The sequence below is a fragment of the Cheilinus undulatus genome, linkage group 7, assembly GCF_018320785.1.
Source record: "Cheilinus undulatus linkage group 7, ASM1832078v1, whole genome shotgun sequence".
NCBI lineage: Eukaryota > Metazoa > Chordata > Actinopteri > Labriformes > Labridae > Cheilinus > Cheilinus undulatus.
In genome coordinates this window covers 38,446,592-38,518,680 of record NC_054871.1, presented here as the reverse complement: position 1 = coordinate 38,518,680, position 72,089 = coordinate 38,446,592, and positions in this window count along the sequence as shown.

Here is a 72,089-nt window from a genome sequence, read left to right as displayed (position 1 = left end):
CTCAGGGATGAATTTCAAATGAGGGAGAAAAGCTGCTAAAAGTGGCACTACCTTCCAACTTTGCACTACGAGTGATCCAGGACTGCTTTGCAAGTGGCTCGTGGCATGAACTAGGATTGGGAGCGCCCTGGCGGCAGAATAAAAAAATAAAGGAACAATATGTTGGATTCTTTTCTTTGACATGACAATATTAGTTAAAAAAAAATGCCTACTGCAATATCATATGTATTCTTTAGGGTAGTTCTTACATTATGTCAAGTATCTCCAACCATTTTCAAAACTAGACAAATTCTCATTTTTTATAATTGTTCAGGACATGCCTTGATACAGTGGCTGACAAAACAGAGCCACAGTAAAGACATGACTTTTTTTCTATCCATATCAACTGCTGGATGTGATGTGAAAGACTGCTAGACAATGAAGCGTGAACTACCATAAGAAGCCCTGAGTACCCAGCCAACACAGGAACCCAGCTACAAAACCCCAGACCACGAGAGCCGAAGTTTTAAGAAGTAATTAAAAGAAAACCAATAGGAAGTGAAAACATTTCAAGGCAAAGAGTTAAGGAGGAAAAGGAAAGGAAAACACTAAAAGCAAAACAAGCATCAAATCATAAAAGCCAAAACCAATAAGATCAGCCTTGAAATCATATTTAATAGGAAATTTAAACAATATGAAGAGTAAAAGATATTAAACATGCTATTTAACATCAACTGCAAGTTCAATTGCTCAAGCTTACCCCTGTCATAAAAAAGCACCTTCTCACCCCACCCCTATCGTGATCAGCTAATCTCACATATCAGCTGACGGCCAGCTGATTTGCTCTTATCATGCTATTGGCTAATTGCCCTCATGCTGCCATATATAAACTGCTCTAGCCTGCTTATGCTTTGCTGCTCCCTCTGCAAGCTTGCTTTTTGGTTACTCCTCCACCCCAGCTCCTCCTTTATGCTTTATCTGACTTAACCAATGCCATTCTGTTGTCATTAATGTCTCCTCTGCTTTGGTTTTTTTGCTGCTTCTCTCCCTGCCTCAGGCTTTCCTAGTGGGCACAGGAAAGTCATTAACATATGCCATATAACTGTAAATCATGTGTGCTTCTTGACAAAGTGGTCCTGACTGAATGAGAAGTGGAGGAGGTTGGAGCTGAGCACCTTGTCTAACCCTGTTGGTGGAATTTACAGACTGTGCACTAACACTACCAAAAGAACAAGAAGCAAACTCATTATCACTGCATTAATCTTTATTAATTGGTCACTTACACAGGCCGATGTCCTACTTTTAAATAAAGCAGAATAATCTGATGAATGTTTGACCTGATTAAATTCATTTAAAAAGAAGACATCACTCTGTGGAAAATAAAAATTCTGAGTGTGCTGACTTGTGGAAAGCAGTCTTAAAATATTTAAGAAGATTGCACAAAAAAAGCCGCGGAGAAATTAAATAACTAATACACGACACACAGGTCAGAGGTGCCAGTATCCTCAAAAGAATTTTAAAATTCCTGTTTATTAATATGTGCAGCAACACCCGGCTCTGCCTTATTGACATTGTCTGCAGCTTCTCGGTTATTCCACGGTTCCTCTTTTAAAGCAGCTCTAAATGCTGAGCTATGAAAACTAATGCAGGGTGCATTCATTTTAGATAAATAGTTTAAGCTCGGGTGAATAGATGATTTATTTAAACTCATAAATAATTTCATCAAAATATCCCAAAGCACTTTTTGCCTCATTGTACATCATTTTCTAAGTATGCTCGATGAGGCCTCATTTATTTTCAAATATCACACCATGTCTCTTGTAAATATGTATACTGGTCTTTCTACTTATTTATTTTACAGATCTGATTTTAATATTTCATCCTCAGCATAAAGTTGTATTTGTTTCCAAGGGCATGATACCATGAAATAAATATCAGATGTATAATTCCCAGTCTTAACATATTGGAGGCTATGAATCATTTAAGAGAAACAGATTTTGTACATAAAGCCAAGGCCTAATTTGGGAGCAGCGCAGTTTGAAAATGTTAATCAGTAAACTCGGTGTTGTGCATCTAAAAGGCTGCAGCTTGACAGCACAGTTTAGGTGGATGACTGGAGGGTTGCAGGCTCACACCATATGGTGACAAACCTGCTAATGCTGCCCCAAGCCAAGGATTTACTGTGGATTGCTTTAGTAAATATTCCTCTTAACAGTATAACGACACACAACACAGACCTAAAAGGGGGATTAACTGTTTGGAGGCTGCCAGGATTTAACAGACGGTGATTCACTTGCACTTAAACAACACTAAAACACCACAAAAGCACACAATAATGAATGTAGCATAACTTCTGAGATGTGATAGCTTTTAATAATAAATGCCTTAAGAGTTACAAACATATGCACATAATCTGAGAGAACACAGAAGTCAACATACATTAAGCTATATAACTCAGAAGTTGACTTTTCTGAGCAGTGAGTAGGAGGAAGTGTAACAGTACAAGCTAGCTTAAATGTCTGTGCTTCTCGGAGGCAGACACTTTTGCAGCTTCTGTATAGGAGGTTGTCAGACAATGAGTGGGCTGCCTGACTATTCAGAAACATACAGTAAACAAGCTACAGCCTGCCCGGAGTGAAATACAACATCCATTTGACCACCGTAAGCCTGTTCCTGCTGCAAACTATTGAACTCTATAAGCAACACGCTAAAGCAGATAAGTGAAGAAAACAGACAGGCTAAATAAGTTTTCCTGTAAGATATGAAGGGTTAGGGCAAATAAAGAGAGACAGGTAGATCATTTCCTGATTTGCCATAAGTCAAACAAGACCTGTAAAGTGAAGCATTCAATGTGGAGACAGCAGTTAGCCTAACAGCAGCAGTTAGCCTTTCCATGAGTGAAACTTTGCAGCAGAGTTTGTCCTATTCAGTCAGTATGGTATCTTTTATTCCATTATTAAATCATCAATTGTGATCAGTGGGCTTATAGATAAATGTACTTTACTTGATCCCAAACTGAGAATTTCTGTTGTTACAACAGCTATTTACAGAACAAGTAAGGCAGCAGAAGAATGAAACATACATAAACACTAAAATGATGGAGAAATAGAGAAGTAACAACATATGAAGTATGAAGTAATTTAGCTTATCATTACAAATAAAGTGTCAAACAAGTAAATCAAAAGTAAACCTAAATTAACTAAACTTAAAACAAAAAGTAAGGAAATTTGTGTTTGATACATTATGTCTTCGTTTTAACAATGCGTCTTGGTAATAAATCTTATACCATTGGAAAGCCTGTTTATCACCCTTTTAAATGATGCCACATTTGTAAGGATCATACATTTGTGGGATGAGCAGCAGAGCTGAGTATGTGGGTTGCGCCCATGAAAAATGTGCCAAATCTTCTCAGCCAATTCCAAACAGCTTATTTTGCTGTTGCTACTGACTCTTGTTTTGAGCTTCTGGTACGTCCGGGTGCTGCCAATCAGATGCCTGTATACAACAGCCTCATGAGATCGTGTATGGATATAATCCACTCTCCCCTTGTTATGGCAGAAGTAGTGTGAGTGGTGTCTGATACAGACTCTATGGATAAACAGAGATGGAAAAGTCTGCTGCCACACGCCTTCTTTAAAAACAATAATTGAAGCATGACGTCTTTAAATTAGATTTAAAATAAACATCTAAACTGTCTAAACTCAAAGGGTTTCAGAAGGACATCTGCTTTCTTTAGTTTATCCCCCCTCTTGCTTTGGTCCTTGCTTTAAAATCAACATTTGCAACATAAAATGTTACAGTGGTAAAAGGCAGGTCCTTGTTCTTTTTTACCCACACAGACAGGCTGAGCCACATTACAGGAATATGAAGAAAAATTGCGCCCACATGTAATGAGCATCTAATTCACAAACAATGGTTCTGACAACCAGGTACATTTGAAGCATAGACTGTGATAAATCCAGCCCACTAATGTGGCTAGTTGGACTCATTCTGTGACCTGTCACAGCTTAAATCCATCCACTTTTGGCTAGTTGGCTGGCATCAGCTTTTAGGCTCCAAAGATGGACAATTAACTTTGACACTAAAAATAAGTTAATTCAACTATCTTAAAATGCTTCACATTAGAGTTTGATTGTCTTCACTGACTATTGTTCTAATGATTTTCTTTTTATTATTTCTTGACAAAATGTAAAGAATGGATTTAATTCAGTATCACATAACAGCTAAAAGATTGAGAAAGAGTCATTATTAAAACTAAAACATGATTCAGTGGCAGAGTGTCAGTTGTGGATCTGAGTAGTGTAAGGATGGCTGCAAATCATTTATTGGATATTTTCCAGGTTGTTACTTATGCTTAGCTGGGTGACTGAAAATCAAATATTCCGATGTTTTTTCCTGCCTCTCAGACTGATGTGTGAGTGCTGAATCGTTAAGTTCACAGCGAGATGTCTGCTGTGGTGTGGGACACAAGAAAGCACTGAAGTTAGTGCATTTACACCAGCAGGAGGAGATAAATGGCTTTCCTTCCAGAAGGTTTACCACAGAGCCATCGACAAGAATAAACAGCGGTGAGATGTCCTGTCTCTGCCTCGGCACGCTCATACAGTATGTGTGCTCATAGAGACACAGAATCATCGTATCCTATAGGAACAGTAGCATTTCTACTACTTCCTGTTGTCTGCTGAATGTAGTACTTATTCCAGTTGGACCCTCTCTTAAAATTAGTTAAAATGTTTTGGGGAAAAGAGCATGGCACAGGGACTATTTTCAGCTGTGGACTGATACATTTTCAAGCAGAAGTAAATAAAAGGCTTCTGGCAAAGATGTAATATGATTGTAGTTTAAAGTCAGCTGTGGCCTTTTGGCTGCGAGTGATAATGTGTAAATTATGCATCAATCCTGTCACTCAAATAAATAAACCCTCTTTGACAATTTCATAAACAAAATCTTTTATTCACCACTGTGCTGAAACGCTGCTGGGCACCTGCATCCTATGTGGATTGGGTTTTCACTGAAGTTGTTTATCTTTCCTGCCGACAGCGCACAACTCCTACATTTGACTCACAATACTTTTATTTTAATGTAAAAGCAGCGGTGGTTGTGAATTTTATGAGTGGCTCAAATGCACCACAGAAATTGTACAGAACATCATTTAGACATTCAATGAACTTTTCTGCAATAAGTTACTAGGACCTTCTGATTGAATAGTGCTTTATTTTTCTTCTTTTTAACATTTTAAAAACTGGAGCGGACATAGAACATCTTGTAGGGTTTATGTTTATGATGTTTAAATTCTGTGATGATCATTCATCAATTTTTGACTGAGCACAGAGTGTAAACTCTGTCGTCTATGTGCACAGCTAAGCAGAGATACAACTCCAGCTTGATTCCAGTTTAACTGCACTTATGTCGTCATCTAAGTGTACAAGCACTGGAAGATAATTTATTAAGTGATGGAAGTTTGTCCAACTCTGCTATGAGAGATGTTGATACGTTAGCAAGCAGCGAACTTCTATGACAAACAATGAAAACATTTGAAACTAGAAAAGCACTGTATATGTTTTTATACTAACACCAAGCTTTACTTTTGGTAAAATGAACTCTATCCTGTTAGCTTGCGGTGATATCAGAGGTAGAGGTCGCTGCAAGTTCTGCTATGCTATGTGTTATGATGTCTATTTCTGGGTCAAATCCTGGCACAAACACTATGGCGCATTGTCAGAATGCCAAGGCCAGTTCAGGAACAATGCCTATGTGCTCTCTTTCAGCTCGACCTAGCTCCGGTTGATCTTGCTAACTAGTTAGAAAGACGATTACCAGTTATATAATGCAGTGGTTCTAACGTAAGACACTGAGAGCAGGTGGCCAGACACCTACCAAAAAGAAAAAATATTTTTAAATGATTTTAACCCATAACCCATTTTAACCCTCTGATCCCTACAAATTTTATGTTTTTTACTATTGTGTCTCACCTGGACTTTTTGTCTTAAAAAGCTTGTAGCATATCAACCTTGTGGTGCACAGTCAAGCTCTAAACATCCTTTACCTCAGGACAACCTGGGCTTTAAGAATGTACTTGCTGCAGTAACATGACCTGGAATTGAAAAATGTTCTGAGACTATAAATACAAAAGAAAAAGTAATCAAAACTCAAAGATTTTTATGTATTAAACACAGTAAATATCAACGACTAAAGTTTCTATTTTGCACAAGCTTGGTGGACCAAAGGGGAAAAAAAATCATTCAGTGACAATAAAGTATTTGAATTATTCACATTTTTACAATAAAAAGTCCTTGCACTTTTCTTAATTTGAGTCATTATTGAAAGCAGTTCCTGTCTGCAGTGTCGGTACAATGAAAGATGGACTACTTTTGGCATGGTATGCCCTTTACAGAACGCACCAGTGCATTTTTGCATTTGACTAAACTGATTGATAAAAATGCAAAACATGATTAAGACACAACTTAATTGAAACTACAACCTCCCCCAACAATTATTTGGGGGCTTTTAGCTTTTTTATGATGAGGCGGATGCAGAGATACAGTGACCAATGACAGACAAGGACTGTAGTCTTTGTGCATGTGGATCTACAAACTAAGCTGTACCAGTGCACCTCATATTGATGCATGAACCAGCACAAATGCATCATGCCAGTATCAGAAATAAGCTTTCCATTCAAAATAATTGAGACAACGACTACATTTCTCTAAGATGTAACAAGAAAAACACAAAAAGCGCAACAGGAAGTGGAAAACATATGGTGTTTCCAATGGAAACACAGCCATCGGTGTCAACTGTCATAATAAATATAGATCGTTTTTGTGTAGTTCATTAGTTTACAGTCTCTATCACAATGTACTAAGATCTCTCCGAGGCAGTGAGCTGTATGTGAAGGGCTAAATGTCAAGTATTTTAAGTTGAGGGCATTCAGGATGACTGGAGGATATTAGGAAATTAATTATCCTGTAAAGTACATTTTTATGGCAGGGAGAAACTGACACATTGATTAATGAGCCTGAAGGTGTTTCCTTGTAGGAATATCAATTAATTTTTTACATCCAAGTGAAGTCATTAAAATGAATGAGAAGACCTTGACTTAGCAAACCCAACAAACATGCAGAGAACCACAGCGTGATCACGGAGCCAGAGAGAGCTGCACGCCGGCTGCTGAAGCTCTCAGGTCACATGCTCAGCCCGCCCCTGACGTCTTCCCCTTCTGTGGCGCTCTACATCAAACCCACATGCCGCGCCAATTAGCAACATGTCTGAAGCACTGGGGCCATGCACTATCGTCTTTATTTACCTCTTTAATGAATCTCAATCATCACGTTAATTTCCCTCTTAAAGGACAAAGCAGGGGAGTAAGATGAGTGGAGGTGAGACAGGCATGGACGAAGATAATAAGAGTTCATTTAACCTGTTAAAAAGAGCTCTTCATTTATACTGAAACAGACCAGATTAGGAATAGATTCCTCTGTGTGACCAACACCGTCAAACCACATCATCAGGTAGAAATTCAGTTTTTAAACAGCAGATCTTTATGTCTGTCATTGTGTTGGATTTTTAGAAAAAGATTAATATCCCATGTGAATGCAAGTGTTTACGTGTCAAATAGATTTTAATCCTGAATGTAAGAAAACCAGTTTAAAAGGTGCAGAGGAAGATAATTTAAAATTCTATGCATGGTGAGAGAACAATTAAACTTATAACCCAAATTCCTAAAAAGTTGGGACATAGTGTAAAACAGAATGTGATGATTTGCAAAAACACTGAAAGCCCACAGTTTAAGTCAAATATTACATTTTAAATGTGTAATGTCATTTTTTTAATATATGCACAATTTGAATTCAATGTCAGCATCTGCCAAAAAAGTTGGGACTGTGAAAACAAAATTTTAAAAACACATGAAAAGCGCCTGCTGGATAATCTCAGAGTAAATTAGATTTGTGTTACAAAATTGATTTGGCATTGGAAAACATCCCAGACAGGCTGAGCCAGGGTAGATAATAACAGATAACAACTTTGGTGTTTATGTTTATGTGTCCAATCCTTTTTGAAATGGGTTTTGTAAATGTTCAAAGAAACGGTAAAGGGAAAAGCGTCCATGTACAGTACTTAACAAATTTATTAGACCACCACCCAAAGTAAGGTTTATGCCACAGCTGCTCTAAATTAACAGCATTGGTAATTACCAAAATCATTTGTTATGTTAAATATGTAATTATGTAATTACCTGTAAGTAATACAGGTAAATTAAAATGAAAGAGTCTGTATTAAAGCACCTTATGATGCTGGATGGTCTCTGAGACAAATAGGGAAAGACATAAAGTGTTCTCACATTGTGGTCAAGTATGCTTTGGAGTCAATTGCTGAGACTGGTACTTACAAAATGCGCCAAGGAAGAGGCAGGAAACCAAAGTTAACTGAAGTAGATGTCAGACACCTCCAAATTTTAAGTACTAGAAACAGAAGGAAGACCACTGCTGATCTTCAGGCAGAGATGAATGCTTCTAGATCAGTCTGTCTGAGAGTCTGAGAAAGTCTCCAGAATGACCATAAGCAGACGACTGAGGGAACAAGGCTTAAAGGGAAGAAAAGCCATTATTTAGGCCTGCAAACAACCAGAAACGCCTCAGATTTGCCAGGGAGCACAGACACTGGACTGTTGATGACTGGAAGAAGGTACTCTGGATGGACGAGTCCAAGTTTGAACTCTTCGGTCAGCATCATCGTGTTTATGTCCACAGAAAAGCTGGAGAACGTTTAGATGCCAGATGCATTGCATCCACAGTGAAACACGGTGGAGATTCCATTATGGTACGGGGCTCCATTTGTGGATACAGTGTGGGGAAATTAGTGAAAATGGATGGTATCATGAACAAGAACGTCTACTACAACATCTTAGTGCATCATGGAATCCCTTCTGGACTGAATCTGATTGGTCGTGGGTTCATATACCAACAAGACAATGATCCCCAAGCATACTTCAAAGCTGTGCAGAGACTATTTGACCAAGAAAAAGGAATCTGGAGTACCGAAACTGATGGACTGGCCAAGTCAATTTGAATCCTATTAAACAAATTTGGGATTTAGCAGATTCAAAGATTAATCACACAAAAGTTTCATCTAAAGCAAGTCTGTGGGAACAGCTAGAAATTATTTGGAACTCAATAACAAAAGAGATTGTGGAAAAGTACATAAAAACAATGCCAGCAAAAATGCAAGCTGTTATCAAGGCCAAAGGAGGCCATACAGAATATGAAGTTTTTGGTTATTATGTGTGAAAAAGGACTATTTAGTTGTTTCAGTTTGTTATTTGCCAAATAAATGACAATAACATTTTTAGTTTTAAACAAGTTTTTGAAAGATTTCTAAAATATTTTTCTCATTTTTATGACAGGTGGTCTAATAAATTTGTTAAGCACTGTACGATGATTACAGAGCCATGTATTGCAACCATCTTAAAACAAATATGTTATGTCTATTTTATTTATGAAATAAACAATATTCAAATTCCACTGTCAAGAGGCTGTCATGCTTCCTTTTGTAGTAGTCTTAATCATGCCCTTCATACACTGTAGAAAACACTGAAAAAAGCCTCTGATGTCAGCTGTTTGGTTACTGAAGGGGGCTTTTGAGTCCAATCTGCAGACAGATTGTAAATCCGTCCAAAAATAACTTTTACAACCTTAAAATTGACAGTGTAGCAGAGTTGAGGCAGGTATTAGACCTCCTTACACACAGTTACAACTTGCTGGCCTGCAGTCATATTAGGCATACCTATAATTATGCATTAATATCTTTATTTTAATCAAAATGGACAAGTTGTAAAAAATGAATTCCCTTTACATTGTGTGCCCATAAAGGTGTGAACAGTGCTTTAGTGGAAAACGAACGTGTCAGAACTTCCTTTAATGACCTGTTGTCAGTGTCTCACACAACAAGGGAACTAATTGGTGCAAGAGGGACCAATCATATCTGTGTGTGTGTATATATATATATATATATATATATACATAGGCAAAATTGTAATACATGATATGTATTTGTCTATTGTTTTTCTACAGAGAAATCACAAAAGCACAGTCACTAAACGTGACACGTGACACGTGGCCCGTGTCAACATGACATAAAAATGACATCAAAATAGACAACATGGTTGTGTGGAACAAAACATTGCATTAGATGAAAGCTCTTTAGGTAAGACCAATGTTATTTCCTTACTGGATGAAATGTTTCAGAAAGACCGTTTTATGGTCAATAAGTATTAACTGTTAGTGGTTTTCACTGTTATCTCTTTTTGTTATTTATTATCTATATGTTTTTTTCCAAACTCAAAACCTTCTGCTTTTTTTTCCTCATTTTCTGCACTGACCACTGTCCTATCGTCTCCAAATGAAGGCAACAAGGCCAAAAAAAAAATGTAAAAGATAAACCATAATATTGAAATATAACAAAATAAAAAACAACAAAATTATATATATATATATATATATATATATATATATATATAGTATGTGTGTGTGTGTGTGTGTGTATATGTATAAACTGAAGATTTCTTTGACTCTGAAATTTGTTAGTGGGTAATGAGGTAATGTATGTACTCAACAAATATAAATAATCTCAACAGATAAATTTAGCAATTCTAATTAATTAATGTTGACATTTCAGTGTTAATGCTTAATGTAAGCCTTGCATTGTGATTTGCTTATGAAGGTGTTATTAAGCCGTGGGTTTAAGAAGACATTTAATTGAAAATAAATTGTGCAGCAGGTAACTATCATATAACAGTAAAACCTCATTAAATGTAGCTCACAGTATTCTACCACCATGATTTGACCATAACTTGATTTTGAGATAAAGATCCTTTTTTTTAACAGTGTCCCACCCATATAATACTGTATTTTGGTGTATAGGAGTCTATCATCTGCATAAAGTTTAACCAAAAAAAGCAATACAGTTTTGTGTTTATTGTCCTGCAAAGTCATATCATGTAAAAATAAATAAATAAATAAAAAGATAAAATTTGGTGTTTGGTCAAACTTGTTTAATGCTTTCATAAGTCCTTTTCTCAACATCAGGCTCCGATGCTTATTATGGCATATTAACTTAGATGTATCTTGCTAATAGGTTGATTAAAGTGCCTTGCAGTGATTGAATAAATTCAATAGAATAAAATGAATGATTTATAAAAGAATGTCTATGTTTCCTCCTCTCAGTGATTCACATGATTCTTTGCGTTCCACTTTTTTTCCAGTTAAGGTCGTGTTTTGGGACCACATCAAGTTTCAAAAGCAATTCCTAAAGCCCCCCATCACAAAAAAGAAAAAAAAAAAAAGGTAAAGAATGGAGAGGAGGATCTTGGCTGGTCAGTGGGGAAGGGGTCTTCCTTGGGTCTGACAACACAGTGATGACAGGCCAGGTATGAGGGGCAAGCTGTTTCTCAACATTACAGCTCTGACTGGTTCCTTCTGCCCTCACATTCAACCTTATAACACCTTGTTCTCTGAAACTAAACAGGCAAAAAGCTGCTCACAGTAAAGCCAAAAGAACAGTGGATACAGTATATGAAGGAAGAAAACGAAGGACCTTTCTTGAAAACAAAGCAGTGCCATCATTGATCTATCATTGCCTGCTGTTTCCCACATATAAAAGCTAGATTGAAGGTTCAGTTTAACAAATAAGCATAAGCTGTCATATTTGCATGTTTTCTATGATAATATGAATGAATTAGATACAAAGCATTTCATCTACTGGACAGATGTCTATTCTCCAGCCTATAAGTTAGAACAGAGCTTTGATAAATGCTGTAATCAAACAAAGTACAGGCCAGCGTTTCTTATTCTCTTCATGCAATAAAAGACATTTTACTTTGATCTTTAGTGTAAGTGGAAGGCTTCGCTATTATCAAGGAACAGCCTATTTTACAGAAAATTACATTGTCACTGAACTCATAAAAGAATCAAGCATCATGCCGAGCCTTATAGACAGATCAAGGGCAGTCATTTCTTCTAGCACATACTGTTATGTTTCATGTATGATGACTACATCAGTCCAGCAGAGATGATCAAAATAGTTCATTATGTATGATATATATTTAGCATTGACTAGCCAGAGAATATACATATGTATCATGAAGAATCCAAACTTGCTGACAAAATAATAATTGAAAAGTTCTTATTCTATGTACAAGACTCATTCATCATCTATACTTGTATAGTGGGAAGATCATATATGCAAAGATACACTATATTGCCAAAAGTATTCGCTCACCTGCCTTGACTCGCATATGAACTTAAGTGACATCCCATTCTTAATCCATAAGGTTTAATATGACATCAGTCTACCCTTTGCAGCTTTAACAGCTTCAGCTCTTCTGGGAAGGCTTTCTACAAGGTTTAGGAGTGTGTTTATGGGAATTGTGACCATTCTTCCAGAAGCGCATCTGTGAGGTCGCACAGTGATGTTGGACGAGAAGGCCTGGCTCTCAGTCACTACTCTAATTTCATCCCAAAGGATGGGACTCGGTGCAGGCCAGTCAAGTTTATCCACACCAAACTCTCTCATCCATATCTTTATGGACCTTGCTTTGTGCACTGGTGCACAGTCATGTTGGAACAGGAAGGGGCCATCCCCAAACTGTTTCCACAAAGTTAGGAGCATGGAATTGTCCAAAATCTCTTGGTATGCTGAAGCATTCAGAGTTCCTTTCACTGGAACCAAGGGGCAAGGCCCAGCTCCTGAAAAACAAGCCCACACCATAATCCCCCCTCCACCAAACTTCACACTTGGCCCAGTGCAATCGGACAAGTACTGTTCTCCTGGCAACCACCAAACCCAGACTCATCCATCAGATTTCCAGATGGAAAAGTGTGATTCGTTACTCCAGAGAACGCGTCTCCACTGCTCTAGATTCCAGTGCGTGCTTTACACCACTACATCCAATGCTTTGCAAATCACTTGGTGATGTATGGCTTAGATGCAGCTACTCGGCCATAGAAATCTATTCTATTAAACTCTCTACATACTGTTCTTGAGCTAATCTGAAGACCACATGAAGTTTGGAGGTCTGTAGCGATTGACTCTGCAGAAAGTTGGTGACCTCTGTGCCTCAACATCCGCTGAACCTGCTCCGTCATATTACGTGGCCCACCACTTCATGGCTGAGTTGCTGTCGTTCTTAATCACTTCCACTTTGTTATAATACCACTGACAGTTGACTGTGGAATATTTAGGAGTGAGGAAATTTCACGGCTGGACTTGTTGCATAGGTCCTATCACAGTACCACACTGGAATTCACTGAGCTCCTGAGAGTTACCCATTCTTTCACAAATGTTTGTAGAAACAGTTTTGTTTATATGTGCAATCTTTCTCAAGTTGGGTAAAATTCACTGTAATTGGTGAGTCTGAATGCGCCTTTAACATGGACTGTAAAAATACAGTAATCCATTTAAGAGAAGTGTATGCGTTCAGAAAATGTCAGCATCCCTTTCAGTTTTAAAAAGAAAGCTACAGTTGAAGAAAATTATCTTTTTATTCTCATTAACCTACACTCACACTGAAAACACAATTCTAGAAATTATGGCAAATGTATTAAAAATAAAAAACTGAAATATCTTATTTACATAAGTATTCAGACCCTATGAAAAAACACTTGAAATTCAGCTCAGGTTCAAGTTTCTTTTCATCATTGCCGAGATGTTTCCACACCTTGATTGGAGTCCACCAACCTTGACTCACCAGATTGATTGTTTGAAGTATTCATTGCATGGATGTATTTTACCAAGCTCCCATATAAAGTGTTTGGGATGGGCGGGGCGTTTTTAAAAAAGTTCTCAGAAGGTAATTGGAGTAATGCTCTGTTTCCTACATTAATAACAGGCCAATCAGAGCAACAAGAAAAAATGATGTACACATGCGCTTCTCTTGAGCTTACAGGTTATGGTAGATTGTTAATAACGAAGCTTCTCATCGAAGAAAATTCATGGCAAGGCTGGCCGGGGAGATACGCAAAAACATCTTCTATGCTGAGACAAGCTTTTGATGTGTCTCTTTGCTCTTGCTGTAAAAGGAAATGTGGTCCAGTTCTGATTAAACTGCTGATTTCATACAGCTACATACATCCAAGCTAACAGCTACTGTGGCAACAGTGAATGGATACACTGGCAAACCCCACCCATAACAATCCCAAACCCATGCTAATGCTTCCCCTGTTACTCTCACAAACTCATTCCAGAGCAGGTCAGAAGGAATGAAAACATGTTTCCCATCATGAAAAGGTTTCAGTGTTGTTTTTATTCTTTATTTCATGCAGAAATGTGGTCAAGTTCTGGTTAATTTGATGCTATACTAGAGCTATATCTGGCCTTTCCCCACACTGGAGGCAGCCATTGCAAACAGCTTTGAGCACAACTAACCCCATCCCTCCATCGTAGCCACTGCTTAATTCTCCTAAAATGACGCTGATTGGTCCAAACAGTGATCTATTTGGCACAAACGCTGTAGACTGGAGCTTTTCAAGATGGATTTGCTTTATGACAGACACAGAGTCTGGCAAATCCATCTGCTTTGCAAGGTCAGGAGTCCACCTGTTGTAAATTAAACAACAGAAAAAGGGACTCTTCCAAGAGCTGGGCGCACAGCCAAGCTGAGCAATCAGGGAGAAGAGCCCAAGTAAGAGAGGTTTTCTCCCATCTTTTGGGAGGAAAAAATAATTTTAAGATTAAAAGTCTTGGAAATACTCCCATATTTACAAAAAAAGAGTCCTCAGTCTTCTTTGTATTGGCTGTTTTTGAGCCATTATTGACAGCAGCTCCTCTCTGCAGTGACACAGAGGGCCACATCACAGACTCTCTGTCTCTTTTTCTCTCCATTATAAGCTATTAAAGTCATCTCAGGCATGACAAAGCAAAATGCTGCAACAGAACAGCCTGCCATTGGTTGTCAGCCCGTCACAAAGTATTGTGGAATACAATATGGCTGTTAGCATACAAAGCTAGCAGCAGAAACTATCAGAAATGGATCAAAAAATTGATAAAAAAAAAAAGTTCTTTGTTGGAGTTACAAGTGTGGATATAATCTTGAAACACCTCTGGAAGTCTTCCAAGTTCCAGGCTTGCAAGAAAAGCATCTGGAGGGAATTTAAAGGCATGGATTACATCACTGGAAAAGCACAATGGTTAGTTTCAAGTGAGGCTACAATTTATGGTTCAAAACTGACTTAACTTTTAATAAACTGTGTCTCTTGTCGTATACAACTGACTGATAAATGTTTGCAGACAGTTTCAAGTCTCTTTCTTTGAAGCATATCAAGCTGCTGGACTGGCAGCCTGACTTACTCCATCACTTACTTCCTTAAAATGTCTCTCCTGACAAGATGTGGCGCTCTGCTTTGGGGTTGTTGGAGCCCAACACTGCAGCTAAATATGGTATATATTTTTATGACATCCATCATTGGTGCAGATCCTCAGACAATAACCATAGTATTACTCACACAGCACAATCCTTACCTCCTCTTGATACCCCGCTTGTTTGTGTCTCCATCTCTGTCAGGAGCCTCTCCAGTCTTAACCCACTGCAGACGACTCCTGAGGGTCGGGTGTTACCTACACGGAACAACGGTGCAAAGCCATCTTAAATAAGCAGATACTTTAGCGGGGCCCTTGGTGCAGCAGAGGATCATTATTTTGAGGTGGAAAAATCCAGTTTGACAGATGAACCACGGCCGCAGAGAGACACATCACTGATACGCCACATAACAAGATCTCAGAAGAGTGAAACAGCGACTCATTACATATCAAAACAGACTAGGAGGAAGGATTTATTTGTTTTGTTGCAGGGGGTGATGATTCTACCGTATGGCAGCCAAAGCCGCACGCGAGACAGCCACAGGTTCAGAGGTGTTATCAGAGGCCCCTGTGATGAGTTACAGAGTCCAAGGCAAGCCCCCCTCATCCCCAAACTGGGAATAACAGGAGATCAGCAGAGATGTCAGACCAATTTAATGGGTGAGTCACTTAGGTGTTATTAAAGCGTGCCTTTTGCTGCAGGCGAAGAGCACTGATGTGGTGTTAAAGAGCAAACTTCAAATGACCAGCATGGAAGAACATTTCGCTCGCTGTAGTCTCACTTGTTCTCTCTAATTTGCCTCTGTGTTTTTCTTTTTCTGGAAACTTCTTCAAACATCCATACCCCAGTATAATTTCTGTAACATTTTCTCCTCACAGTCTCTGCATTTAAATTAAAATGTGCATGAGTTTAAGTCAGACAAGGGCTTTTGATTATAGTCAGTGTAATCTAACTTAAGGCAGCCAAGACAACAGACCATAGAAAAAGCAGATATTGTCTCAGATGAGAAGTTTGGACACCCAGCGATGGCCGTCACTATGTTGGAAATGCTTTCTGAATCAATGAACCTAGAAACAGACAAAGAGCTAAAACTGTCATCTCATCCTTCTATCAGTCAGATCAGCCATGCTCCTGAACACACACGAGTCTAACGCCTGCACTGGCTGTTGATTCACAAAGCCCTGAACCTACTCAGAAGTCAACCGGAGTTTGCCGAAAGGCATGTGAGAGACACTATATTTGGAAAACACCAGACACTGCACATCACCACAAACACACCATCCCCATTGTGAAGCATGGTGGTGGCAGCATAATACTGTGGGGATGCTTCTCAGTAGCTGGCTCTGCAGGCTTGCAAAGAAACTGAAATGATTTGAATACAACAAGGTGAATGTTCTGGAGTGACCAATTCAAGGCCCAGACCTCAATCCCAATAGAGAATCTGAGGCTAGACTTGAAAAGGGCTAGTCACACCAGATCCCTGTGCAACCTGACGGAGCAGCAGTTTTGCAAACTGTTTTCAGTTTGGTATTATAGAGGTTTTTTCTAGTAAAAAAAATAAGTCAAACTATATTGACCATGACTGATCTTTTTTTTTTTTTTTCAACTCAATAAAAGAGTAAAATATCCAAGGGGGTGAACACTTTTCATAGGTACTGTATATGGTCCATCTTCACTGATGTGTTCTTTCTTATTTTCTTTGCAAAAATTGCAGTAAATAAACAGTAATGATCATCTCCAACATAATAATAATAATCTCCAACAATTGTCATGATTTCCTGTTTAAACAAGAAGAAAATCTTCAAAGTAAATGCTACAAGTCCAGGACTAAAAGAGCTGGACTACACCCCATATCTGTAGGTGCCTTTTTCCTCATTAGAAATGGTCAGATTTCTCTGGTATATTGTCGTTTTCAAAGTTCTTTTGCTCTTTTTTTGTCTTATTCTTTATGATGATAGTTTAAGTTTCTCTGTCATTACTGCCTGTGTAACACTGGGATTTTGTCCTTGTCGGAGAGCACCACTTAGGCGTACACACCCACTTTTCTGACTGCATCTGAGATGAGCAGTTGACTCCGACTGCAAGGCAGCTGTCCACAGCCTTTCAAATCTGTGAACAGTCACTTGTTTTCAAAGGCCCTGCAAGCTGAAACACATACAGTAGGTGCTTTAGCCCATTTATTAAAGGCTATTCAATTTTTTACAAAACAGTGTACTTTATATTTTTCAGGTTAACTTTTTTCAGCCTAACCACATTGCATGATTTTTCCTTGAGACCTAATAACACCTGTTTTAGATACTTACAAATGCGTTGAGCAGCACTGCAAAGCCATTTTGGCTCTTTTTTTTAATCAATGTGACAGGAGTGGAAACTGGCGATAAAACTAGCATGGAATTCACTCCGCCAGCTAGCCCTTTGGAGGAGTATGGTAGAATGATCAGAGATACCGGTACACAAGTATGTGGTGCTCTCAACAGCAAAGGTCACACAGCATAGCTGCATTGATAGATTAGGCGAAGTATAAACCAGGCTATAGGGTTACAAAAATTAAAAAATACTAATAATGCTGTAATAAACTCACCTACAGCATGTACCAATGAAAACTTTTTTGTTTTGTTTCATATTATTTTTTTCTTCTTAAATCCGAGTGACAAGACACATTGCGGTATGAGCTTAAAACTTCACAATAATTGTATTTTTAGTCTGTCATGTTCTGTAATTAGCATTGAGAGTTTATAGGCTAATGTACCTGCAATGACGGAGCATCACTGGTGGGCAAAGGGCTCCTAACCCTAATGTCTGTCATCACTGCTTAATGTCTCATTAGAATCTAACAACCATTTTCCACTATTGCTCTCTCCTTTAGCCTCGTCTCTGTGCTAATGACAGGGTGATTGTCATCAGATGTGACTGCTCCGATATTCTGAGGGTCAGACTGTGAGTGCAGGTTAACCTTGTTTCTAAACCCCTCCTCTGTCCTAACACCCTGTCACTCGTGTCGTAATCCATCTAAAACTGTTTTCTGCTGGTAAAAAAAGTCCTATCTGACCCTTTTGATGGTGCAAATTTGAACTTTGCTACTATGCCATAAAGTTAATGCAAAGTTACAAGTAGATTCAGGAATGAACAGTGCCGATTGGAGTCTTTAATTCTCACTTCACCTAGAAAGGCTGATGATGCAGAAAAATTATGTTCTAATAATCATGAAAATCAATAGTAGTTACATCAATCTCAGTCCAGATTCATACAGATCTAATTGATAACCAATGTTAGACCAAGATACAGACTTTATGAAGAGGACAGGTCTAGACACTTTATGTCATTTACAAAACACAACATTAATTCACCATAGATCCACTCAAAGCAATATTTAACATTTATTTTTAGGGAAAGAGTAATTTGCAGAAAGAAGAGGCAGTTATAGAAAAGGAAAAGGGAGATGCTGATAAAGGAGAAGAGGGAGATGAAGAGAGAGAAAGGGATACAGAAAAAAGAAAGAAGACAGATGCAGGCACAGAAAAACAGAAGAGGTACCGACAGCATGCAGAGGAAGATGCAGTAAAAAGAAATAGGATAAGCAGGAAAACAGATGAAGGAGATGGAAGGAAGAGGCAGATGCAGACAGAGAAGATGGAGATACAGTCTTTTAAAACAAGAGGGAGATCTGGGGGGGGGGGCTACAGAAATAGAGAAGAAGGTGATGCAGAAGTATAGAGGAGGAAAAAGCAGCAGAGGAGAAGTGAAGGATGTAGTAAAAGATAAGAGCAAGATGCATAAAGGAGAGACAGGTGCAGAAAAATAAAAGAGAGTGATGCAGAAAAAGAGAAGAAGGAATTGCAGAAGAATGGAAGTGGAGAGACAAATGCAGAAAGAGAGAAGAGGGAGATGCAGGAAAATAGAGGAAGATTAAGGAAAGAAGATGGAGATGCAGATACAGAGAGCCAGGAGATACAGAAATATAAAGGAGGAAAATGCAGAAGAAGGATGGAGAAAGAGACAAGAGGTAGATGCAGAAAAGGAGAAGAGGGAGATGCAGAAGAAAGGAAGAAGAGGCGATTGCAGACAGAGAACAGGGAGGATGCAGGAATAAAGGAGGGAGATTTGCAAGGAGAAGGAGAAAATGCATGAAAAGAGAAGTGCAGGACGAAGAAAGACGAGGATGATGCAGATGCAGGAAAAAGCAAAAAGGGAGATAGAGAAATATAGAAAAGGGAAAATGCAAAAAAAGAGAAGTGATGGGTGGAGAAAAGAGAAGAGTGAGATGCATAAAGAAGACAGAGGTGCAGAGATGGACGGAGATGCAGAAAAAAGAGAAGCGCAGGATGCTAAAAGAGAGAAAAAGGAGGTGCAGAAGAGAGGGTAGACGAGGAACAGATGCAAGGCAATAACAGAGGGAGATACAGAAAGTGTGTAAGTGTGAAATGCAAAACAACATGAGGAATAAATGCAGAAAGAGAGAAGAGGGAGATTCAATTTTAGACTAAGACTTATTTGTGTCTAAATGGAAATTCTGATATTAAATGAAACATTAAATGAAGAAGAAGGTGCTAGGCATAAACTGTACAGTATCTCCAGTAAAAGGCTGTGAACTAACACAGGCTGTACTGATCCATAAAACTTCAGGGCTGAAAATTTGTCCTACTTTGGTCCTGTCTGGTTAAGATTTAAAATTTGTACAGTTTGTAGCCTGCCTTTGGGAATAAATTTAGTTAGAAAGAATAAAATATGCTATAAAGGCCAAACTGACTAACAATTGTAAAGACAAGGTAAGGTCAGAAAGTGAGCATTACTTCTGAATTCTATTTATATTTTGATTTAGGGTGCAATGATTTCTATCATGAGGTGTATAATAAATGTCCATACATAAACATGTTTTAGTCTTTCTGCCCATGCACAAACAATAAGCCTTCTTTAAACTACAAAGTTTTGCCATCAAACAACTTTTTCCTTTTAACTCTACTTCTAATGGGTTTTTTCTTTTTTATAAATTGAATTTCAAACGCGCTCTTGCCTTCAATTAAACCGTCGGGGCCTTTGATTTAAGTTGCAAGGTGAGAGAAAACTTCTGTATCAATCAATTTGCCTCACTCCTTTCATTTGTAAAAACATCTAAAATATACTTTGGCACCTGATGGTGGGGGAGCGAGGCTAAATCAAAGTGTATTAATAATTAACTCTAATTAGCAGTGTGTGGGAGAGGTGTGATGCCTGTTTCGATGGCAGCGCTGCACTCCTTCCTGAACCTCTGCCTGTTCTGCAGATGATCCGCTGAGAGAGATGACAGGCTGCAGAGAGAGGAAGACAAACGTTTCACTGAGGAGAGACGGCGGGTCAGAGAGAAGAACTGACTTTTTTTTTGTATCTCCGTTTTATTTATTATGTTCAGTCGGAGAAACTCGGAGGAAGAGGGAAACAAAGAGAAAGTGCAAAGAGAGACGAAAGTATAGCCATTTGTTACGACTTCAAGTTAATTAAGGAGCATGTTGTGAGATGATGGGGGCACCTGCATATGAAGGTTTTAACTGAGCGAGAGCATTACGGGGGCAACTGCTGAAAAAAGGACCTGAAAGGAGCTTTAATTAATGTCTCAGCAGGGGTGGAGGGAACATTGAGATGGAGCTAAAACCCTCACAGGCCCACATCCAAACTGGAGCTCTAGTAGCTGGGAGAGCATTTCATTTCAGGGTATTGCATCATCGCGGATTATCCTACGAGCACAAGTGACACAAAGCCAATAAACATCTCTGGGACCTTGAGGGGTAAATTAGTCTCTTTCCTCACACCCAAAGTGTAGAGAGAAATAAAACAAAATTCACCCAATTCTGTTAAAAAGCGGGGACATGCCTTCACTGAACGGTTTAATTAGAGCCGTGTGTTTGTACAAAGCAGCAGATCCTCCATTTCCACAGATACATTTTGCTAACAAAGACAATTCATCTTTTATTTAGGGGGGGAAAATCTGATTACAGCTAACACTTTGACCCTCTTTGCCGTGATGAATCGGGCAAGTCACATATGCGGATTTTGATTTATCTCCCTGACCTTTTGTATGCAAAGGAGACACGTTCTGTATAACCATAATGTGACACGTCAGAAAAAGAGGTCAGGCCTGTGAGAAAACAAGCCTCCCTCTCTCCCACTCTGTCATGAGTCTATTGTTTTGCCTCACAGTGGCTGCTTTTATACTGCTGAGTACAGGGAGTTTGGGTTACCTGCAATTGAAAATTCATGCCTCTACTTAATGTAAACTAAGATCTGAGATATTTATAGTCACACACAGTAGATAAGTAGATGATTATATAACAATATTTCACTGAAATTAGAGCAGAAAGATCACACTGATTAGCTGAAAAGGATTAAAAAAACAATTAAAGAATAAAACATTTGAATACATTTTTTTCCTTTTTTTTTAAATTGATTTTAAACATCAATCAAGGTCCATTTAATTATTTTTTTTACCAAAATATTTACAAAAGAAACCCTCTTAACTTTAAAAGTGAAACAGATTTCTACAAAGTACTGTCTGTTAAACAAAAATATGTAAAGTAAAATAAGTGGTTGCATAAATATTCACCCCCTTTTCAGTGACTGACATAATTCAACAGAGGTCCAGCCAATTGGTGCAAGTATTCTCACAATTACTAAAATAGGGATCACCTGAGTGCAGTGAATATGTCTCAAGCTACTGGTTAATCAGTATTTCTGGCAACCATTACACCATGAAGACAAAAGAACACTCAAAGAAACTTAGAGGAAAGGTTATTTAAAAGTATAAATCAGGGGATGGATACAATAATATTTCCATGGCAGTGAACATCCCCCAGAGTTCAGTTAAATCCACCATCAAGAGATGGAAGGAATCTGGAACATGTAAATCTGCCTAGATCAGGCCGTTCTCACAAACGGAGTGACGGTGCAAGAAGGAGGCCACCAAGACACCTACCCTGAAGGAGTTACAAGCTTCAGCAGCTGAGACAGGAGTGACTCTGCATATAACAACTGTTGCACGGGTTCTTCACCGGTCAAAGCTTTCTGGGAGAGTGACAAAGAGAAAGCCACTGTTAAAGAGAACTCATTAAATCTCAACTAGAGTTTGTTAAAAGGGACGTGGGAGACTCCATGGTAAAGTAGAACAAAGTTCTTTGGTCCAGTGACACCAAAATGGTGCTTTTTGGCCATCAGATAAGATATGTTTGACTGACATCACCACAAACACACCATCCCCACTGTGAAGCATGGTGGTGGCAGCATCATGCTTGGGGATGCTTCTCAGCATATTGCCCTGAAAGGTTTGTAAAGGTAGAGGGTAAAATGAAAGTGGCAAAAGTAGGGAAATCCTGGAGAACAATCTCATTCAGTCTGCAAGAGAACCAGGGCCTGAGTCCTAGTTCTCTCATTCATAGAATATGGAATAATAGATAATGGCCAGAATTTGGTCTCACAGCCATGTAACAGACACTGAATTATGCCTCATTTCAACATACAAATGGTTAGAGAGGAAAGTCAACCAAAAGTTCATTCATTCCCATGGGAATCTCTGCTATCTGACTTGCTTGTGAAACTCCTCCCCTCTGTAATATTTTTACCTGAAATGTGCCGCGACCTCAATTAAAGAATTGAACTTTTGTGGTGGATTTCAGAGAGACAATATAGCAGTGTGCTGGCAAACAAGCTGCTAACTAGCTAACAGGCTATGACGAGTTATATATTAATCCGGTCAACATGAACAGTCTGATTAACTTTAACCACTGAAATATTGCATGATTTATCAATCGATATAAAGTCCTGTCAGATTGTCTTGGTAGTTGAAATATATTCTTATTGGTCCAGGCCCATCCACTTGTCCTTTTTTTCCCACCCTTAAAGTTTGGAAGATAATAGACTTTCTTTGCACATACTTTTGCATTATATAACTATTTGAATGCTATTTAAAACCTAAAATACAGTTTTCCTCAAAAACATGCGAACTCCTCATTATGCAGCTATCAGATGTGAGGTCAAAACCAGTCGTACTAGGTCAGATTATGCTCTTAAAACTAGCATTTGTGCGCTCACACATTTCTCAGCTGTGCAGCTGATGATCCTGGAGGGACAGAGAGAGCTGCAGGCGAAGGAGAGAGACTAAAGTCTCAACAGGTAAAAGTCAGAAAACTTCTCACAGCTTTCCCTCATCGGTCTCATCTGCAGTGACTAATACTGCACCTGCTGAGAGTCACTGTGTGGTTTCACTACTGGATTAACGTTTCTTTATGACGCAACAAAAACTGACAAAACAAAAAGGAAAGACAGGAGTTAGTGCTGAATGTTCCTGTCTGATCTGATTGTCTTTACATCGACTAAAGCAAAAATCCAACTGTTTCTGAGCTAAGCTCAGACTGACACTGCCGTGCACCACTCTTTTCCCATTGACACTCTTTTCTCCAAGCTCTCTCTTTCCAGAATAACTAAAACAAATCATAATTCATGCTAATTGTGAAAAAGAGAGAATTTATCTACATAGAAGTTAAAGAACAGGTTTCTGATGATTTATTTATGGTTCTTTTGTACAGTAAATGAACATAACATGTTTGCATTGGGCATAAGAACTGTATTCTTAACTAGTCATGTGAGCAAAATGGTCACTATCGTGCTCTAAATGTTTCAAACATCTCCAGCATTTTATTTAAAAAAATATATAGAACATTCGTCTATAAGAGGGGTAAATGGTCTGAACCTCTGATTTTAATATGCCCTGCCAAAATTATGTAGGCCCATCCAAAGTTGCAATCCTGGTGCCGTGCCTGCCGGTAAGGGAAAAGCTATGTCTTGATTAAATTAAAACCTATAAAGGTCAAAGCATTTTAAAAAAGAATTTTACGAAATGTCTATGGGGGATTTGAATGCCAAATTTTGCTTCCAGAACCCGAGCTGCCAAAAAAGAGGGCAGGCACTGTTGAGCTCAATACACACTAAAACTTTTAAAATACAATCAGATTAAACTTTTGGTTAAATAAGGTTAGGGTAAACAGTAAGGATACCATAAGTTAAAGTTAAAAACCTGACCTTTAAAACCTTTGAACCTTGCTCATGGATATATGTACTAATGAAGCTACAAAGTTAATGTTAGCTACTTGAAGTTGGGGTATTATGCCTTTTTTCAAGGCTTTACACCATCTTTCTGATACCCACGTAGTAGCTTTACATGGTTTACAGCCCAAAAACCTCCTCATGTTTCTCACACTGGCGTCCTGAAAACCCCTTATTTTAACCTCCGTCTGAAACGCTTTGTTTTCACTGCTGTCTCTTTAACACCCCCCCCATCTGCTTTCCTCCGATTAGCTGATTTTCCGGAGGCTGGCAGGTGGCTAGACTCAATGTTTCGTGCCTGCCCCCTCTGGTGTGGCTAATGTTGTTATGCTAGTAGTTGAAAACTTTGAATGAACCGGTCCGACTGAGTAAAATGTGGTGAATTCTGATATACGTGTTAGACCTGGAGTTTGATCCTGATAGTTTGGAAAGAGAGGGGAAGAAAACCAGCAGCAGCGAAGGATAGAGCAGGACATATCTGTTTGGTAAGTGTTTAATTACTGTGTTTCAATGGCTAAATGGCTAAGAGCCCTTGTGGGGGCGGTCTGTTCTGCTTTGCCAGCAGCACGGACGAACCACGAACCAGTCAGGAGATAATATTGCGATGACCTCATCAGTTTGCTCCCTGTTTGCTCCATCGAAATCTCGTCTCGGGAGAATCTCTGAGAGATTTTCAACAAACCGTTTTCATCAGTTTACGCGCTAATTCCAAGATTTCTGCCCCATATGTTTATCTTGCGGTTTGAAAATTTGCATATGTAGAGACACCCACGTATGGACACCCAACATTGTGACTTTATATTTATGTTTTAAAAATCGGAAAAGTATAGTACCCCCTCTTTAATCTACGTAGCTAAAGTTCCTGCTAAAGCTCATGTAGCTCATGGATATCTATACTAATGAAGCTATAAAGGTAATATTAGCCACTTGATCTACACATTAAAGTTTTTTGCTAAAGCTTGTGAGCAAAAGCTAGCATAGCTCATGGATATCTATACTAATCAAGTTATGTCGCTACGCTATGTATATCGCTTACGTAGCTACGTAAGCTGGAGCTACATTTTTCTGAAGCTCATGTTGCTATAGCTTACTTAGCTATATCTGCTTACATAGCAAGATTTGAGTGCGTGACATATAGGATTACGGACCTGAAAATGCATCAGAAAATAAAATTATCTAAAAAAATAACAGACTTAACACTGGCATTTTTTTTAGCATTTGCATTCACCCATTCAGTGCACAAGATACAATATATTGCAGGCATTGTAATTGGAATATAATGGGTGGTTACTACATAAACACGTGCAACCGATTTACTGGTTAGTAATTTTGTTAACTGGTTAACTAGCAGTTAGTGACAAATTTGTCACCTAGTAACTATGATGATTTTTCTGTACCTTATCATAAATAGGTACAAGACAAAATGTAGCTGATGACTTCGATATTACTAGAAGTTATATTCCCTCTCATAAAACACAAGATTTCCCATTTATTTCACTTGAGAACGGCTAATGTTCATGTAGAAAGGCATTTGGCCCTCTTTTTAAAAGCATAACAGATAATATCAGTCTGAAGATGTCAAAAAAGAAACAGGATTCATCTTACCACCGGATTATAAAACAATCTTAAATTTGAATGTTTCAGCAATTCATGCATCCAGTAATACACAGGCCTACATTATGCTTTATCATAAATCCCAAATCAGATGTGGCTTAAGCCTCGGAGATGTGAGTACATATGTATAATTGTGTGTGTATGTGAGAGACGAGCAGCTAGCACTTTAAATATTAATACCTTCTTTTCTTGCCATACTTCAAAAAGGCGACAATAATGCAGGGTTGCAAGGAGGCACCTCGTCTCAGAGGAGAGGTCTGCGGAGAGAACGACAAAGAGACAGAAAGAGAGAGTGTCCTGTTATAATTAAACATGCATGGGCACTTTTTCACAGACGCTGTTTGTTCCGCTGGCCTGGGTTTTGACAGGACGCCAAAACAAGCCCAGGTGGAACGGGGTGTGCAAACAAGCTTGTGAGTACAGGCATGAAACACACAAATTAGCACCTAGACCAGATGAATATGCAAGTAGTGGGATCAGGGCCAGCACGCCATCCCATGATCAGAGTACACAGCCAAGTCAGGTGAAAGTAAACAGAAAAACAAAGACACAGAGGCATGCAGTGATTCTGCAGGTAAGTAGAGCAGATTTAAGGCTTGAAGGCTGCCTATTGCACAAAAATATCTGATTAGCTCAGACATTACTTTAACTGAACAACTTTACGAAAGAGTAAAGCAGAATATCTTCTTCACTTTTAACATTTTGATAAACTGACTTAGGAGCCAAATCGGAGGCCATTTTTAGTTTGAACCTCTTTAAACTGATTTAATCTCAAACCAGCCACAGCTAGTGCCTTTATGACTTCCTATACCTAAAAAACAAGTCTTGTTTTCTGAAAAACACATTGTCTGTTATCTGATGATGCACTTACTTGCTTTCTGCTTGGTTAAAGGGCCTGAAAATAGATGAGGGTGGGAGTTTATGTGGTCTGGCTGGCTGGTGTGTTTAAAATAAATGAAAATTTGGAACATATAAGCTACATGTAAATTTTAAAAGACATAAATTAAATACTTCCATTTCTCCAAGGATTTGAAAATATGCAAGAAATGGCATTACAGTAAAAGACATTCACACATGGGTTTATGTATTTTGGGTTTTTTTTTTCTTTGTTTGTTTTTTGTTTTTTTGAACAAAATTTTTAATTGGATATTAATTTGAAAAAAACTATTACTGAAACCTTTAACTTCAATAAAGTTCTGTTTCCTTTGACAACGTTTCCATTACTTGTTACCAAGATGGACTGCACAAAATCACAGTTATAACAGCACCTCCTGTGCTTGAAAAGGCTTATTGCAGAACTTACCAAAATGTTTTGGCCCTAGATGCTTTTATTGTTAAATTCTGCCTGAGCCACATGAAGCACATGAAGTTGTATACTTGTAGAGCGCTGCTAAAGTGAGACAGCTGTAATATAGATCTTTGGCATCAGATATCACACACTTTGTTCAAGAGGGGTTTTGCTGCAGAGCGTACATCTCTGACAGCCACTCTCACGGGCCGTTTATCTGAGATGCTGTATATCTCAGAGAGGAAATGCCTTAATTTTGCCTGTACCACGTATTTCCAGTCGTAGATTATTTTTTCTAAATCCAGCTTTATTCGTGAAACAAAGTCTGGATGTCACATTCATGCAATAACCACATTGCAATCAATTAAGACGAAGCAAAGTTTCATAATGCCTATTTAACAATGCCTCATTTTAGCTTTCTTAGCTTTACCTAGAGCTAACAGGGGTTGCTTCATTTGCTTTAGCCAAAGCTAATAAAGCTGCACTAGGTACGCAGTTAACATTACTACATAAGCCAATGTAGCTAAGTTAGCTTTAGCGATGCGAGTTTTAGCAAATGTAGTTAAAGCTAACTTAGCTATGTAGATGCATAACTTACTAAGTTGCCTTGTGTGCTTAGCTTTAGCCATGTAAGCTTCAAAGACGCTACGTGGAATGTGTTCATGAGGGACAAGCTTTTTTCCTTTAAGTAGCCCTGGATGGCAAAAGAGCCATGTTTCTCACCAGATGCTAGTAAAAAATACTCAAGTCCTGCTGTGTAGTTCACATTTTGTACATGGAAAGTTTAGCAAGTTTGAAATATCAGTCTTAGATGCCTGCCAATCACTGGACTTCATACAAAACAAAGATGTATCTGTGTGGACAGCTACTTAATCCTCAAGGCTGTATGTTTCAAGATCACTGTCTGTGTGCTAATGCCTCTTTCAGTCTGCTCTTCACAGTGTTATTTTTCAGTAGTTTATAATCTTATTTCTAGCTAATTTTGCTGAATTATTTTGTAGTGTTTCATTTGCTTATATTAACAATTAAGTGAGGTTTTTTTGTGTTTCATTATGTTATTGTTGCATATTTTACAGGGTTATTTAGCAGTGTCTAATTATCCCATTTCCTGGGTGTTTTCCTGTATTTTTCAAGCATATTTTACTGGGTTGTTTCTGAGTGTTTTATTATGTAATTTTATCGTATTTTATTGGATTATTTATCTGTGTTATATCTTATTTTAGCATCTTTAACTGATTCGTTTTCAGTGTTTTCTGGTTTATTTTATTGTATTTTCTTTCATTTTTATGCCACTTTTTAAAAATTGTACTTTTTTCATTCTTACCTAAGTCCTCATTATGAATTGAAGACAATATGCCTGTTTTTATGGAGTGCTTTATTTTTAACACATTCTCTTTCCTTCTACATGGATTGCAGGGTGGGGTGGATTTATATATGCTTTACTTTTTCATTTGTGCTACATAATTTTGTATGAAACAGGTATAAACAAAGTTTGACTGACTGATGAATTAACTGGGATGATAATGAAATGGAGTGCACTGAAGGGCAGTTATAGCAGATGAAGTTGAGCAGCTCTTAGATTCACTTAAGCTCTTTTAGAAATGATAATAGACTGATGCTGATAGTTGATGTAGTAGACATTTGGGTCCACAGCAGCAGACTGTTGATGTCCTTTTTAATAGTAAGTGTTTAGGTATTTGCAGGAGCATCTGGTAGACTGATCATGCTAATTAGCATTAGCTATAACAACAACAAAGACAAGGGTAGATATCATAGCAATGTAAGTTGAGCAGTTTTTAAATCCACGTGTTAGTGTTAACATTACAATTACATACAGATACGGAATAAAGTTATTACTTGTTATAATTGTGACCATCTTTGGTAATGGATGCACATGCATAGCCTTTTAGCTTGCCTTACATGAAGTCTGGATTTGTAAAGCTTGTAAAATAACCAGCAAAAATACCTCCGTATGCACTGGCATGCTCATTTCTGTTGCAGAGTTTATCCCTAATTTATCAGCGGGAGGTGAAGAAAACACCATGCAGCGAGTTAAAAAAATAAAAGACTTTGGCCTTTGGTATCCATTCTGCTTCTGCTGTAATTGATGCAAGAGAGCCTGAAACATCGGTCAGCAGGCTGCAAACCATTTGTGAATACAGGCCTGCCAAGCCTAAAAGAAAAACAATAACAAGCGAGGATGTGCCGGGAAGACAACAGATGGATGTGAGAGTTCGGTGATGGATGGAACGGGGGCTGGAGGAGAGGTAGAGAGGGAAAAAATTAGGTTGAAAAAAAAATTGATAGAATGGAAAGAGAGAGGAGATAAGGGAGAGAGCTGAGGAGTCGGATCGAGAAAGAGTGAGTGGTTGGCGCCGGGTCCCACAAGAGAAATTGTAAAGTAAAGCTGAGTGAGTGAGCACCGGCAGTCCAGGGACATCTCGCAGGTTTTTCCAGGCCGGACACTTCAGAGTGCATGTCAGGTCCCCCGGTGCCCGGGAGCCCAGGCACTTCCTGACATAAGTAGCCTCCCAAAGATGAACAGCATCACCTCGGCTACTGTTAGAAGGTCGAGAAATTGCTCCCACTGCACATGGCCCTCCTTCCCCTGAACATCATGTGACCTGGAGATGTTTCCCGGTCCACTCTGGCCTCTGAAAAAGGCAGCTTTTACACTTCTTAACTCTTCCACTTGGCGGGACACGGAGACCAGTGCAGCACAGCAGACCTTTTTCCACATGAGTTTACCCGTTAAGGCTGTTCTAAAATAAAGCCCTCTTAGTCACACATGAACTGAGGGTGAATTATGGATGGGGCCTTGGTGATGAAGTTGTGGGATATCTTAATGACACCCAACACGTCTCCTTTCGAGTCCCAGGCTACCGTGAATTAACTAGCTCTCATAATTAAACTGGGGAGAGAACAAGCTCGGTCATCAATAAGTCATCAGTGGCAGCTTCAATTTACGAGCCTGCACTCTCTGATTGTGTCATCTAAAGTGATTCGGCACGCTCCTCAGGGTGGGTGTACACTCTACCCTAAAGCCTCCTTTCAACACAGCACATACCTAATAATAAGCACACAATGAATAACTTAGATTAAAACACTGTTACTGTGGATTAACCATAATAGCAAATGATTAAATAGTACTTTCTGTTTACACGATAAAACTCTTTCTCCGTATAACCTGTGGCTACAAAAGCTGTCTCAGGCCATGTAATGACACTGTAGCTCCCTTCAACGCTCCATTAAGGCTCTCTTGAGTCTTCGACTCGAGAGGAGGATACTCAGAACATGCGAGAACAAAGGGGAAACCTAGAGCCGAGGTCCATTTATTTGCATTCTAAAGCTTCATGCATGCTGCTGTCCTAAATAAGTTCGCAGTGTATACTTCAGCTCCCCATCTAACATTCATGTCTCCTTTTTATGCTTTTATCACCTTGGATACACCCAACTCAGCCAACCGTGTACACGTTCCCTTATCTGCCAGTTCTAGGAACATCTAGCAGGCCCCACCAAAGTAAAACACATCCTGCGCTTTCGTGTCCGCAGCTCCGCTTTTTACCATTTAGTGACACAAACATCAAGGTGGATTATATGGCTGATAGGTAACAAATGTTGACCTGGGTGAAAGGTTTGTTTTTTTTCACCCTACAGAATGTAAAATCTTGTGGAATGTGCATTACATTAGAGGTGGTTTTCATCTTAGGGCTGGGCAATATGGAGAAAAAATCAGATCTCAATCATTGTTAACTGAAAATCGAACCACCATATACAGTATCTGCACAATATATGACTGAAGTAAAAATCAAACAATAGTGAGGCACCACAGCAACAAAAAATTGATTCCTATATAAAGTCAGAATATCTGCAAACTGCACACGATTTATCATGATTTTTTTGCGAATAAATAAAGTTGTAGGGAGATTTATTGAGATAAAGAGAGACAGGGCTGGGAGAACAGCGAGACACAGCCAGCAGGGGAACACTTTTTCACTGCTTATGGGAATGCAGAATAGTTAAAAGTTTTTGAGAGGAGGTTGTTGCTTTCATTAATAAAATAACAAACCTGAAGATCCCCTGCTTGCCAAAGTTGTGCATTATTGGTATTTACCCAATGGGCTTTACTACTAGCAAGACCCAGCGTGCATTAATAGAGTTATGTCTCTTACAAGCTTAAAGCGCAATTGCTATGGAATGGAAAAATGTTAGTGAACCAAGCATGAATCAATATATTAAGGACCTCTCATCGTGTGTTGCTATGGAGAAACTAACATATATTAAAAACGGAGGCCAGAAATTTTTTAAAAAATATGGGGGAGATAAATGAAGTTTCCGAAATCTAAAAAAAGGTAGTACTCAACAATTGCTGTCTGGGGCGGCGACTCACCTATGAGTAACCTATGTTAAACTTTAATGATAAAAAAGAAATCCACACATTTATCAAATTACACTAACTGTATTGTCCTAGCCTTTGTTGAATGCATGTTTGTTACTACACCTATGTTCCCACATCTGTATGCATATGCTTTTATATGTTACGGATATGTCTGTGTAGAAGTATGTATATATGTGAGCATATGTGCATCTTTGCTTATATGTGTACACAAGTATGTAATATACTTTTTATTTTATTTTATTCCATTTGCACCTTTTAGGAAATAATGCAATTGTAAAATGGTCCATTATTTAATAATGAACGTTTGTCACAATGAGATAACTTTTTTTAAGAGTCAGATCATTTGAATTCTACTAATAATATAAACACTCTCAAATTTGATTTAGACTAAAGATTTGAAATAGAATATAAGCATGTAACTGTAGTGGTCCTTACTGTAAACAGCGGGGCATTAGGCTTGGCATCGATTTTTCTTTTTCCCTATCAACATACACTCAGCAGCCACTTTATTAGGTACACCTTGCTAGTACTGGGTTGGACCCCCTTTTGCCTTCAAAACTGCTTTAATTCTTCATAGCATGCTTTCAACAAGGTGTTTGAAACATTCCTCAGAGATTTTGGTCCATATTAACATAACATCACCCATTTGTTGCAGATTAGGTGTACCTAATAAAGTGGCTGCTGAGTGTATAGACGATATGGTCTTACTCTAGTTTATTTGAAAATAATGAGTTGAATCCTAAAAACTCACCACATTTCCCAACTCTAGTTAAACTTTGATTTTTTTTTTTTTCTAAAAATGCACAAGATGATAATGTGATTTAGTGTTTTATGCAGGAAATTAATTAAGTTATTTTCAATACAATCATAGAAATGGAGCAACTAACAACAATAAATTCTCCAAGCAGCTTGTTAATTTCCTAAATGAGCTGAGTCAGTTTAATGAGAGCTACCTTATTCAGTTTGGACAGTTAAAGTGTGTCCCACAAGCGTTTGCATGAAAGGAAGCGTACGGCTGGAGGCCTGGCTAAGAGCGGCTGCAGAGTGTGAATAGAGTGCAGTAGTCAGGATGATTGAACTTGGCTGTCTTCAGGGAGGGGGGAGTACATGTGCTAATCCTAATCAGGACCTGTTCCCTGCCATGTAATGGAGTAGGAACAACCCCGAGCTCCACGCTGGACACGCTGAGGCTACATTAGTGAATAATGTTTTCCAGCGTGGGACACCGTTTCTATTACGCTCCACATGCGGGAGGAAGAGGAAGCTGTCACTGTGAATTAAGCGCAAAGCATGCCATGCAAACATATCTTGTGTAATTGGAGTAAAAAAGTGAGCGAGGGGAAGAGGGTAAAGGCTTTTTAAAATAACGCTCAGCCTCCTCTACATGGCCCAGACGCTATGTTTGAGACATTATGAAGCTTTTAGCAAACTGTCAACCTTCAGGACAAAGGATTCTTACACTCCATCCTCTGGAGGCGGTTTTATTTACTCATTCTGCAGCGGTCTGTGGCTCGCCTCAAAAAGCTTCTGCTGGTATTTGTTCGCTCTGAGCGCTGCTGCAGTGTTTTTCTCCAAAAAAAGATGACCAGTTTACCTGATTATATCGACAGCTCTACTGTAAAATCTCCTGGCATTAGAGGTCATACAGACGATGTTTTCTTATTGTCTCGCTGAATTCACTTCCATCTCGCTGAGAGTAAATCTCAGAGTGGAATCACTTTTCTGACAATAATCCATAAATTATGCACTGCTTGTGTTTGAATTGAGAAAGGCTTTCATATCTCTTCCATTAACTCAGATTAAGATTTCATACTGATGCTGGGGAGAATGCTAGCAATATCCCCGTCTCATTTCAATGAAATTTTTATTAGTGCTTTTTTCTGTAGTACACTCCTATTGGGATGTCTGTGAATCTGAAGCTTGGCTTTGGACATGAACTCCCCTCAACCTGCCTGCCAGTGGCTCTGAAGGTTTCAATATTTTATGGGCTCCGGCTAACTCAGCCATGAGATTCCAGCTGCAGAGATTTAACTCCAATGTAAAAATTCTGAACGGATAAAAACTGGGGTGTCATAAGTAATACATCTGTTCCAAGAAGGGTCGTGGTTATCATCCATGGAAAAAAAACACAACTAATAATAAAAAAATAAATAAAAGAACAGGGGAAAAAAGGCATTTAAGGATGAACACTCTACTCTTTTCTTCCTCTTTGTGTGTCTAAAATGAAAAGACCTATAGCTATAGGGCGAAAATATATCAACCCTAATCTCCCAGTCCTTCAATTGACTCCTAATTGTGTGCACTTTTTATCCCTTTTAGTGCAGCCATCAATAAAAGCGGTCCCCTCATGTCATGCTTCTGAAGAAATGGGCATCACGCCACTTACACTTTCTAGGCCAAATCCATTTCTTTGAGCATCTTGCCTTTTTCTTCTTCGCTATCCTAACAGAATTCAAAGCATTTGGAAAATCTGTCTATTCAGCGTTAGCGTCCGGCCGCGTTTCCCCCCAGAACCAACTGAGGTCATATGAGATGGGTCTGATGAACTTTCCCATTTCTCCCATCCCTGCAATCTATAGCTTTCTCCCTTGAGCCATATGTTGTCCAGTGTAGTCAAGACTGCTTGTAATGGCCCTGCTAACAATGCACTCTTTGTTGCTGGATAAGGAAAGGAAAAAGCCTGATGCCGTGGGGCATGAGGAAGAAGAAACACTTTTAGTGCCTGCTTATATATCTTTTTTTCATTCCATTATACAAGTGGACTCTGCTGGAAATATTTGTCTTGACAGTAGTTTAGCATCGCTCCCCACTCCACCGCCCTCACTGAAAGATTAAACTATTGAAATTGTCATAAGCACAGATGCCGCGCTCTTTTGTGCTGCAGAATCTGCAGTGTCCTAAACTAACATTTCTTAACAAACTTCTTTGTTAGCTTTTGCACAAATGCTAAAGGTTTTTTTATTATTATTCTGAGGGAAAAAAAAAAGATGGACAGAAATTCATCTACAGCAACTCTCAAAGGTGCCTACACCCAGTGGAGTGTAACTTCTATGGAGGCATACGCTTCCCTCACACTGTATTTATCGCTCCTTATTACCAATAATAACATTGCTCCTCTGGGAGCTCAAGGGTAAGTATGCCCCCTAGCACTCCAGCCCTTTTACACACTCACTATACTGGACTGAACACAGTCCTTGCACTTGCTTACAACATATCAACAGCTGAACTGTCTCAGGAGGATTTTATGAAACACATGGATTTATCTCCAGAAAAGATCAACAAATGTTACAGAATATGAGATAATGTATAAAGGGGCTCGAGAGTGATGTGTAAATGTGTAGGAGGCTGCCTCAAAAAGTCTCAACTTCTTCACAGTCAATGGACTCAAATTGATAATAGCACAGCGTCTGCAGAGATGGGCAAATCACTGCTTGTTCCACTGAAACAGTTCAATGTGGCTGCAGAGAGGGGCAAACGATAGTGGATTATTGCTATTTAATACCCTGATATTTCCTAACTCATTTTAAATGATACCTGTATTTTCAGATATAAATACCTTATAAAGAACAAGTCTGTCCTTAAACTGACCTGTAGTTCTTATAGTGATGGTGTATTTGTTTTAAAAACAGACACAAAACATGATAATGATCATTTAGTTAAATCCAGTAATCATTTTATTTATCTTTGTGTTTCTCACTGGTGAATACATCTTGCATAGCTCCTGTCTTGAATCGTTTGGGCCCGGTTAGAAAGTGACGGGACCAATCAGTGACGAGGGGCAGTGCTTTCACTGATTACAGGGAGCAGCAGCAAAGTGTGCTAAATGTGACAATACAGCATGAGATTAATGCAATAATCAACCAATGCACTGATCACATCGCAATTAATGCATTTACAGCTCTAAAATATAAAAGCAAGATATATAGTGAGACAATATCAGCTGTATCCATATATTTTATGTTGAAATCAACTGGAAAAACAAACACAAGCCCTAATGCTCAATAACTGGCTGTTTACAATAAGAACCGCTAACAGTGACTACATGATAATCTATTTGAAATGTTTAGGCTGCATGGAAAATTATCATCGTATTTGTTCGCGTTTTTTGGGGGGGATCATTTCTGTTCAATATTTTTCTTCCACACAGGGGAAGTTGATTTTTTATGCTACTTTTCAACTGGTTGTTAATAAAAGTGACATTGAAAGTGACATTCAACCCATGTGGATTTGACTTACAACTGATTTTGTTTTTGTTTTTTCTTCGTAGAAAAAATATAAAGGTATATATTGAATATATTCACCCATATATACATCCTTTATCACCATTCAGCTAAAAAATATCAAAATATGATTTTGTAGGGAGAAAAATTAACCCATTAAAGCCTAAAAAAACACAAATTATAGCCAGAAAATTCTAATATTTTGGAACTGAAATGTTTATTTCACTTTCTACTGAAATCCCAAAAAATCAAAATTTCCATAAAATTTAACATATATATTTTTGTATCTCATTTGATACATTAGGTGTTTTTGGTAACTGACAATCCACTTGAGAGCATTTTTATCATTTATCAGATTGTACTCATAAGTTTTTTTATTAATTTATTGATCATATTGATTAGATAGAGGTATCATAAAAGTATGTATCAAATATGATACAACAGGCTTTAAGGGGTTAAGATAATAAGCCTAAAGCGAAAAATATGGGGTCAAAAATTGCCAAATGTAAAGAATAAAAAAGTGTAAATATTTACTGATAACTAATGAATGGTTGAAATTTACCATTTTAAACACACATAAGGCAGTGTTGATCTATCAGTGCTCAATACTGACAGCTTTACAACATTTAACATGCATTATTTGTACCTTTTTTGATACTTTTCATAAAGTTTCCTTATGGAAATGTAGACATGTGAATGTGGCAGGTGTTATTGACCCAGGGGTGAAGAGTTCAAGGTCATATGGTCACGCTGGGTAAAAACAGAAACAGAACATAACCTGAGTTGTTCTGATGGGTCGGCATCATAAATCATAAGGCTGCTTAATGGCTCTGATTTCCTGACATGTAGGAATGTCTAATGCTAAAAATTAGTGCGCTGCAACGCTTGAAATGTGTCAGAAACCTCTCAGAGTCATTTAAAGGCCAATTTATAAAGAAATGTATCATAAAAATGAAATCCACATCTCCCTGTAATTATTAGTCTGAGTAGGAGCCTGCTTTAGTCTGGTTTGGTGCTATGTGATTAGACTGATGCTGACATATTTAAAGGCAGAGGAGAGTCAGAGGCCAGGCAAGTAAATGTCCAGGTCAGTGTGTAAACACAGCTGATTGTTTGGGACACCCTTGTTATCTAAAAGTCGTTTCCATCATTAACACAGAAGGACACACATCTCCTCTGGGAGTAGACGGACAGCTCGGGGGTTAAAAGGCACATGCTGAACTATCAATAACTTCCACTAATTGTATGCTTTGTAATTAGAAGCATAATCAATTATGAGATCGTTTTTTTCTGCCAATGGGACGAGATAACAATGAGGGAATGTTTGACTCTGCTTACAATAAAATAAATAAAAGCATAAATGCATGTCATAAAGAGAGTGTTTTATGTCTGAGGAAAGAACAAGTATTTTCTAAAAGGGGGCTTAATGTTCCCGCGACAGAGAAAAACTTGATCGTTTGACCTCTACATTGTTGAACTGCAACTGATGCGCTTAATCGTCAGCTGTCACTTCCTATCTTAATTAATCCTAATTGACTATTGATGCGACACAACTGTTAGGCTTTATAATTAGTATTGCAATTTAGACCGGATAATCTAACAGGGCAGTCCAATTACTCCAGAGGAAATAGAAAGCTGTGAGGCAATAATTATGAAACAGTCAGTGCACACAATGAAAAAAAAAATCAAGAGCTTTTTTCTTTTGAAAGAGAAATCCATGCATACATTAAACAATAAACGACACAACAGTACCTCTGCTAATCTCATCAGCCATTCAACGTATGAGGGACAACTAATTGAATTGATTGCTGCTATCAATAGCAAACAAATCTGTTGAGTTGTCCATGCTCATATAATCTGACCTGATTCCTTCAGCTGTCACTCTCTGTGAGAAAGCTGCCACGCGATGCTTCGGCTAAATCTGTCAGGCTGGGGCATTTACATGTCTTTGTGATGCCATGTTGATAGGGCAATTAATAAAATATATGTTAATAGGAGCTTAATTGTTTTACAACAGTGGTTTGACAAGGCTGAGGGAGAGGAGACTTGTCAGTGATCTGAAATGCGTGGCGACTCTCGGCAGCGTAGCCCTCAGCCTAACATATGGTCTCCTTTCCAGGCTTTAACTGTACCACATAATGGGAGCCTGCTGTTTATTTTTGAAACATTAGTGATGCCACTACTCCTTTTGTCTCCTTCAAGACAATAGCTGCTGTCTCTGCCTCGCAAGCAAGACAGCCCCCCCAGACCCCCCCCCTCCAAAGTAAAAGATGACATTTGAATAAGAATAACAACAAATCCACCACTGAGAGCGGCAACACTTCTTTAAAAACACATAAATATAAAGCTAGATCATACGTATTTGTTTAAAATGATAACAGCTGATATTTAAAGCAATTTTATTGCCTCTATTTAGGAAATTTTAACTTAATTATGGATGGATTATAAATTTAGCTGCACATAATCCAAGAAGATTAGCATATTATTTATGAAAACATATATTTTTGCCTTTAAATGTTGTGATTTTGACTTTCAACTGAATATATTTAACTAATGCAGCACGAAGCAGCTTCACAAAGAAACAAATACATTCTGCTTTCACACATAAAAGAGTAAGAATTAGGTTATTACCCATAACTCTGCATGAGGCTCATTTTACACATGGTTTGGAGAATGAAATTACAACAACATGCATGAAATTTACACACTGCTTTTAAATTAGCATGGCATTAATGTTTAAAAGCAGTGTTTTTGTTGCTTAATTGAGCTGCTTATATAAATCTTTGGCCATCAGTGTTTATGTGGGCTGCTCTCCGTGGCAGAGCTGTGTGTTTCAGAGGAGGCCGATGCCAAGTGATTCATACACAAATGACCTGAGGGAGGCAGCAGTGCAGCGAACAAATGTGAGCACAGCATCTCACACTCCTGAGTGTGCTTTAAAGGCCATTTACATAGTGAAATCTAATTACCCCAGCTCTCTGAGAGACTATTTGATCTCAATCTTAAACAGAGCAGAACATATTATTAAGAAAAAAAAGGAGGGGGGGGGGGCTTTTCTTAGATGAAGGTGGCTTACTGAACAGACGAATCAGCTTGTACACAATTCAGCTCCCACTTTTAATTATTTTCCAACATAGATGAAAAGAGGAGAACACAGATTTATTTGTGTCCTGGGAGACAATGTGGGCTTTGGAGGCATGAAACCCACCAAAATAAGGGAACCTTGGTGGACAATGGCGGGAGAACAAAGTCTTTCTTATACTGTTGTTTTACCCAGTAAACGAAATCCAAAGTTCTCTGAGAAAAATGATGTTTTTAACATCAAGAACCAACATAATTTATAAAACAGCAGGACCACATTGACTGTCTTTATTAGTCACACGCCATGAAAGTGAGCACTGTGAGACATTGTATTAAAATCACTAATTTTGTCTTATTTTGAAAGTCTTATAGATTTATTTTAATGTATTCATAAACCTGATATGGGGTTAGATAATTTACAGAAGAGGACTAGGGCCACTGAAAAAAATAATTAATAAAAATTGAGATGCAATTAAATTTTATTTTAAAAAGTCAGAATTCTGAGACTGAAAGTCAGAGTCTGTATAAAAAAAGTCTGAAGTCTGAGATTAAAGTCAGAATTCTGATTTAAAAAATCAGAATTCTGAGTTCAAAAGTTCTGCCTTCATGGCACAAAAGGGTACAGATTGACAGGCATCTGGCTGCAGACCTCTATAATGGAGAACTTCGGTCTAATCTGTTGCAGATCTCTGGGGCGACCTCGACTCTGGGGTGGGAAGTGACGTACTAACCCTTGTTTGGTTTTTCCTTAGTTTGTGGTGTGTTAAGCATCCCCCTTACCCTAACCTTCAGGGTTCAGGTGCCTAACCCTAACCCTAACTCTCTTTGGGTTGTCCTTAGTTTATGGTGTGTTAAATTTAAATTTTCCCTGCTTAGTTAATTTTTGATTTTTGTTCATAAAATTCTACTGTTGTGAAAAATAGCAACTCACCATAACCTCTGACAGCAAGCAGAAAATATACACCATTCAGTGCATCACTCTGTTTCCAGCTTGGGTAATGTACATCACGTCCTGCCCTACAGTCAAGGTCATCCCATTGTAGAGGTCTTCAGCTGAACGCCCCACCATAGAGGTCTGCAGCCAGGTCCTCTTGAATAATTTTGTAGGCAGAGAAGATGATGAACATTCTGGGCACCCATACACATCAAAAACTCCTGAAAACATTCAAAAGATTGAACAAATCATTCGAAATGATTAATGACTGAGTATAAGAATGATAGAAGAATGGTTTCCATTGATAAAGAGAATGTTCAGCAAATTTTGCATGAAAATTTGAACATGACAAAAGTTAGAAAAAAGTTGTCTCAAACTCAATGAAATTAAGATGACATTTTGGAACAAACTGATGGAAACAAGCATTAGAAGGAGAGATTACATGCCAGGAAACTTGGATCTTCCAGTACGATCCTGAGGCCAAATGGCAGTCAAGGATGGAAAAGGAATGACAAAGCAAGTCCAAATTCAGGTCCATGTTGATTGTTTTCTTTGACATGAAGGGTATAATTTTGGAGGAGTGGGTTCAAGAAGGTTCAAGGGTGAATCAACTCTATTAACAAATAGGTTCTGGAAAAACTGTGAGAAAAAGTCTGAAGAAAGAGATCACAATTGTGTAAAAAGGGCTTCATTCTTCATCATGAAGACAACACTCACACTGCACTAAAACTGTGCATGTAACTGCCTGTTAAGCAGTGTCTTGCTAGCATGTCTCCAAATCTTCCTTAGTTGGGATAGGCCCTGGATATTTAACTAGCTCCGCCCCTGAGATACACTGTATCATGTAATGCCATTCAGTTCATTTTAGTTTATTTTTAGAATTTTACACAGTGAGAAAGAAAGTCTGTTGAAATTGGTCTTCCTTATGTGTTCTGCAAGATCCCTTGATCATTTACAAGTAGCTTGCATGAAGCAAGAAGGTCACTTTTAACGGCTTTTCCCATCACTTTATGATTCCAAAACTCTGGTTTATTGTTGAGTAAATAGACCTTATGGAGTGCAGTTGTTATTGAGCTGAGTCCTTAATTTAAAAAAAAGTAAAAAGTAGAAGCAGGTTGAGCTTATTATACATGGAAGTATCTAGTGGGACCTCAAGATTACAGGTTTTAGGTGGGTGGGGGTAGATACAAGTTTAGAAGAGTGATTGGGCAACAGAATGTAGCCAATGGCTGAAATTGACAGTGATCCATCACCAGTTAGCAGCCTAGAACACGAATGAGATACAGCAACAGAACAGCAGTTTCCAGTAGCACTTCATGCTACCTTTTGTAGCAATATTTGACATAACATCCAGTGTCTCAAAGGCATCAGTGAACTTCCTGTCTACCACATTGGCCCTGTCATGACAAGACATGGAGTGTTGCAACTATCAAATATCAGAATTTCTTTCATTATCGGAATTATTTGATGTAATGTGAGTAAATTCAACAAATATGTAGCCTACATGAAACATGTGAGAGGTCTTGTTTTATTTACTGTAGACACTTCGGAGCAAAAAATGTAGATATTGTGGGCCATTTTTCAGTCTCTGAAATGGAGCTGCCTTTATTAGGGACAGGCTTCAATACAAGACAGACCATTCAAACAAATTACATGGAAAAGAAGGTAGCACTAACCTAGTAATTTTATAGTGATAAGTGTAATCATCTAGCAATTTCTTAAGAATAGGATGTTAATGACCTAGTATTAAGTTGGCATTTTACTAAATAATAACTTGGTAATATTAAATAAGTATTTACCTATATAATATTGTGGCAATTCTCAGGTAATCAGGTGGGGTTTTACCCTAACCCTAACCCTAACCTCAACTCTTGTAATATTGTGATATTGTCTGGTAAAAAGGGTAGTATTTTTAAACTCATGCTAACCTCCTAATTCTCATGTAATTGTAGCAAGTCCCTGGTAACTAGGTGGTGTTTTACCCTAACCCTCCTACCCTCTAACCCTATACCCCAACGCTCAAAATACTGTAGCAATTCTCTGGTATCAGGTAGTATTTTGCCCTCACCCTGCTACCCCAAACCTTACCCTAACCCTTGTTATATTGTCACAATTCACTGAATTAGATGGTATTTCACCCTGACCCTCACACCCTAACTGTAACCCTAACCCTGGTAATATTGTGGCAATTCTGTAGTAATACAGTAGTATTTTACCCCAACTCTCAAGCCCTTACCCTTAAAAGTTATGGCAATCTTTTCACAAGAAATATACTCAGTATTACCAAATTTCCAAGTTATTACTTGTTAAAATGATAAATTATCACAACTGACACCTTACTCTTGAGAAATTACTTGGTAATTACACTTATTACTATAAATTACTAGGTAATTACATTCCACTAAAATAAAGTGTTACTGAAAGAACATATGTTTGCATCATTCCAGCATTTCCTGTCTTATACTGTCTTATCAAGACTTGCTCTTATTTGTAAAAAAAAAAAAAAAAAAAAAAAAAACATGCACTAATACCAGGCTTGTAAAAGAATGTAAATTCCACCACCAGGGGGCTCTGGTTCAAATAATGGGAACCCCTGTTTATTGGTGTGCTACAGGGGAGCTTGGGTAATACATACAGCTGAGGGCAGAGAATCACAGTGGTCTGTCCCTAATAAGAAGCACAAAACATGAATGAGATACAGCAACAGAACGACACTTTGCCCTAGCTCTTCCCTTTCCCCAACCAGCAGTTTTTGACATAAAGTCCAGCGTTACCACAGCAAAGGAAAAACATGATTTGTCTGCTATGGTGGAAAACATACATCCTGTTCTGTCTTGGATGCTGTTGGAAATATTTGACAAGTACTCATATAAAAAAATCTATAACATAAGAGTAGTCGTGTTTTAACCAGTGTAGACATTTTAATGCAAAAGAAGACATTTTGTGCCTTAAATCAGTGGTTCTCAACTGGTTAGACATCAGGACCCACCACCACCAACCCCTTAGGAGAAATCGCAATAAAAATTTTTGAAAATGTTCCATTAAATGAAAAATTTTGCAGCTTAGACCCTGAATTTAAAAAATAAAACACATTACACAAAGAGACAGGACAAAACAAACATGTCATAACAGAAAGACATCTTATTTTCCCAAGACAGCAGGGAAATGAGGTAATTTCTCAATCAATTTCTTAGTTATCTTGGGAAAAAAGCTCAGTTATCAAAATAAAAGCAGATACATAGGTAGAAATCTTTAAACAAATACTGAAATTTACTTGTTATTGTAGAAAAAACTAAAAAAAAGCATGGATGAACTCACTGTATGTCCACACTGAGCAACTAATGACCTAATGGGAAGAGTTTTATGGGTCCTGACCCACCAGTTGTGACCCACGGCCTTAAAAAAAAGGTAAAAGAAGACATAATAGCAGCTTTATAGAGTAAAAGACATTTGATTATTGTGTATTTTCAAAATAGTGGTTGTCAGTATTGAAATGTTGATGGTTATTTTTCTATGATTGTAGGTGCAAAGAGCAAACTTGATCTGATTCTGGTCTGATGTTAATTCTAGTTCTGGATGTTATATATTCTGTTCAGTTAGCTTCAGCCGTGCTAGTTTAAGAGTGAAAAGCACAGCACAGTCATGAACATGTGCTATTTTTGGAGCAGAAAATGCTATTGTTTCATTTTTGGCTGGTGTTGGAGCACAATACATGGGTATAAATTATGAATGACTTCTCATAAGCACTCCCTATAGAAAGCTGGAAGGAAAGACAAGTCAGACATTTGTGCGAATATTCAAATATCAACATGGACGGTTACTCAGAGGCCGCTAGTGATGCAGATTTTATGTTGATGCTTTATCTACATCATTAGATATGTGTGCACAGCATACAGAGCAGCCCATGCTTCCAAATGTTGAATGTGAGCATGTGCGATTGCCAACACACTTGCCTTTTTCCCTTTTTTTATTGCTGAATACAATCTCAGTGCATCACAAATTCCTGCCTCCATAATCTGCAGGATGTACTTTCCATTAGTGGAGGATCTTCTAGTGCTTCTAACTTGCCCTTATTATGTATTAGAAAATTAGAGCTTTCCAAAAATCACCACAGGAAAAGGGCCGGTGCTCTTTGAGTTTCTTTGTTCTCGCTCTTGCAAAAATCATACATAATTGTAGTCACTCCATGAAGATTTTTTAGCTCTGACCTTTAGAGCACAGAAATACAGAAAATGATGGGGAGCAGATTTCCTGCCTGAGCCTTTTCTGCCTCTCACTCACAGCGCTGTCTTTGGAGGATAGATACTGTCTGGGGGGTAATGTTTATTCTTTCAGTTGTATTACTTCCACTATTACTATTAAACCTGCAGCTTCTATTACAGTAAATACATTACCTTATTTGAATACAACTTTTTTGGGATCCAATGCCCTGATTTAAGCTGCAGAAATGGATGTTTTAGTGATAAAATTATGAAAAAAACTCATTTATTTATGTTTATGTAATTTTGGTGCTCTTTTCCACCAAATTGACGCATCATATTGGTTTAAATAACATACTTAATAGAAAACAAGCCTAAAACAGCTATAAGATTCTCTTTGAAGAGCAAGCAAATTTATCAAAGATTTTCAAAAAAGCAGCCAACAAGACCCCAGAAGAGTGAAATCTTGCACTTTTCTGTATAAGACAGTTTTTCCAACACAAACCTGACTTCCTGCAGACCCAGCAGGGATCTACCTATAATAACATTTGTAGGAGCCTATGGATTTGCTGTGGAGAACTTGTTTGGTATATGTTGGCTGTTAGAGTAGTGCATTGTGGAGCCAGCATGTCTCCAGATCTAATGGCTTCACCAGGGAAAACAATCAGGATGACTTCACTGTATCATCCAGGGTGGAGGTAAGCTGCAGGAGAGAGCAGCGAGCCCTCCGCTATTCCCTTAAAGCAACGTGAAGTTTGCTGCTTCCCCAATAATCTGGGCTGGGATCTCAAAGTCACGATAGGGAGCATTGTTGTTCCCTCGGTCTATCCGCAGACCCGACATGTGGTGCGCTGCTCATTTCCGTAGCAGCCCTGTGGTTTCTTGTAGACTTTCTGAACCAGCCCATGAATGCAGCTTTCTAAAAGTGAGACTGCACGGAGCCTTTTCCATCGATAACAATAAAAGAAGTTAGACCGCTCGCTTCATAGGCCTCATAGACTGAAGTTTATCAAGCCTCCAAACGTGTTTAATGTTAACAAGAGGAACCTGGAGATTACAATTGGAGGAATCAACTTGTAAAACTTGATGACAGACACAAGTAGAGCATGTGAATACAGGTACTTTTAATCTATACCAAGGCGCACAATAATTTAACACCTTTAGTTACATGTATTGTGTATTGGGAACTTTAAATACAAATGTCTGATTGGTTAAAAAAAATGATGGGATTAACTTCCAAAAGTCAAAAGGTTATGTACACTGCCAACTACAACAGTGAAATGGTGATAGATTACACATTAAATTATCAGAAATATTAACATAAGTTAAAAAAAAAAAAAAATCCAGACTCAATTGATCCATTTGTCTTTCCACAATAAAAGCCCTAAACTGGGTTTTAGCTGTTGTTCTGATAGTTAAAGTACATTCCATTGACAATATTTCTAAATCCTTAATGGGACAAGGAACCAAATATGGTCACTTTGTTGAATTTCATTTTCACTATAATAATGAAAAAAAAAAAAATCTGAGTGACCAAAGTGTTAAAAAAAAAAAAAGTCTGGGACATCCACCAAAAATATTCTAGGGTTTAAATTTCAACTTTCCAAGTATCTCAATGGGTTCTTTCACAGTGAATTAAATCATAAGAAGTATTTACCATGTGAGTAAAAGATGCATCTCATCTGGTTTTTACACTTCCCTTATTTCACTGCACAGTTGAAATTATCAAAGAAGGCTTCGGTGTTCATATATAGAAGGAGACAGACATTCAAACTCACTAACAGGAAGTGCTCTCAACCTTACTCATGGTGCAAAAGTGTTGAACATCAAAAACACCTCTGACTAGGTTTATGATCAAATATGGTTCCTCCATTTTTCACAGTAACATTTCAGTAATTGCTAGAAATCCTATCTTGACATTTAGCTCTACTATTCACCCAGCTCTACTATTTTTATGTTCATATTTGTGTTCATATTGCCTGCATTGGGCCAAAACCTTGTATCACCATGTTTTTATGATTTTATTTTTTTTTTTCATTAATCAGTGCTATTGGTCACCCTCTACATCTTTCAGAGGGATTTTTCCAATTTAAAAAAGTGTCAAAATGATGCTAATTATGGCTATTCCAGTGTAATTTAAGTGAAAAATACAGCATTTTTTTATTCGCCAAAAAGTGGCGACTATAAGGTTTTGGCGAGTTTTGGCCTGAGAGACTATTTTTTTAAATAGCTCTGGCTGGATATTTTCATCAGTGTGTTAAGTAATGTCATCCATAAAAATAATCTAGACTTGGGTCAAATAGTCTTTATAAATGAGTAAAAAACTGCCTGTGAATTGCAGTGATGTCAATAGAGTAGCTTTAATGAGCGTCTGCCTCCTCTTTACATTTCTATACGTTCTCACCTCCGTGTCACCTTTCCCCTGCCTGTGAAACTAATGACTTTTTCCATTAATGACCCTTTCAGGTCACATAATGAGGACTTACAACATACTTACAGAAAATAAGAGCTTTAAAGAAAGCTCACTTTAAAACACTAAAACAGATTTGATTGATAATCATTTTATATGCACAACCTGTGACCAGCCTGCCTCCACCTGTGAGCCGAAGCTTAAAGGGCTGCAGGCTTGTTCCTGCCTGGACATTGGCTGTTATGTTTTTTTTTTTTCTTCTTTAAACCAAGCAGCAGAAAATCCAATTATTAGCAACAACCCAATTACTTTCCCCTCAGACTCAGCGGCTCAAATCCAAGGTTGGATTTGTGGATTAGCAAGGTTTACCGATAGACTCCTAAAAAGGGAAGCAACAATGTCGAATTTCCTGGCCGCCTGCGCTCTTCCGGGATTTGGAGTCAGAGGGTGACATGATCATTGAGAGGTGGGATAATGGCAGAGAGAGAGAGGGAGGAAGGAAGGAGAAGAGGAGGGAAGTGAGGAGCGGTCTCTGGACAGTAGATCACAGTTAGCCGAGGTCAAAAGTGCAAGTAGGGCCTGTCAATGGAGACCTCGCCACTAATAAAGTCATATTGACTTTACAGCCATACTTAATGCTGTGAGTAACTCGACACCAAAAGCAGTACGGCATTTGTAAGTCAATTAGAGGGGGGGTGGATGGGGCGGGTGGTGTGGCTGTCACTCTAACCTGAGGAGGATAAAGCCGGACACTGACCTCTGACTTCAGCCGTCCTCTGACTTCTAACATCTGCAGGTTACATGCCGTTCTGTAAACGCTCCGGCTCGGTGCCTCTATTGATCACAGCAAACACTGATTCATAATTAAATGGAATATTTAAACACAGATGAAGCCCATGTCAAACAGCGACTAGGACGGCGCTCCACTCAAGGTTATGAAACTGCCATTAAGTGGCTTTTTTAAAATGCCAGACGTCGTACTTCTACTCCCGTCAAAGTGGGTCAGAAAGTAGCAGGGAATGAATTACTCATTAAATGAAACACTTCAATCTCTCTAATAAGGAGATCCATGAATGATATGTGCCACCTGCTAAATTCGCAAATATCCCCTCTAAAAGCTTTGTAAGCTTCATCAAACTAATCGGAGTGGACAGGCACCAAATAGAATCTATTCTGAATTCTCCATTTGTGACAGAGCGGAGCAGGTGAAGTCTTTTGGCAATAATTGACTGGAAGGTATGCCGTTCTCTATTAATGTGCAAGGATTAAATTTAACACCCACCTTATATCATTCGGCAGGGAATCATATTGCGCTAAAGCCCACAGTAACCTGAGGTATCTCTTTCATTATTGCCTAATTAACCCGCTAATAGCCATGTCCTTACTGCTTCTTCTCTTTAATTATCCGGCGGCCTGCATCGCGTTCGTACTGAGATTACAACTGTGTCAGTCAGCTCTCTGTCCCATCACATCTTTTATGAGATCAATTTCTGTTGGCTTTATTCTAAAAGACACTGTTTAATTAACAGCTATTTTCATCCTTGAAGAACACACTATTCATGCTCACGATACCTCTTTCTACAAGTCAGACATGAGACAATTACAGCAGGGAGGTCGTGCAGGTTGCTCACAGGCTGCAGTGGATGTAGAGGGAGAGGGGTTTGGAGAGTAACCACTAGATGTCCTTTGCAGTAAAGTGAACATGCCTGACTGCACTGGAGAGAAGCCAAATCGGCAAGAGTCATCCCACTTCATCACATGTTAGTCACTCAGACGAGACGCTGTCATTAATTGTAATAACGACTGAGTGTCAAGTCTCTGATTCATGGCCAACGCATCGTGCAAACATTTCTGTCCTCTCAGCAGAGTTTCGTTTTAAGTGTGACTGCATTTTACTTTACTTTTCACCCCCAAGAACTCCCAAGCAGATAAGTTTGAAGACATACAAGTTACTCTTTTCAAGGGTAATTAATGAGGACCCATTAATTCAATAAAAAGTTAAGAGTCTTTGTTAAGTGTCATAGATAATGCAAGTTAGAACCCTTTTATGCATTGTTTGAACATGTGTAAATTAAAGTCTTTCTGCAGCTCTTCATCATAACTGAGCCTGCATGTGATATGTTATCATTAAAACATAATAAGTTGTGATTTACAAGTTTTAGGACAGTATATATGAATGAAGTAACCTAGCAACCATTCCTTTTCTCAATAATTAGATATGATTATTTAGAATAAAGATCTGTAACTACTGATAACCCCCAAATATTTGTCATGCTATAACTGAACTCTGTGCTTCAATGAATGTAGCAATGAGCTCATTTCTTATTATTTAAACATCTTATGTATGCAATCTCATGTAGCATTTTTAAAATATTTGGGGCTAAGATTCTAGCACAATTTAGTACAAAAAGTGACAAAATGATTTTGAAAAATCAATAATTAAGCAGGAGATATTTACAATTTAGTCAGCTGTTAAGCCAGCACAATGGCCAGTTAACAAGATCTGTTTCTCTAGAAATGTGGATGTAATCCCAAATCAAAACCCTCTAAATTTACCTGCTTCACTTTAATAAGAGGGGTTGTTTTTATACGCCTGTCCTGCAGATTGACAAGTATATAACACATTGTTTAATAGAATTTAAAAGGCGCTGATGGGCAAATTCACAAGTCTATGACAGAGCAGAGTTTTTATACAATTACATATTCTATTCAATTTAACCATTTTGTATAGTATCATGGCATTTTGTATCTGTCATGGTTTGGGTTTAGTTGTGTTAATTTTTAGTTACTTGGGTTTCTTGTGCTCCTTGTGTTTGTTTTTCTACCTCCTGTGTTCCCTAGTCTTTGTGTTACCCAGTTTAGTTTCAAGTTGTGTCAGTTTCCCTCCATGTGTTCCTCGTGCTCCTGTTCGGTGTTTCCTGTTTTATTTTGTAGTTTTCTTCTCCTCGTGTGTGTCCTCTGGCTTTCTTCCTGCCCTTGTGTTTTTCCCTCCACCCTGATTGCCTTCACCTGTGTCTTGTTCTCCCTCACCTGTGTCATTGGCCCCACGTGTCTCCCTGTGTCTAATCACCCCCTGTCTATTTAGTTTCTGGGGCTCTCTGTGTCTGTGTCAGTTCGTCTGCATAGCCTGCCTGTGACTACCCTGCGTATATTCTCTAGTGATTTTCTTTCAGGTTTCCGTTGTGTTCTTTGGTGAGGTTTAGTACATTTTGTTTTTGTTAGCACCTTTGTTGTAGTTTTTGCATTTTTAGTTAATTAAAGAGTTTTTTTGTGCCTTTGCATTTGAGTCCTTCCCTTTTGAGTTTTTTTTAATCCTGACAGTATCATATTGTGTCATTTAGTTTTATATCAAATCGTCTTGTGTCTTGTGTTGTGCTGCAGCTTTTAACAGATATCTATAACCCACTTTTTTGGCCATTGATAAAAACATAATGATGAATTGATTGTCATATCATATTGTGTTTTTTCATTATCATTTTTCATTTTCTTCCCACAATTTCATATTGTATCCAATTTTACCATATTGTATTGTATTGTAACATTTTGTATCATATATCAAATTGTAACATTTTGTATAATTTCCTGTCATACTGTATTGTTGCATCCTATCTCATCTATCATATATCATATGCTAGCATATCATAACATGTCTTTTCCTGTAATGTCGTAACTTACAATGGATCTCTGTGACACACTTTATTGGCCATTAATACAAATATCCATAATCGATGTATTGTGTTGTGTTGTTTTGTATTGAATCATATTGTATCATATCATTTTGTAGCATTCTTATACAATTTTGTATGGTATCCCATTTTTTTCATATTGTATAGTATTGTAACATTTTGTATCATATCATTTTATATACTAACAACTGGTATTATTTCCTGTTGAACTGTACCCTATCATATTCTGTCGTATTGTGTCTTTTCTTGTTGTGTCGTAACTTACAATAGCTTTTCATCACCCTCTTTAGTGGCCATAATAAAAACATCTGTGATAAACTGTATCATAATGTATTGTGTCCCATTGTATCTTACCATATCCTTTGGCAGTGGTTCTCAATGTGGGGGTCAGGAACCCCCTGGGGGTTGCCAGACACTATGAGGGGGTCGCCAGATGTCTTCCAAAAAACAACGAATATCTTAAATTGATCTCAGGTTGCATATTTAACCCACTTTTTAAAAATGCAGCAGTTTAATGCATTGCATTAATGTGTTAGTTTAATGTAAAATAAAAACGTGGTAGTTTGATGAGATTTATGCTTAAATCAAAGTTATGTTTAAAAAAATCCTTAAAAGGTTTGTCTGCACACGACTACTCTTGAATGGGCAGGGTGTGTTGAACTATGCTTCAACCACTTCCAGGTACAGTGGGGGTCCCGGGTCTCTGGCTAGCTATTTTGGGGGGTTGCAGGCTGAAAGGGTTAAGAACCTTTGTCCGATGGTAGAAGTTTTTTACAATTTTGTTTTGTTTGCAGTTTTACTATCCTGCGTAGTCATAACATTTTGCATTGTATCCTGTTAGTTGTATTGTTTTTTTTTTTTTGTTAAATCATATATTGTCATGCCATGTTGTGTTGTAATGTACAACAGATCTTTATAACACACTTTATTTACCATTACTTAAAACATCCGTGCTAAATGCATTATATTGTTTTGTATTGTATTGTACCCAATTTTACCAAAGCATTTGGTATGTCACATTTTGCATCATATTGTATCATATCATATCATAACCTTTTGTATAATTTCATTTCATACAGTATCGTATTATTGTCTCATATTGTCATATCGTATTATTCTGCATTGAATTACATCGTATCACGTTGTACTGTACAACAGCTTTTTATAACACATTTAACTGGCCATTAATAAAAACCTCTGTAACACATTTTGTTTAGTATCATGTCATAGAGTGTGTTTGAAACCGCATACTACCTACTACATGCTTCCATACTTATACTATCCATACTCCATACTCCATACTCAATCGATCAGACAGTATGCAAAGCGTTTACACTACAGCATACTACATGATAAACCACAATGCATTGCGCTCCTACCCAAGCCGAAATCGACAGGCTGAGGCTGATGTCATTTTAACTCTAAATTCTTTAAATATATCACTTTATCGTGATTTTTTAAAAAATCAGGCGAGGAAGTGGTCGTTTAGATCCCAAGTGTGTCGTTTGTTTGTCCAAATACCAATCGTTTAAAATTTTGTTCAGACGAATTCGGCAAAATTTAAGCTAGCCGTAGTTAGCAACGCACTTCCGGTTATTTTCACAAAATAAAACACCCCTTTCCCTTTCTCATACATAAACCCCATAATGATAAATCAGTGCTTTTACTTTGAAAAACAAAGAAGCGAACCTACCCGCAATATATCTTGCTTGACACCGCTGTTTGGACTGATCTCGTCCCGTTAACGGAATTTGACCAGTCATGATGCCTTACTGGCAGAGAGTCTTGTTGGCTATGAGACGAAGATCGGCCCGCCGTCTTCGGTACATCATGGTCGCTATCGACTTGGGCTTGTTGTCAGATGTAAGTTACTTGTATTTATTTTATTTTTTAATCAATGTAAATCCAATGAGAAATCGCTAATATAACATGCCTCCTAGCATAAAAATTGGAGGGAAAATTATATCTAAAAAACAATGGTGTGTCTTGTCATTTGGTATCTTACAATAGATATTGATAACACACTTATTGTGTTATGAAAATCTTGTGGCCTTATTGGCCATTAATAAAGACCTGCATGATAATCGTATAGTATTGTATTTTATTCTAATGTGTCATATTGTGTTGTATTTCATCTTATCATAAAGTTTCTTTTTACAATTCCGTATTGTGTAATATTTTACCATATCATATAGTACCGTAACATTTTGTATCCATCGTATTGTTTTTCTATTGATCATATATTCTCATGTAATTTTATGTCATAATGTACAACAGATAGTTATAACACAACTTAAATTAACCGTTAATGAAACTATTGGTGATAAACATTAATCAATAGTGCTTTATGAGAAAAACACTATCCAAATATTTCATTGACATGCTTTTCCATTAATTCCTTGTCTGTTTTCAAATAAAAAGGCCCAGCAATAGCTGTGATTTATAAGGCAAAGATCATGTCAGTGTATATAAAAACAGGACAGGAGGCAACAGTGCAAGTAAAAATGCTACTACCTGCTGTCATTTCCCTCTAGACATACAACCAGTGGAGCATTTAAGTCGCTAGACGCACAGCCAAGACTCAGACAAGTGAATTTATGTGTTAAGTTGGTGCCCCCCTCCCTTTCCCTCACTGTCTCAGAGGCCCAGCACAGATAGCGAGTTCCATTAGGAATTTCAACTTGAATTAAGGTGCTTGGGGAGGACACATTAACACATGTGCAGCTTCTGTAGTTAAATGTCAGAATGGGAATGAGGCCTGTGACTTTATATTCCATTAGCCACTGCCTCATGTTTCCCTGCTGTGTATCTAAATAAATAATCAAGACAGCCTCCAAAACACGAATCATCTTTTCACAATAATAGAAAATTAATGGCTCTGCTTGGGTAAGTAAATTACACCAAGAACATCCCACAGCCTAAATCACTGCTGAGAGATGATGACAAAGGATGCATTATAGGCCGCAGGAAAAAGGAACCCACTCGTCCAGAAAATTCTGAAATCTGAATAAAATGCTGGGGCTTTCAAGCTCTTCACAATCACCTTGCATGAAAGTCTAATTCAGTTTGGCTTCTTATTAATTCATAAGCCATTAGTAACATATTTCTCTAACAAAAAGCCCCTGACAAAGGAAAAAAGAGTGTGTTTGGGAGAGGTATGTGCAATTAACATTTAACCATGGGCGATTAAAAACAAGTCTCAAAGAAATGGCTTAGAGTGGGCTCTTGAAACATGCAAACGGCTGAACTATTTTATGGAGCATTAGCCAGATATATTTAAATACAGCTGAAGTGTGTTCCTGCCATACAGTAAGTATAACACCTGTCATGCTAAATCATGTACACAAATGGCTACTATTAGGATGAAAAAAGCCAGGCTAGTATAGTGCCTTAACCACTCAAGTAAAATCAACATTTAACCACTGCTATGCTTCACAGGGCCTGTTTATGCAGCACCAGCAGGAGAAGAAAGTTAGACTGTAGTGCTGGAGCATTTTTAAATATGCTATAATAAATGATAAGCTCAGAACTGAAATTAACTGCACTGCATCACAATTCAGAACCAAAGGGAAGTGTCAAGTATTGATTATCTTAGCACCTTATAAGTCAATTTAATCAATCCAATTAAAGTAAAGCTTTTTTTTTAAATGTAACAAGTTTGATCTTGTATGGTACAAGAGGAAATGTAACAGATATCCTCTGAGCAAATTTACAGAACATCATGGTGTATTTTATAGAGCAAAATTATGTTTATAGGGCAGTCAGCAGTAATGCATTAATCACGATTAATTAAGGATACTTTGGTTCAGCCACTGCAAAGTTACCCTGCAGTCACATTGATGAAAACACGTCCACCACTCCTTAGTGTCTCACAGAGGGCTCAGTGGACAAGTCAAAAGTCATCTATACCTCATAGTATCAAATATTTGCCTGGAAATGACTAATCTTTTTCCTTTTCAAACCATAACAAGTTCTTTTTTCTTTGGTGAAGTTCATGTCAGTCAGTGTGTCCCAAATCAAGAGGGGTCTGGCAGCAGAAGCTGTATCTCAGAAGGGAAATACACGATAAAAACTTTCAAAACAAAATCGGATTAAACTACAGATTAGGATTAGGATAACGGTTAGGATACCAAACTTTAATAAACCTAACGTGCAAAACAAAATTACAGAAAGTTTAATGAAGCAGAGTAAACAGTCTTTTACAGGAAAAAGCTTCTCCTCCATGAAAACATTCCAACACAGCAAGTATAGCTCACTTAACTATGTAGCTAACGTAGCTAAAACTAAACTCACAAGGCAGCCACATAAGCTACGTACCTACATTACCATAGTGTGGCCGCGCTCCAGGTTAGGCCAAATTATTTTACTTATGTTTTGGAAAGCATTTATAGTTATCCCAAACACACATTCACCTTAAGACACATGTAAGACAGCAAATTGGCAGTAAGTAAATCAGTCCGACAAGTTTGACGCTCAATCAATGTGGTTTATTTGGAAAATTTCTTTTAAAATAGTAACAAGTCAGTCTTACTTGTAGAAAAAAATATAAGATTTATTATTGACTCTCTATAAAATGCGCACTTGTTAAAACACCACAAACTGTCTTAATTAGATAAAGATTTAAACCAAACAAATCGTAGAGCTGAATATTGCAGACAAAGGGTGTATCAACTCGCTAGTGACTGGGGAGGAGACTATCTACCACACACACGCTAGTGCCCAAACCCTACACACACTCACACTGCAACCAAAAAGAAAGAAAACATGCCTAGTGAGAGAAATCAAAAAGTGCCAAAAACCACTCACACATAATTAAAGGAAAGTGAGGTGCAGGTGGTGAGGCCTATCCCCGCCGGCAGCCCCAACGCGCTCGGTGACGGACACCCCTCAGTCTGCAATACTCCGTGAACCCAGGGGAAAACAGAAGAAAAACAAAGTTAACAATAATGTACAAAGAAAGAAAAACAATCAACCTAACATAACAACAAAACGCTCCTCTAAGAAACCAAAACAGAACAGATTATACACTTAACCCAAATAATGCATACTAAAGATAAACACCAAAATAAACTAACAAAATAAAGCGCTAAAACAAAACCCTAAAAGAAAGCAGCAGTGGCAGTAAATCTACAAAGAGATTCATTTAAAATGTTAACATGATGCTGCCAAATACATATCAAAATGCCCATCATATGCTGACTTAAGAAAACTGTTTATATACCTTAGAAGCGCAGCAGTAATGATTCAACAGTCCATGTCAACGCTACAGTGCAGGATCTGTGACAAAAAAAAACAATCATAAGATGGTGTAAAACAATTGTGCCACGTGCATCAAGAGCCTTTGCTTACCCATACGTCTCAGTCAGCCTACACTAACAGCACCACATCCAGGAATCAGCTCAGTAGCAAGGGGATCAAACAAAAGAAGCAGCCTCCCGCGTGCCAAAGCGGAGCTGCTTATATAGTAGGATACCTGTTCACAAATTGAGGAAGTGGGCGGCGCCACCAAAGCAAAGACCTACCCATGTGACCTAAACTACAGGAGCTGAAAAGGAACAAAAAGGCCGCCGGCTACATTCGCTACATTAGCTGTAGCTGCGTTTGCTAAAGCTTGTTGCTGAAGCTAACTTCGCTACATTGGCTTATGTAGTAATGATAAGCACATTGCTAGCACAGCTATGTTTGTTTTAGCTAAAGCTAATGAAGCTAAAGTGAGCCACTGTTTATGTAACTTATTCTAAAACAGTTCTTCAAGTTATCTAATCCTGGATAGACCCCTGACCTTTTCTCTGTTTTATCTATAAAATCTTGGTTTGTCTGTTATGTTAGCAGTGTGGTTATTTTATGACTAACTGCTTGACTTTGTTTATGAAAAAAGTTGCATTTAAAAAGAAACTAAAACTGGAAATACGCTGAGCCAGCAAAATACGGCTCTATCTATCTGATAGTGGTTTCAGACAGACACAGTTCTGATTCTGGACTCCCAGAACCTTGGTGCTTTCTGGCAAACCAGCCCACATTCACACCAGTTGAAGCCAAACCAAACTGGGAGGACATGATGTTCATGTATCACCACAACCAGCTCCACTTTTGCCAAAGTCTTTCTTGCTGTCCAGGTATTGCTTCTTCAGTTTCTTGAGTTCATTATTATTTGGTCTAGGGTTCAGGTGAACCCGGCCTTCTTCATACATGTAACTTGGTCTTCACTGTATTACTATCCAGCTTCACCTGGAACTCTGTTGATGCCTAGATCACATTTTGTCTACTTAGCCAACCACTTTTTCTGCATTTTCCACTTGTCTTCACAACCTAGTAGAATATAACCCACCCACTGAGATGTCATAGGTCAAAAGGACGAACTAACTAATTTTTGGTTCCAGCGAAGAACAAACTTCTCAGGGTTTTTTTTCTGTTTGAACACACCAACCGGGTTCAAAATTAAGTACGGGAACCGGAACCAGCATGGGGCCCTGCTGGTCTAAAAGGCCTGTGAGATATACTGCATCTCAGATGAGTTGGTTACCATCAAGAGGAACCATCTGAAGCCAGACTGTCTTGCCTAAATTGCATGCTTGTGTACCAAATACGAAATATTTTGAGTGCATAAATGTGCAAAGTGCGTTCAAACTGAGAAGTATACTCAAATTCAGTGCACAATGGCGGACTCAAAAATGTCCAAGAATTGAGTAGGAAACAATGGATGCCTCACACCCTCAATGAATGCCATATTGGTGACGTAGCAGGTAATGTTCTGTTAGCATGCTAGCTAACATTAGCCTCCGCTTGCAAGCTAATGTTTTACTTGCAACAGCAGCACATTTTAATAAAAAAAGGGCACTCAAGGCAAAATAAGTTGGTTTTATTTAAGTAATGTTAAAATGAAATACAAATTATATAAATTCAACAGTGAGTGAAAACAGCCCTCAAATTTCAATTATAACTGCCTAACGTCTGTTAGGTGTCTGCTGATATAAAAGAAGTAGAAGAAGAAAACAGGTGGTTAAACTGTTGTCACTTCCTGTTAGTTACTGGATGCTTCTTATTCCTGTTTAGATCGGCCTACTATACGTGGGTTGACACATTTGCAGTGGTCTCCTATGAAAATAGACCCGGTGCTTATCTCAATAGGAGCAGCATGGAGTGGCCCATGCCACAGACAGAGCAGAGCGCATGCAGTGGGATTGCAAAGAATCACTAAAGAGGGAGTTATTTGCTTTTTGTTATTTGAGTATGTGAAAATCTCATTTTTGTCTTCCAGAGACCTTGGTCAAAATACAACTTGGACCTGATGGTGCTTGAAGAATAGTCTGTATCAGCATAGACTTAAGCTTAATTCAAAAACTTGTAACTAAACATACATCCCCCAAATACCAAGGTCATCCAACAATTAGAGACAACAAATAAGATGTCTTGTTTCTCTACTGGCCAGCTTCAGCCAGAGTTTGATTTACCAACTGGCTCCACTGATGGTGAACAATCAAAGAGTTACCTGTCGATTTCATGTTTTGTAGAAATGCTCCCTTAGGAATCACCCACCTAAATCATGTATTTTTTTTCTCTGATTGGCCCATGGTAGACAGAACATTTGTCCAATCACCCTTAGAGTTTTGTTTTAAAGGTACAGCTTTCTCAAACACTGGCTATGGGCTGTAACCCAGATTGATGTGAATACATCCCATGCCATGATTATGTGAAACAGTCTATCTGGTGTGTCAGGTTAATTCTGGAGACCAAAAATGTTGAAACTGTATCCATAAACCATCAAGAATGATCTGGCTTTTCAAGGTTTTTCTCGCTTCTCTGTCTTTATTATAGAGGACAGTGGATAGTGTTGAAATAGGGATAAGAGAGTGAGAAAATGACATTTAGGCACAGTCAGTAATATTAAGTAAGGTGAATTGCCAAGGGTCTGCCAGATAACATGTGGGGCCTGGAAAGTAAAAGTGAACACTTTGACCTGTCTGTGGCAGGTCAAGTGAAGGAATAGGATCCAAGAATTTATCTTCTTGGCACCATGAATGTTTGGAAACGATTTTGCTCCAATCCATCAGATAGAATTAGAAATACAGGAAAGTGAAGACTTGGGAAAAGTTAGAGCATTTGACCTGCCAATGGTCACAGAGGAAATGGAGGAGAAGATCATGAAAGTATTTAGGAATCATCCTCTGGGCACATCGAATGTCGATACAAAATTTAGTGGCAATCCTAAACAAAGGAAGGAGGATACTTTACTGGAAGAGTAAAGACTTTAACCTCAAGGAAAAAGTCAGGAGATTGGCAAAACCATTAGAAACCATTATTCTTCCTTTGGGCAACATCTACAATTTCATAGCAATCCTATAATAGTTGTTGAGACATTTCTCTAAAAATGAACAACATCCTTGTGGCAGATGATATGTCAGGAGATCACCAGAGTCATTGGGATTCATCTTCTGGAGACCAAAGATGTCTTTACACCATTCCATGGAAATCTGTCCAAAAGCTGTGGAGATATTTTAGTCTGGACCAAGTCATGGCTGCTGGCATGGCTAAAAATACTAAATGTTTGTTCCATCCAGCTGCCTCTTGAATGCAACAATTTGCTGCTGAGAATCACTGTCAATTGAATCCCCTTGATATCTTGAATTATGGTGGGTACCTTGGACTGATTTATTAATAATTAAAATGGACTGGTTTTTTTTTTTTTTTTTTTTTTTGTTAATGAGTCACAAACACCAGCCTTGTTGCTAGGTTGGTTTTACCTCTCATACTGACAGTAGCCTTTCTTTTGCTGTGTTATTATCTGACCTTGTGCTCATTTCCTCTAATGTCCTGCTTCAAATTAACACCACACCAGACATTCACACCTAGGAGCTGACATATGTTACCTTTTTTCCTTTTCTGTTGGTCCATTTCTCAACAGAAGAGATATAAGCCTAATTAAAGTAGGGAGCAGTGAAAGAGACTCTGGTATACCATTAAGACAAAAATCCTTTAGGTGAAATATGTGTGGTTAAAGATGCATAAACCTTCAACTGGAGCTAATTCCACAGTGAAGAAGGTGTTAATGCCATCTCATTTCCCCGCATAAACACCTTTCTCTCTCCCTGCACATTAATTATTAGTACAGATGCAACCTACTGTTTACTTTTTAAACAGGATGAGCGAGCTGCAGCATATGAAAAGGCAAAGAGCTGGTCTATGAGCCAAAACAGGTTACAGAGCAGAGAAGAAAGACCCGGGACGAAGAGCACCAGGAGAGTCATGAATAAGTCACACCGCCCCTGGACCTTCCTCTGAAGGTACCGATCCTCTGACATGGAGCTTTTTCATCTGATAGCGCCGAAATGTCCCGGAGACGTGGGGAATTCAGATACATGCAAGCAGATATACAGTATATGCAGGCAGGCAGTCTTGTGTATGTGTGTGAATACATCACAATCCTGTGGATCACACAGCAAGCATCTTCATTCATCCTCCAGAGACCCCTGCAACATCCACTCAGTTTTTCAAAGAGCCTTTTTTTTCCCAGTAAGGCCAGCGTGGTGTTAGGGTGCCAGCTGATTGTGCTTCCATTCAAATAATGACTGTAATTAAGCAATTACGTCCTGAGAGGCAGAGGCCAAGAGCTGGCTTTCCTTACACATCTCAGCAGACGGTAAATGAGGATTCACCAGGGAATACAAACACCATAGCTGGAGCATATGCTTCCTCCCTTTGGTGCAGAAAGCAATAGCTGATGTCAAAGGGTAGAAAAATGAGCAGTGGATCAAATGATGTGAGACATGTAAAAATACACACATCAGTGCTCCGTGTATTCAAGATTTTAAAGAAAAATGTAGTGAGTTTATCATGTCTCCGACATCCTTAGAATAACACTTAGAGGGCCAGTTTAGCTTAACTTTTCGAGCAGTAACCCACATGCAGAGCCTTACAATCCTTAACGCACTGGTCGCAGCTAACTCCAATCCTGGCCCTGTTGATACAACCCACTTAACAAAATGTTGGGTTGCTGTGTTAAATGTAAATAAAAAACAGAATGCAATCATTTGCAAATCTCATAAACCTTTAATTTATTTGCAACAGAGTATAAAGAACATATCAGATGTGGGCTGCACGGCAGCACGGGGGCTAGCGCTGTTGCCTTACAGCAAGAAGGTTCCTGGTTTGCGTCCCAGTCAGGGCCTTTCTGTGTGGAGTTTAAATGTTCTCTGCTGCTGTCAAGTAATGGCGAAGCTTCTTGGTGAATAAAATTGGTGCCAAGGACACTTGGGAGACATACATAAACATTTTCTCTGCCAAGACAAACTCTTGGTGTGGCTCTTTGCTTTGTTTTAAATTTAAATGTGGTCCAGTTCCACTTAAAATGCCACTTTCCTACAGTGTCATCCAAGCTGATAGCTTATTGGACACAACAGTCATTGGATACACCAGCAAACTCTACCCGTAACAATTGCAAACCCATGCTGAAACAGGCCGGTAGAAGAGCAAAAGGACTTTTGTGTCATGACATGCTTTCAGTGTTGCTTTCTGTCCTTGTTTTAATAAAGAAATGTTCGGTTCTGACAAAACTGCCGCTGTGGCTATATCTGAGCTAATCACTCCACTAGCAGCCATTGTATACAACTACTCACACATCAACTAACCTTTCCCCAGTAGCTCTCACAAACTCATGCTGAAGCAGGTCAGCAGAAGAGTTTTAAGCTTAAAAGCTTTTGGTGTTATTTGTGTCCTTTATTTTATACAGAATCCTGATCCAGTTGTGGTAAAACAGATGTTATGCTGCAGGTACATTTGAGGTAATCACTGCACAGAGGCAGCCATTGCAAACAGCTTTGAATACAGCTAAACCCTGCCTGTCGCTACCGCCTCATTCTCCTCAACTGACGCTGGTTGGTCTGAACAGAGTTTGGTTTGGCACAAACATTGTGGATGGAGTTATTCAAGATGGATTTGTCTGACGGGGAGGAAGAAAACCCATCTACTTTGCAAGGTTAACATCAGACAAGAATGGGACAACATTCTTTTCACAAATCTCCAGCAGCGGGTCCCCTCACTCCTCAGATGTTTGTAGACTGTTGTTAAGAGAAGAGGGGTCAACAATGGTAAACATGGCATGTCCCTACTTTTTATTAGATGTTTTGCTGCCATCAAATTCAAAATGGGATCATATTTTTCATGAAATGTTAAAATTTCTCACTTTCAATATCTGGTATGTTGTTTATGTTCTATTGTGAATACATTTTGGTTTATGATAATCACTGCATTGTTTTATTTACATTTTTCACAGTGTCCCATTTTTTGGATTGTGGCTGTTGATGTCATCTCCCAAAATCATAACTCAAAACTTTCTAGATGAATAGCGAAGACATATCTCACTATTCTTTTGACAAAAATAGTAAAACAAAGTAAAATCTACATCAAATCCAAGTGGGCCCAATGCTCCATGTCACACAGGCTCTTTTACTGACAACCAGCTGCTCAATGCCAACTAGTAAATGAAAATGAATCCATGTCACAACTCCTTAGTTGCTACTCAGTCCTTCCTCTCCCAGCTGTGCCCAAGTAAGCTAACATCACATAGGTTTGTAGTTTCTGACAACTCACAATATTTGGTAATATTTCATCAGAGTTTGAGGACCATTTCACAAGTTTCTTTTTAATTGCTGCTCTGTCTTGAACTGTTGACCTACTTGAACTGCTCGTTGTGTCCATAGATATAACTCTGAGAGAATGTACAAAAATACAGATAAAATGAGTTCAGAATCCAGACAGAAAATTCAAACATAGAACACAAATGAGTCTTTACTGTGTACCATCTCTTTGCTCAGCATTAGGCCTGACAGTTTGATTGAAATCGACATAAACTATACAGATATAAACAATATTATATCACCTTATTTCTTGTTGGAAGTGTCCAGATATCTAAAAAACCTGATTTTTTGGCTCAGCCCTACTTGCAATAGATTTTGTTTCCCAGAAAAAGCAACCAATACCAAATGTTTCCTTATCTAAATGCACCTGTTACTTAACCATATCCCTCAAGCTCCTGACTAGAGGATGGCAGTCAATAATGATGAATCAGCAAATTTCAATTATACAGCAAACAAATAATCAAAAATATGCCACTCAATATGGCACTCTATAATAGGGTCAGGTCTAGATCAGTGGTTCTCAACTGGTCTATCATCGGGACCCACCACCACCTCCTTAATGAGAAACAGTGCCAAAGACCTGCAAAAGTTTTCAACAACTCAAATTTATATAATGAAAACAAAAAGCAATAAAAAAGAAGAAAGCTGAGATCTTCAGCAGGACTAAACCAAGAAGAGAAAAACACAATATGTTTAAATGCACATCATTACAAAAGCCCTGGGAGGACATGTATGCTTTTTTTTTTTTTTTTTTTTTTTTTTTTTTGCATTTTCCAAAATAAGATGCACATTTTGGTTGTTTCCTATTGAGATCTCAGCAAAAAAGCACATTATCAGGAGACAGCCAGCTCTGTTTTCCCAAGATATCAAGATAAATAAGTCAAGTCAAAAAAGAGTAACATACAGTGCCTTTAAAGTTGTAAGTTATTCTACAACAATAACTTGAGACACTGTCACTGTACTGAAGTGATCCCTGTTTCAACAGCCGTGTGAATACAAGCACTGATTGACTTGGGTGAATATTTATGCAGTTATTTATTTTACATTATAAATTTTTATATAGATGACATTTGTAGAAATCTAGTTTCACTTTGACATCAGAAAATTTTGTTGTAATTTTTTTTTTTCTTGTCAAAAAAGCCAAATTTTATTGACCGCGTCATCCACTTAGGGATTAGCCCTTGTATTTTCTTCATCTGAAGTACACGTTTGTTATCCCTGCGGTTAAACATTTGATCCACCCTGGTTTCACTGTTTTCAAGGAATAACATGAAGTATTTCTGTATGAGATAATTTTCTCCAACTCCATTTCATCTTGTTAGCATAAGTTTTACACTTTTTTCTCAAATGCATGGCCATTGAATGATTTGTCACTAAACATTGACTCAGAGGCATCATCTGTTCTGTTGTTTCTGGATCTAAGTTCTGCTTTTGATACGGTCACTGATCACTGTATTTTATTGGACAGACTTGAGAATTATTTTAGCATCTCAGGCCAGTTGCTCCAGTGGTTGAGGTCTTACCTGTCAGAGAGATCTCAGTGTTTTCTTTAACAACGTGTTCTCTGAGTCCTGTGCTGTTAGGCATGGGGTACCACTGGGGTCTGTACTGGGTCCACTGTTGTTTTCTCTCTATCTGACACCTTTGGGTCAAATTTTGCATTTTTTTGAGATCTCTTTTCATTGTTATGCAGATAATCTACACTTACACACGCCTTTGGTCCTTCATAGTGGATCTGACACTAAAAAAGTTCAGGCCTGTCTTTCAGCCGTTAGGAGCTGGTTATCAACAAATTTCCTGCTTTTCAACTCTGCTAAGACAGAAATGATGGTTATTGGACCTGTGAGACTCAATCATCTGTTTGATAATTTTACTCTTTGTTTGGGTGACTGTGTTATTCATTGTAAAGACAGAGTCAAGAATCTTGGTGTGCTCTTTGATCAAACTCTTTTGTTCAATTATCATGTAAAGGAGGTGACAAGAGTGGCCTTTATTCACCTCAGAAATATCGCCAAGATAAGATCAGTTCTGTCATTTCAGGATGCTGAGGTCCTTATTCATGCTTTTGTTTCCTCACATTTAGATTACTGTAATGTCCTTCTGTCAGGTTTGCCAAAAAAAGAGACTTCATGGCCTGCAGATGGTCCAGAATGCAGAAGCTCATGTTCTGACCAGAGTGAATAGATATGAGCACATTACTCCAGTGCTGGCATCTCTTCAGTGGCTACCTGTTCAGGTTAGAGCAGACTTTAAGGTGCTGCTGCTAACATATAAAATTGTAAATGGCATTGCCCCATCACACCGGTCAAATCTGGTGAACCCGTATGTCCCTGCTCGTGTTTTGCATTCCCAGGGGACTGGGCTTCTGAGTGTCCCAAAGATCCGTAGGTCCGAAGGTCTGTTGCATATGAGTCTTAAATTGTTTGTTTTACAGGAGTCCTTTTTATTGTTTCTGTATGTTTGTGGATTCACTGATGTTTTTATTGTCAGGTTGATTTTATCTCTATGTATTATTATACATATTATACATATTATTGTTGTCTGTCACTGGGTGATAGATACTAATATGCTGTGTTATGATTGGTTAAAAGCCTGTGCAGGAAACGAGCCTTTTGTTTTCATTCTCAGGCAGGAAAAAATGAATTTTAAGTGGAAAGCTGACACAGAAAACTGCAGATTTAATCAGTTTTGGACTGTGGGTTTGTGTTTGTCATGCCTCAAATTTCCTAATAATGGCTGACAGGTTGATTTCTGTAGAATTTATCAAATGTTAAGTCATTCTAGCCAATACTATCAGGTATACAGGTATATTTTTGGGTTGATTTGATAGCTGGGGAGATTTAATGATGAGAAATGTCCTTAAAAAATCCAAATCTTTAATCCTCTTCACATTTTTCTGAATTTAGTAATCTTTTGGGGGCTAACTGGGAAGCTATTATGGGGCTATGATATGGCCCCCGGGCCACCAGTTGATGATCACTGCTCTAAATTATGGCGGTATACAGTAGATCCGCGGTTCTCAGCAGGTGGGTCAGGATTCAAAGTGGGTCATGAAGCTGTTTTCAGTGGGTTGCAAATCTCTATGTACAGCACTTTGACTGAATGTGCTTCATAAATAAATTTATTATTATCATTACATTATTATTATATTATTAGTATTATTATTATTATTATGCTGGAAACAGCTCCACCCATTTTCAGGTCCCCACCAGCTGAGCATCACCAGTCTAGACCATACCTCAATATGAAACAAAAACAATGATCCAGCATGAGAGATCTCTTTTTCCATCCAGAGTGATACATTAATGTAGTGTTAGATTCATCTTAAAAGAAAATTTTGAATGATCTTCATACAGAGTAAATCCTGTATGTATGAATGCATGTGTACTATATGTAAGAAATAAAGTATATCTATATAGATGTGTATAAAAGAAGATATTGTTGGTCTATATTGAGATAACAAATCATTTAGTGTGGAGAATTCAGTGCTCCATTGTTTTAGTTGTATTTTTTTTTTTAAACCAAAGGGTACTAACAAAATAATCTCTTGGTCATGGGCTGTTTTCTGTGAAGTACCAACCTGAGATACAAAGGTTTTCTGCCTTTTTTTCTTTTCCTGGCTGTCTGAATAGCCTTTCAAGGACCGCAGTGAGACACTGGGCAGCAGATATGAGATATTTGGCATTTTCAGGTAGGAAAAAGTCCAAGCTGGCCTTACATTCAGAAATAACACAAGTTCTTAAACTATTGACTGCACTGAAGCAGTAGACTTCAAAAGGTCCCTCTGACCTGTTTGCTGAGGAGCCTCAAACCAAGTTTTTTTTTCTTCTCCTTCTTCTTCTCCGTCTTTCCCTCCCCAGTACTACGCGTTTCATTATTAATTTGTTTTTTCTCAAGTTTCTCCCTGACCCAGGACATTAAATAAAACATTGTGTGGTTCATGAAAGATTATGAAAGAGCAGAACGTAAGCAGCAGGAGGTGTAAACTCAGCACAATTCATTCTGGTATATAATGTCAATGCCAGCAACCCCCCTCTCACCCTACCTCCATGCCCTGCAGGCATATTGGCGGAACTACCAATGGATGCTAAGCTTTTTCCGACAAAGCTCCGAAGATAAAGTATCTTCCTTTTATCCCTTCTGCAAATCAATTCTGGGCCTTACAGCAAAATCCCATAAAATAACTTCAAACACCACTACTTACTCCAAAAATTTGTATTATGGCTATATCTCTTTGAACCCTTACCAGTGAAGTTTGGGAGGAAAATGATTTAAGTGTTATCTGCTAAGACATCAGCATGTCAGCACTTCACCTCAGTTTTTCTTCACATGCCAACCTAAACCTTGTATTTCTCTCCCTGTGTTTGGTTTTTGATTGCTTCGAACCATCCAGGCCTGGTGATAAATACAAATGCTGCTTGTAAACTTAATGGCTGCAGTAAGTGCAAACAAGAGCGTATGAAGCCCTCGCGGTGCTTCAAGCTCACTCGGCTGTTGAAATATTCATCTCCCTTCACTCTTCTTCAACAATATGATATAAAGTGAGGCTGATAGGACCAGTACCTAAAAAGCTTATGTGTCAGTCAAGGTGTGAGAACTGAAAGTAGCAACAGAGGCTATTGATTAGCGTGAATCAAAAGACGGTAGAAGGATGCTGCTTATGATTACTGCATTTATACATACCAAGTTACTGGAATGTCACTAAAAGGAAACATTAAACCTAAAATTAAGCAGTAAAATACACATACAAGTTAAGCTGTTAGCATCATTAGTCACTTAGGATGAGCAAACAACCTTAAGTCTTCCTCTGTTTGTACATGGCAGACTCCAGCTCTACCTCTTCTGCTGTCTTTTTATTCATTACTGTGCTGTTTCTAGTTATCAGGTTCTTTTTGATCAGCTTGTAATGTTGCATTGACGATGAGCTGCTCACATTATTATGACAATGAAGATAATCTACTATCTATTTCAATTAGCAGACTAATAAGTACAAGCTATCGCTCTAGATCAGGGTTCATCAACTACATTTATACAAGGGAGAGCTTATTTCTTCACGGATGATGGAGAGACCAGACTTTCAAATTAACATTTTGCCCTCATTAAAATATTACTGTATTGATTTTTTTTTTTTTAAGTGTAACTTTTGGGCAGTAACAGTGATTTTACTTCCCACATTGTAGCTACCCATACAGGCTGTCATGTTGTCTATCATAGATATTAATATGCTGTGTTATGATTGGTTAAAAACCTGTGCAGGAAACGAGCCTTTTGTTTTCATTCTCAGGCAAGAAGAAATGATTTTTAAGTGGAAAGCTGACACTGAAAACTGCAGATTTAATCAGTTTTGAACGGTAAATTTGTGTTTGTCATGCCTCAAATTTCCTAATAATGGCTGACAGGTTGATTTCTGTAGAATTTATCAAATGTTAAGTCATTCTAGCCAATACTATCAGGTATACAGGTATATTTTTGGGTTGATTTGATAGCTGGGGAGATTTAAAGATGAGAAATATCCTAAAAAAAACTTTAATCCTCTTCACATTTTTCTGAATTTAGTAATCTTTTGGGGGCCAATTGGGAAGCTATAAGGGGGCTATGATATGGCCCCCGAGCCACCAGTTGATGATCGCTGCTCTAGATCATGGCGGTATACAGTAGATCAGCGGTTCTCAACTGTTGGGTCGGGATTCAAAGTGGGTCGCGAAGCTGTTTTCAGTGGGTTGCAAATGTGTGCCTAGAAAAACTGGCACAGAGTCTATGAGGTATGGAAGCCCTAAGTGGACATTTTACTTGGCTCTGCTTTATTGTGCGTAAATGGTTATTTTCTCAAGATCTTCACATTTTTTAACATTATCCTACTGCATCAAAGCTGATTTTCCCATAATATGTTGTAATTTCTCAAAATCACTGGTAAACAACCAAATTTATACGTTACTGCAGGGAAAAGTGGAAAAAAAAGATATGCATGCATGCAGGGCTGCAGTAGGACATGATTATTGCTGTGGAGTTTTGTGACTCAGAACAGTCCACTTTAGTTCCCAACCTTTTTTCTGAAGAATTATGATAGCAGATTTAGTTTATTCTTTATAATAACCTTCAACTATTATTATTTTCTTTTGTTACTGACACAATAATCAAATTTAAAATTATAAGAATTTTTATTTCAAGTCCATGAAAGCCAGTTTCCAATATTAAAAATGAGAAAAACCTAAATTTTTATTTCAGAATTCTGACTATTTCATTATTATGATTGGTAAGTCATGATATTTTTATTTACATATCCCAGAACCATTAGTCTTTGGACACTTCTCATTTAGAACAGGTCAATATTGTACTCTTAAACATTAACATTGACTGAATCCTACCTGCTCTCTCTCATGGCTTGTGCTTGTTAGTGGTGATGGCTTTTCCTCACTCAGTCAGCAGCAAACTTGTTGAGGTGCTGCAGCTGCTGCATAGGTGATGTTTTACACTTAGTTCTTGTTGTAGCAGCTATTTGCAAATAAGTTATTTGTATTGTATACTTATATTTATGTGGTTTAATAGGCTATAAAACCATACAAATCATTGGTTTGATTCATAAACTTTGGTGGTGGTTTGCACAGTTTCTGTTGTAACATGTGTTGGACATTTAGCTAGCTTGACATTGAGAAGTGAGCTTGTGTTAACAAAATTAATTGCACATTAGGCTGCAAGCCTCTAAAAAATTCAGTTTCTTAGACTGACTTTTTCACTAACTTTGCACCAGTTATTATCCATCTTTCTCTCTGTGATGGAACATAATCTTTTTGTTTTTTGTTGATTATTTTAGAAAATGTCAGGGATCTCTGGGGTAAATCTAGTGATTAACAGTTAAAGGCAAGGTGTTTAAAGTGATATTTCAGTATCTGAAGCTGGGTCATATGAGGTACCTAGAAACAGAAGTGACATTAGCCTCCAGTGGTTTCAGCGAGCATTGCTCCTGTAACATCCTGAGACCTGAGTTTTTGTTTGGCATGCATTTTTAGTTTCACCTACTTATTTGGGATACGTGGGATCTCATAAGTGTAACAGAAAACTAAAATATTATTTCTTTACCCATAGGAAGTCATTTCCCAAAAGAATATATTTTTTAAAAGCAAAGAAATGGTGGTGTCATTTTTCTCATGATGGACCACAAGAACCTATTCAGGCCAACTAAATTACCACTAAATATTCTGGAGGTCTTGGAAAATTTCCTTTAAAATTACTTAAGCTTTCCAAAACATAGAATTCCCCACAATTTTCCAAGACATTGCCAAACATTTCTGTGCAATTACTACAAAAACACCATGCAAAGAACTTAGAAAAAAAATCTGTGAAATTTCCATGAAAATTCCAAAGAATTTTAAAGCAATTTCCCCGGGCATTCCAAGCAAATCATGTAAACTTCAGTGTAATGTCTGGACAATTATTTAAAAAAATCTGATAGCAGAATTCATGATATTGTTGTAAAAAAGCCAAAATATAATGTCTGTGCATGTGCATGCAGGGTCTTGGGAGGTTGAGAAGGCCTCGCTGGTTGTACCAGCAAGGAAGCAAGGCTGTACAGCATAACAGATGGGTACAGTTTTCCATAGAAATCTGGCAATTATTGGTAAAAATGGGTCACAAAACAATTTTGGCTCAAATGTACCTACTACTAGGTACCTTGATAGTAGTGAGATATCCCTTTTAGCTTCCAAGATGTTTTTATTTGATCTCTCCATCTGATTTTTTGGGGTGTTGTTGCAATGAAATTTGGGTTCTCCTTCATTTGAAGGACTTGTTTTAACAGATTTTACTGCCATGCTTGGAAGAGAAGGTCGGGTAAGTCTGGACGTTTTGTTAAACACAATAGAATTGTTTTAAAATCATATTTGGCTAATGCACCTGTACTCTAAGTATCATTTAAACACATGAGGACTAGGTAGTTCATATGCATGATATGAAACAGAGAATGATCATAAGAATGACTTGTTTTTAAGTAGATAAAGTTATTACAATATGACTAAAAATATAATGTCACTCCTGCTCATAGATGGAAAGAGATAGATAAGCAGTCTTGGATATTTCATTAAAGTTCTCTAAAATCTAACAATGGTGATGTGAATCTCAGCACCTGTCAGCTCGGGGCGCATGTTTAAGTAAAAAGTCCTGACATTGAACGGCTGACTGCTCTTAATGTCTGCATTTGGAAGCCAAATTAGATACTAAGAGGTCACATCAGTGCGTTAAAAAAACAAGAAAAACTTCAACTCCCACATGTTATATTCTAATGCCAAATCCACATGATGTAGCCGTCAGCGATATACAACTGCTCCACTGTTAATGTAAGATAGGGTAGTGTTTGTACATTTTTAGTAGGCAGGAGTGCAAATTTAATCTTTCTGCACAAAACTGCATGTGAAAGGCACTTTCCCCCTGTTGTACTAACAGCAGCGTCTCATGCATAAGCACATGCAACCTTTATCTTTGCAGTTGGCCTATCTGTGGGATGCGCACAGAGCTCAGAGGAGGCTTGAAAAGATGACCTGACAAACACATGGTCTTCCTGGACTCCTCTGACCTCTGTCAGTAACACAGCTCCAAAATTTCACCTTAAGGAAAAAGAGGAGACATCGGGCGCCCACGGAATCGATAACATTACTTTATGGAGAGGATAAACAGAAACAATTTCAAAAGTCAAATTCGTGGAGAGAACTCCATCTCGGTGGTCCACAAATTTCCTCTCTTGAGGACCACGCATAGTTTACTAAAGCACCAAGAAGTTTCAATATACTGCTACTATTTCCTACTATAGCGCCTCAGTCCAAACTGAATTCATCTTGACATGCTGTAAATTCAAACTGTGCTGTCATGTAAACTGTCGTCCAGTTCAGACATATAAGGGTTGATGCCAGACAAGATGTCCAGTTATCAGGGATTAATGGACGACGTGGGCGTTGGACGGTTGCCTCTGCAAAGTCCATCAATCCCTGATAACTGGACATCTCGAAGGGCATTAACCCGCATATACCATGGTCACTTACCAGTGAAAATAATTAATAAAACTACTGATCTATAATTTCATACGCTTTGTGATCAAAACACAAAGTTTTACTAAAACAAGAATTCCTTTCCCCTAGCAACACCTGAGAGCTTGACTAATAACTGAAATAGTCATTCTAATTCCATAACATTCTTAGGGAATGTAAACGTTGTTCAGTACTCCAGTAAATAGGACAGGCCGTAGATACAAAGTCACAATGGAACAAAACAACTAGTCTGCCTGAGCGCACTTTCTGAATGGATTTATCAATGAAAAGGCATGAAGAAGAGGGAGACAGAGGATCATCTGTGATTAGACTATAAACCTGTACGTTAGCATGAACAGTCGTCTGATAGAAAGCTTAGTTTTAGCAGACCAGCTGTTTGAAAAAACAGAATAATTACTCCTTCAGCACTACGAGGTCACAGAGGTGAAACAGAGCTGTCCACACCCTGTAGGTGCTAATCCTCCTTCAGACAATCATCGATATTTATCAGATATTATCATTCCAGTTCATCAGAAGCATTTCCTTTAGCTCTACAAAGAAACAATGGCTTCTTTTCTTTTGTTTATATTATTTGAATCTTCTGACAATAGTTTATAGCAGTCAGAACAGGAGTGAAGTGAGTTTTTTGCGACACTCACCTCTCAGTGTTAAGGTGAGCCTGGAAACAAGACGTACATTGGATATAGAAGATAAGACCATCTTGCGTTCCTGGTCTTAAACCTGGAGGCTCCTTAGGCTGGCAGCGCTGTACTCCCTGCTCAGAAAATATGACTGTCTCAGGTTGCTGTAGTTACTCCTAACGGAGTAACGGCTAACGACTGCTGCACATTAATTTGGAACAGTGTAATGACTTTTTGAACGGAACTACTTGTGAAAATCGACACCAATGGAATTTCCAGAGCCAATCAGAATTGAGTATTCACCGAGACCATGGTATAAAATTGCTTACATGCATGCTAACATTACATTTTGTTTTTCTTTAAGCAGTGAATTAAAGTAAGCCTAGCCCAGACTGAAAATTTAACAAAAAGCATAGCAACAGCACGAGAAAAATAGTCTTTAGGAGTTCACCTAGCTAAAGGTGCTGGATTTTCTACTCTGTGTTTTCTGTCGGCAGGTGACTGATCACAGCCTGGTGATCACAACCACCACTGCGTGACTCTCGACATGGTCACTGACTTACAAAGTAACTTTAA